Genomic DNA, 67,977 nt, shown 5'->3' on the forward strand with positions numbered 1-67,977 from the left:
GTGTGGAGTGGGAGGATGCTGAGAGCTCCCTGGGGAAGAAACCACCACAGCTCATAACCCAGTAAGTCTCTGGCTGCAGGGCAATGTACCGGAGTTTCCTGGAGGGGTCTCCTGCAGCTGGCACATCCCAGAGCAGATAGGATCTGGCAGGATGGCTCTCAGGGTTTCTTTCGCGTGGAGAAGGATGTGCTGCAGAGCAGGGCTTCCCTGCTGCAGCCTCTGAGGGACAAGGCATCACAGGTCCCTTTTCCCGGGGTTGACTGCAGGGCTGTGAAGCCGGGCGTGCACCCAGGGGTGCCCAGGGCTGTCCTTCAGAGCAGGGTCCCTGCACCCCAGGGCTCTGTGTGCCGGGGCTCTGCTCCCCACAGCACTCTGGGGAGAAGCTGTGGGTGGTAGGAGCAACCCCCGGCAGGGCAGGGTCCTTGTGCTGTTGGGAGGGTGCTGCAGGGATCAGGTCTGTTCACAGATCCAGATCACCCCTAGGACATTTCTGAGGGGAGTTTTCACAAGAGTTGTCGATGCAGCATTTATTATAAAGACAAAGAGCTTTCCTGAGTTTCCACTTTCAATTTCCCACTGCTGCTGAGGGTTGGGGAGAGGAGAGAAATGGGAAAGGAGATCACAGAGTCACGGAGCAGGAAGATGCTGAGCAGCCTTCCCCTGTGACAGGTGCCTCTCAGGTGAGTGAGGATGTGCATGTAGTGATAGTCCCCCCTGCCCCTCTGTCGTGACCACGTCTGCAGCCGAAGGGCAGATGGAGGGCAATAGTTTGGAACTCAGGTTCTGTCTCAGTGGTGACTGATTCAGACCCGGTCACCTCTGTTCAAAAGGGTAAAACCAGAAGAAGGAAATCCCTCCCAGGGCACATTTCCAGAGGCAGGTGGCCCAAGTGCTAATGTCATTTCTCCCTTCAGGACGTAGAGACTGTTCCCACAGGGGCATTTCATCCAGGCTCCTGCACTCAGCCCAGGGTGTCTCTTGTCAGTGACCACCTTGAAATACGGGGCTTTTTGCTGCTTCTGTCTGCCAGCTGCTGTAGAGCGGGTCTGACTCCTGAGGAGCCCATTGGATGAGGCTCCTCCTCCTCATGGCACAGTCAGCCAGAGTAAATCAGAACAGAATCAGAACTGCCGTCCCTTTGTACTCGGCACTGGTGAGACCACACCTCCAATACTGTGTTGAGTTTTGGGTGCCTCAATACAAGAAAGACATTGCGGTGCTGGAGTGCGTCCAGAGAAGGGCAACGAAGCTGGTGAAGGGTCTAGAGAACAATTCTTATGAGGATCAGCTGAGGGAACTGGGATTTTTTAGTCTGGAGAAGAGGATGCTGAGGGGAGACCTTATCGCTCTCTACAACTACCTGAAAGGAGGTTGTAGCAAGGTGGGGGTCATTCTCTTTTCCCAGGAAATAAGTGATAGGACAAGAGGAAACAGCCTGAAGTTGGACCAGGGGAGGTTTAGATTGGATATTAGGAAAAATTTATTCACTGAAAGTGTTGTCAAGCATTGGAGCAGGCTCACCAGGGAAGTAGTTGAGTCACCATCCCTGGATGTATTTAAAAGATGTGTAGATGTGGTGCTTAGGGACCTGGTTTACTGATGGACTTGGCAGTGTTAGGTTTACGGTTGGACTCAGTGATCTTAAGGATCTTTTCCAACCTAAATGATTCTATGATTCTGTGATTGGGGGGAGCAGCATGAAGTTCCTCTTGAGAAGGGCAGAAACAATGTGGGCGGTTTCTCTGAGAAACAGAACAGGTTTTCCTCAGAGAAGCCTGCATTGACTTGTCCATGTATTTTTCTCCTGGTACGGCACGCAAATCCCAGAGGCAGCAAATGTCCAACAGCAGCTCCACCACCCAGTTCCTCCTCCTGGCGTTCGCAGACACGCGGGAGCTGCAGCTCTTGCACTTTGGGCTCTTCCTGGGCATCTACCTGGCTGCTCTCCTGGGCAATGGCCTCATCATCATCGCTGTAGCCTGCGACCAGCACCTCCACACCCCCATGTACTTCTTCCTCCTCAACCTCTCCCTCCTCGACCTGGGCTCCATCTCCACCACTCTTCCCAAATCCATGGCCAATGCCCTTTTGGATACCAGGGCCATTTCCTATGCAGGATGTTCTGCCCAGGTCTTTCTGTTTGTCTTTGTGATGTCCTCAGAGTTTTCTCTCCTCACTGTCATGGCCTATGACTGCTTCATTACCATCTGCAAACCCCTGCACTACGGGACCCTCCTGGGCAGCAGAGCTTGTGCCAACATGGCAGCAGCTGCCTGGGGCAGTGGTTTCCTCTATGCCGTGCTGCACACTGCCAATACATTTTCACTGCTGCTCTGCCAAGGCAATGCCATGAACCAGTTCTTCTGTGAAATCCCCCAGATCCTCAAGCTCTCCTGCTCAGACTCCTACCTCAGGGAAGTTGGGCTTCTTGTGGTTAGTGCTCTCGTATTTTGGGGCTGTTTTGTTTTCATTGTGCTGTCCTATGTGCAGATCTTCAGGGCTGTGCTGAGGATCCCCTCTGAGCAGGGACGCCACAAAGCCTTTTCCACGTGCCTGCCTCACCTGGCCGTGGTCTCTCTATTTCTCAGCACTGGCATGTTTGCCTACCTGAAGCCCCCCTCCATCTCTTCCCCATCCCTGGACCTGGTCATGGCAGTTCTGTACTCCGTGGTGCCCCCAGCAGTGAACCCCCTCATCTACAGCATGAGGAACCGGGAGCTCAAGGATGCCATTAGGAAACTGATTTCATCAACACCTTTGTAGTAGTGATAAACTTCCCATCTCTCTCCAGAAATGTCTTGCAGGCTATCCCATAGAAGTCTTGACCTTTTTCTTCTTCTTCTTCTTCTCATTATAATTTCTGTTTAGAATGTGACTACAGCAATGTTTGTTTTCTTCTACTGAGGCAGGAACTTGCTCTCTGTCACCTGGAGCCAGTATAAAGGTGTCGACCACTGGGTCAGAGTTGAATCCCTCATAGCATCTAATAGAATGGGATCTCCTGTGTGCCATGGGCTTTTCTTCCAATGCTGGTGTCAGGAGTAGGCATGAGCGATTGCACCCCCAGAAGGACATTGGTCAGGATTCTGCATGGCTGCAGGAGCAGAAACCTGTCAGTCACATTGTTACCCGTTAGCAACTGAGGAAGGGATTTCAGACTCACCCATCAGTGTCTGGTGACAGTGGAGGCAATGACTGGTCACTGTGTTTCATACTTGGGGTTCTCCTCTATTGACTTGGCAGACGACATCATTCTCGAGGGTAACTGGAGCTGCCTGGAGAGCCTGAGGGATCTCCAGGGACAGTGCATGCCTCCAGTAGGCAGTGAGTAGAGCCCCACGAATTGAGAGAGCACCGAAGATGGAGTCACCCACAGGTAAAGTGTGGAACTGAGGTATCCCTGGGGAAAGAAGAACTCTGCAATCCCAGAGGAGGCAGCAGGGACCCGGCAGTTTGGCGAAGGTAGGCTGGAGAATGATTAATGTCACCCTTATGCAGCGGAGGCCCACTCACCTGTAGTGTTAATGCACAAGAAGGACTTGGGTCCCTCAGAATCATTCCATCAGGGCTTGCAGACACTTGTACATGTCTTGGACCACCCCGGCACCTCAAAAGCCTCCAGGTCTTTAGCATAAGCAGCTAACTGCCACCCTCCCTCCCCACTGATTAAAGAGGATATTCAGACCAGGGGCTCACATACAAGCGCCTCTTTTGTGCACACTTGAACAGCGGCAAGAGGAATCCCAGCTCCTGTGGGTCTGTGGGGTGCGTGGGGGGAGTTGAATACCCATCCAGGCCAAGGGTTTCTAACCAGTGGTAGGATATCTGCCTTGGCTCAGCTGAATCACTGCCCTACTGTCCCGGTTTCAGCTGGGACAGAGTTAATTTTCTTTCTAGTAGCTGGTAGAGTGTTGTGGTTTGGGTTCAGTATGAGAAGAATATTGATAACACACTGATGTTTTCAGTTGTTGCTAAGTAGTGTTTAGTCTAAAGTCAAGGATTTTTTCAGCTTCTCATGCCCAGCCAGTGAGAAAGCTGGAGGGGCACAAGAAGTTGGCACAGGACGCAGCCAGGGCAGCTGACCCCAGCTGGCCAAAGGGATATTCCATACCATGTGACGTCATGCCCAGTATATAAACTGGGGGGAGTGGGGGTGGGGGGATCACCGCTTAGGGACTAATTGGGCATCGGTTGGCGGGTGGGGAGCAATTGCATTGTGCATCACTTGCATATTCCAATCCTTTTATTATTATTGTCATTTTATTATTGTTATTATTAGTTTCTTCCTTTCTGTTCTATTAAACTGTTCTTATCTCAACCCACAAGTCTTACCTTTTTTTTCCCGATTCCCTCCCCATCCCACTGGGTGGGGGGGGAGTGAGTGAGTGGCTGCGTGGTGCTTAGTTGCTGGCTGGGGTTAAACCACAACACCTACACAGGGGAAAATGTACCTCTGGCTGCCACTGCCTAGGTGTCCAGCCAAGAAAAGTAAAAGAAGTAGGGGTTAACAGAGGAAGAATCTCCACCTCTCTTTGGTACCCATTCTCTGATAAGCCAAATCACACTGCTGGAATTAGCTGCTCTCTGCTCTTTGAAGAAGGAGCTCAAGGAGGCACTGAGCAAATGGATTACATAGCCATTTTTCACCTGTAATAACTTGCTAAGCCCTGTGTAGTCATGACACCCGTGGTATCTCAGGTCAGTTCTGCATTCTGCTTGGTATTCATTGCTATTGTTGTCTATGTGATCCTCATGTTCATAGAGAAATGTCTGGATTCATCCCAACTCTGCTAATGCATAAACCTGTTGTGTCTGACCTTGAAGCATGTTGTGTATGTTTACAACATTGTCACAGCTGACTCCCCACTACTATCTCGTTAAAAAATGTCATCTCACTGCAGAGATCTTCAGGGCAGGTCCTGAAGACCGGGCTATAATTCAAAAGATCATGCAAAGAATACAGGGAATAAATGGCACCCAAAAAGATCCTCTGGCTTTGCTTTGGTTCCCCAGTGGCCTGAAGGATGAGCTCAGCATCCTAGAGTGATATGATGGGGACCCAGGTCTGGATCCAGGGCTCAGGTGTCAGTGCCTAGCGCAAACAGAGGTGGACAATTGTCTCATAGTTACCTGCCTTGAGCTGCCACACGTGCTCTAGAGCTAATCGCAGACACTCATCCTTCTGGAGAGGAACCGCGAGAGCTCAGGGGCTCTGCAGGGACCGTGTGAGCCCAGGGGTGAGCAGGGAGCTTCACAAAATGAGAAACCATCCAAAGTGTAGTCTTAAAAAGGGAAAGCACTAAATGCGAGTGTGCAACAGGAATTGAGGACTCTGCAATCCCAGGAGAGGCAGCAAGCAGGAAGAGTCGTTGATTCCCTCAGCGGTAGAGAGGCCTTACAGAGACATCTCGATAGATTAGAGTGCTCGGCAATCACCAACCATATGACATTCAAGAAGGGCAAATGCTCAATTCTGCACCTGGAATGGTGTAATACTGGAGGTGCATATAGTCTGGGGGACAAGAGGCTGGAATGCAGCCCTGTAGAAAGGGATCCGGGGGTTTTGATGGATGGTAAGCTCAATATAAGTCAACAATGTGCCCTGGTGGCCAAAAGGGCCAACCATGTCCTGGGGTGCATTAAGCACTGTATAGCTAAGCAGTCAAAAGAAGTGATTGTCCCCCTATACTCAGCATCAGTGTGGCCTCACCTCAAGTCCTACGTGCAGTTTTGGGCTCCACAATATAAGAAGGGTATAAAAATATTAGCATGTGTCCAAAGGAGGGCAACAAAGATGGTGAAAGGACTAGAGGGCATGACTTATGACAAGTGGCTGAGGATACCAAGTTTGTTCAGATTAGAGAAGAGGAGACTGAGGGGTGTCCTCATTGCTGTCTACAACTTCCTCACGAGGGAGATGGAGAGAGAGGTGCTGAGTTCTTCTCTCTGGTGTCCAGTGATAAGACACGAGGGAGTGCCTTAACACTGCATCAGGGAAGGTTCAGACTGGATATTAGGAAAAAAGTTCTTCACTGAGAGGGTGGTCAAGCACTGGAACAAGCTCCCCAGGGAAGTGGTGATGGCCCCAAGTCTGTTGGTGTTCAAGAAGTGTTTGGACAATGCTCTTGGATATGTAGTTTAACCTTTAGGTTGCCCTGTGTGGAGTTGGGAGTTGGACTTAATGATCCTCATGCTTTCCTTGCAACTCAGGATATTCTATGATTCGATTATTCTTTTATAAGATTTGGGGTATAGCCACAAAACCAATCCCTCCAAAAAAGCCTGAGCCTGACTGTCCCTTCCCACAGCAGGGGCAAAGGAAAGCAGTGGAGGGTGCTGCAAGCCCACTGAGTCCAAGGCAGATGAGGACTTTGTCTGCAACCGTAAATGATAACAGAAGAGGAAGAGATTTTTTTTTTCCCTCAGTCTCTGCAAGGAAGAAATAACTAAAAGTGCCTGATTGATCCTAGTCATTGCTTAGGAAAAATGCTTGAGTCTTGAGTTCAGCACACATCCATTACTGAGAATTGCCAATGGTATTTTTGGCATGCCTAAGAGAAATAGATCAGCTCTTAATTATGTCCATTGCAACCAATTAACAATGCCTATCACTGGTGTGGACACAGCAGTCCTTAGGTGGATTAATGAATATGCACCGCCCCCTCCATAAGAGCTGGTAGCTGCTGTCCCCTTGCCCAAAGGGACAGGAGGGCTAGGACTATCAGAGAGGCTGGTGATGCCTCCAGCCACAAGGGCTGCAAGCCTGCTCCACACCTGAATATCCTTCTGGCCAGTGCAGGTATGGTTTCTGGCTCATTTTTCCCCTGGCTCCACAGTTTTCCTTTCTGCATCCTTATTTTCCAGTGCTGGGGACTGGAGGGGAGGAGAGGGAGAGGTCCTGTAGCAGGACCCTGCACACAGCCCTGCTGTCCTGGCATGCATTAACCCTTGCAGAAGGAAGAAGGTCTGAGTTGCCTTCATACAAAACCCCTTTGCATCACTGCCCTTTGTATGAGGAAGGAAACATGCCATCTATGGCCACCACTATCCCAGGGCAAATGGTTCCCTCGTTCCTGGGGAGAGCTAAGACTCTTCTCCACGTGTCTCCTCTTGGAAACTACTGCAGCACCGGCAGCTGTTTACACATGCTCCCCTTGCTGGAATAACCCCGACTTGGGGTCAAGGATTGCCATGGGTTTGCGGTGGGAGTTAGCTGTGCTGCTCAAACCCTGTTTTACCTGCTTTTCTTCTCCATCCACTCAGCACAGCATTGCCAGCAGCTCCAGCGCTTCAGCTTATACAGCTCTTCACATGTCACTGAGAGCTAACACACCCCTTGTATGAGTGAGAGGCTCTGAAATGATGTTTCCTTCCTTGCAGGTCTCAGGAGGTCTTTCAGTCACGTTCCCAAAATCACAGCTTACAAGAAAGACTTCACAGACCCTCCTCCACCCCTCTATCTCCAGGCTGTAACTTTCCTGCCCTTGCAGTGATTGCCTGCAGCGTGCTTGCACGTAGGTAGGTGTTGCCACTTTCTCCACTGTGAAGATGAGAAATGGGACTTCCCCAAAGGGGACGGTGCTTTCTAGGTGAGCTCCAGCCACTGTGCCATCAGAGCTCCCCAGATCACAGAGAAGGAGCCATGTGTCCTTGAGCTACCTGTGCGCTCTCGGGAGCTGCAGCAAGGCCAGGAGCTGCCCACAGCGCCCACCAGCCGTTGCGTGTCCCAAGCCAACGCACAACACTGTTGTTGTCCCAGGAGGACAACCAACACTGCAAGCACAGAGGCCAGGAAAGGGGTTTTGTGAGGCACACTCGAGCAAAAATTCTCTTTGTCACAGCAGCAGGCCACCTTGTACTTTCTGTGACCCGGGTGCTGTTTTTCTTGCTGCCTGATGTCCGGAGAAAACCTTTCATTTCCATGGGGAACAACAACCAAACCCTCGCCACAGACTTCATCTTCCTGGGTTTCTCCAGCCTTGCGGAACTGCAGAAGCTGCTTCTTGTGGTGTTTTTGCTGCTGTACCTGGTCACTCTGAGCATGAATACCACTATAATGATTATCATATGGGCTGATCGGAGCCTTCACACACCCATGTACTTTTTCCTTTGCGTCTTGTCATTTTCCGAGACTTGCTACACCTTCGTCATTGTCCCCAGGATGCTGGTAGACTTGATAGCAGAGAGAAAAACCATTTCCTTCCTAGGCTGTGCTGTACAAATGTACTTCTTCCTTTTCTTGGGGTGCTCCCACTCTTTCCTCCTGGCAGCCATGGGCTACGACCGCTGCGTTGCCATCTGCCACCCCCTGCACTACAACAGAATCATGACTTGGCGAGTGTGTGCTCAGCTGGTGGTTGCTTCTGCTCTGAGTGGCTTTCTGGTTGCCCAGGTGGTTACCCCCTTGATATTTTGTTTGCCTTTCCATACATCCAGGAAACTCAACCATTTCTTCTGTGACATCTCCCCTGTCCTCCGAGTGGCCTTTACTCACACAAACCTCAGTGAGGCCATTATCTTCACCCTGGGTATCTCTGTCCTTACAATCCCACTGATGCTGATCCTTATTTCATACCTCTTTGTTGTCCTAGCCATCCTGCAGATCCCTTCAGCTGCAGGGAGGCACAAAGCCTTCTCCACCTGCAGTGCTCACCTGATAGTAGTGATTGTTCATTATGGCTGTGCTTCCTTCATCTACCTGAGACCCGACTCCAGCTACTCGTCGGATCAGGATGCATTGATCTCTGTCACTTATACCATCCTCACTCCCCTGCTCAACCCTATGATTTACAGCCTAAGGAACAAGGATGTCAAAATGGCTCTTCAAAAAGCAATCAGGAAAAACATACTATCTCAGAAAGTTTTCCAGTGAAGAGGTTAAGATGAGCTGCTTCCTGACCAGGTATTTTCAGCCAACAACTTCCAAAAAACCATCACCCCTTTTCCCTACATCCTTTTTTGCTCACGGAGAAGCTTTCAGGAATGACATGACAGCTAATCATGGCTGCTAAGAACCTGACATTAACAATCAACAAATTCGAGTCACAGTGAGACTGGAAACATGACTTTCAGTGAAACACAATTTTTTTTTAAATTTAGAAACCCACAGTTTCACTCCAGTGATAGTAGTTTCTTAGGTACAACTTTTTCACATGAGCCATTTACTAAATAAAAAGAATAGATGTTGAAATAATTTCACAGTGAAACTCCTGGGTTTTAAGATGGCAAACTCAGGACCATGTTTGTATTGTGTATCAAGATACCACTGAACTCTGACACCTGCCCATCTGCATGGTATTGTAGTGCCCATCAACAAAGCCTGCAGGGCCACTAAACTACTTCAGCTTGTATCAGCCTGCCGTGGGCTAAACTTATCCACACAGCCATAAACCAAACCTCAGCTGATATGTTCACTTGCTGACCTGTGGGAAGCTGACCACAACCCTAAGATCTTAGACACTTGCAAAGCTTGAGTGAGGATGAGAATATCTGTTGAGATGGACCTACAGAGTGGCTCTTCAGGAACAGTGCTCTTAGAAAAATGACTGAACGGGACCTCCATAGGTGCATGGTTTTCCTCCACAATAGTGGGGTTTTCCTTAAATCAATGGAGCCACCTGGGAAAGTGAAATTAGGAAAACTAGGAAGGGAAATATTTTCCGGAGGAAAAGACCCTGTGGTAGTGTTCTGCAGAAATACTCATTTTTAAAACCATGCTCCATCATCTTTCAGAACTTCTGTCATGCACAGTCAAGTGCTTCCCTCCCTTGGCCCGTGAGATTGTCCAAGTGTCTCAGCACAGTCCTGTGCTGAGCTCGCTCTTCCCAACCCAGGGCGGTGGGCGGCACACGCGCAATGTCCAGCACTGAGCCACCAATGATCTCTCCAACAGAGTTCTTGAGGAATGACAAAAGAAGCAGACTTTGTTTTCTGGACAGAATGAAATGGTAGAAGGCAACAAACCAGAAAAACTAAAAGTCACCTGAAACTTTATTTCTAGGGGGTTTTACCACGTCAGAGGGATCTGCCTGGGACTGCCTTCCCGTGGCTTTCAGGCATCACAGCCTGCTCACTCTGCACAGCAACCCCACCAGCTCGGGGCCCTGCGGGGAGCATGGGGAGGGGGTGGGAATGGCTGGCCAGGCCAGCATGGACACACTCCCATGGGGAAAGGCTCTCCTGGGGCAGGGATGTCCCCAGAGAAGAGCAGAGGAGCAACTCTGTGCTTCCAGGGGGTAAAGAATCACCAAGAGAAACCTATTTCTCAATGCACAGGGAGACACTGGCCTCTGTCTCCTCATGCCATGGCTGGCCCCCAGTGCTGGGGCTGATGCAGAAGACAACCCACCTCTCTGCCCTCCAGGACCTGCTGTGCCCTTCAGACGGGACGGTGTTGTCGTGTGAGTGCCCAGAGCTCTGCAGCACCCTGTGGTGGGCGCTGCCATGGGGTCAGCCCACGCTGGGGAGAGGTTGTGGTGGAGAGCAATGGAGAAGCAGGGCTGGGCTAGAAAGTGCCTGGCAGAGGAAAATGCCAAAGTTAATGGGTTAGTTTTGTCTGTGCAGCCACCTCCATCCTCCTGCTGGATCAGTGCCTACATCGGGGGACCGGCCAGGCCTCCCAGCTTCTCTCCTGTCCCAGACCCCAGAGCAGGATTGTCTGCGAAGCCTCCTGTGGGGCACGTCCTGAGCAAGGCAGGGACTGGGAGCTGGGAGAGGCTGCCTAACAGGAGGTCCATGGGGGGGACAGGGCACCACGGGCTGTCCTGGGCATCATGCCGGGGGGACCATTCCACACCCCCAAACATACTCTGTCCCAGGCATGCTGTGCCCGCACAGCAGGGCCGTGGGACCCTGTGTGGGGCAGCGGGGTGGGCCAGCACAGGGACAGGGCAATGGCAGGGGCCACGAAGCAGCTGCCAGGGAGTGACAGCAGCGACGGATACAAACAAGGCATTTAGCTGCATTGCCTTCATCGCGCAGGTGTGATTTTGGGAAAGCTTGAGATTGCTGGTGGTTGCAAGGGGAGTCAAAAGGAAAAAGAAGAGCATTGATCATTGCGCTGGAGACCAAGGCTGAAGAAGGAAAATGCAGGGCTGCTCCGGAACGGGGAGGGTGATTTAGATGGGGCCGAGGGACTAAATTCCTTCTTTGCCTGAGTCTTTACTGAAAAGGTCTCTAGGACTCTGTGCCCAGTGAAAGGGTTCAAGGAGGAGGAGAGCACATACTGGCAGGAAGCTCATGAAATCCGGTAAGGACAAATGCCAGTTTTTGCCCTGGAAGGGGACTAACCCTGGCAATGGCACAGGCTGGAGGCTGCTGGGAATGGTCTTGGTGGCCAGTGAGCTGGACAGGAGGCAGCCATGTGGCCTGACAGCAAGGAAGGTGGTGTGGTTTAAGCCCAGCCAGCAAGTAAGCACCATGCAGCTGCTCACTTACTCCCCCCCCACCCAGTGGGATGGGGAGGAGAATCAGAAAGAAAAAGTAAAACTCATGGGTTTGAGATAAGAACGATTTGAAAACTCAAGTAAAATAAAATGTAATACTAACAATACTAACAATACTACTACTAATAACAACAACAATAATAAATATAACAACAATAATAATGACTATCATTTTTAAAAAAAAATTTAAAAAAAGAAAAATAAACCCCAAGAAATGACAAGTGATGCACAATGCAATTGCTCACCACGTGCTGACCAATGCCTGAGCAGCGATCCACCCCTCCCAGCCAATTCCCCCAGTTTATATACTGAGCATGATGTTCTATGGTATGGAATATCCCTTTGGCTAGTGGGGGCCAGCTGTCCTGGCTATGGTCCCTCCCAACTTCTTGTACACCTGCTTGCTGGCAGAGCATGGGAAACTAAAAAATCCTTAACTTAGGATAAGCGCTACTTAGCAACAACTAAACCATCAGTGCTTTAACAACATTATTCTCACACTAAATCCAAAACACACTGCACCAGCTGCTAAGAAGAAAATTAACTCGATCCCAGCTGAAACCAGGACACAGGCAAAGTGAGATCATGCCTTTGGAGATGTGGGTTTGTATTGGGTTTGTGTGGCAAGGTTTTGGTAGCATGTTACTGTTAGTGTCTTTAGTGAAAGTAGAACTAAGGCAAATTATGTGCTGGGTTGAGCCCAGGTGGGAGCTAAGCCCTGCTGCCCAAGCTGGGCAGGCAAATCAGAATAAGGAACTGCTGCTATCAGTTTTCTTTCCTTCCTCTGGCTTTGCTGAGGGGGGCCTTGAGCACAAGTCTTATGAGGAGCGGCTGAGGGATCCGGGGTTGTTCAGTCTAGAAAAGAGGAGGCTGAGGGGAGACGTTATCGCTCTCTACAACTACATGAAAGGGGGTTGTAGTGAGGTGGGTGTTGGTTTCTTCTGTCAGGTGTCTGGAGATAGGACAAGAGGAAATGGCCTCAAGTTGAGGCAAGGGAGATTTAGGTTAGATATTAGGAAAAATTTTTTTACTGAGAGGGTTATCAAACATTGGAATGGGCTGCCCAGGGAAGTGGCTGAGTCACCATCCCTGGAGGTATTCAAAAAGCGAGTGGACAGGGTACTCCAGGGCATGGTTAATGCTTGGACTCGATGATCTTGAAGGTCTTTTCCAACCGAAATGATTCTATGATTCTATGACTGAAGAGCCTGTGTTTTTTTTCTAGAGCCGTAGGACGCTTTGGGTTGGAAGGGACTTTAAATGTTAGAAGGCTGTGGCATAGGCAGGCAAGAGGGGAGAGGCGTCCCTGGGTGGGCTCGAACCACCAACCTTTCGGTTAACAGCCGAACGCGCTAACCGATTGCGCCACAGAGACTCCCGAAGGGAGCTCCCTGGGGCTTCCCAACGGCAGGCAGATGTTTGGCCATTGCCAGGGAAGCGGAGCTTCCTCACGCGTAATGGTGACTTGGGAAGAAAAACACCACAACCCTCACTGCCCACCCTTCATCCTTGTCTCCCTGAGTGACGGACCTCCCCTCCCACGGCATTCCTGGTCACAGTCCTGTCCCATTCCCTGCCCACCGCAGACCACCCATCTGCAAAGCAAAGGCGGGCACCAGATTAACTCCTCCTGGAGCCTTGCACAAGTGCTTAGACCTCAAGAGGCACAAAGGGGCCTCGGGGAGGTTCTCCCCTCCACAAGATGTGCTTCCTCAACTGGGGTTTCCATCATGTGCGCGTGCCTCACCCGGGGAGATGGGGAATGCCCTCTGCTGTGGCGTGGCTAGGCAGTGCTCAACATGCTCCATGAGCTGACCTGCCTCTCGTCCTCCCTTTCACTCCCCCCACTTGGATGGACCTCAGGAAGCCTTTTGCTTCCTTCTAGGCTGGTTCATTCTTTCAATATCTGCAGTTCAGGAACTTGGCACCAAAGGCCTCGTTAACATGCAAAGTGCCACAAGAAGCCACATAATAGAATTCTAGAATCATAGAATAGTTTGGCTTGGAAGGGACCTTTCAAGTGTTACCAGAAGTCGGCACTTCAGAAACTCTCTAAGACTCAGTTCTGGAGTTTTAGAAAGCAGGCATTCTTCATTGCATCGCTGGATGCACGGGGGATCGTTCCACCTATCGCGCATACCAATTCTTTCAACAGTTGAGATTATATACAAAATGGACATACATATTCATGATTTTTCCTGGAAACAATTAACACATTCATCTGAATTCCAGGAACTCATTAATATATGTAAATGTCCTTGGTGCAGGCGCACTTGAGATCTTTGGTGATCTTCAGGGGTCCTCTGGTGGTCTTTGATAGTCTTCCTCACTTGTCCACTAGTTGACCCTTTTCTAGTGATTCTGCGTGGTTGGACACTACAGGTTTGATACAACTTATGCAAAAGAATGTTCATTAGTATCTCTACTATCTATCTTTTCTTGATATACATTCTTTTGTCACTAACCACACTGATGCTCTGCAGCCGTACCTGGGAGAAGGCAGCCATCGTGTCCTGTCCCTCTGACAATGCAGCAGGGAAGCCTTCCTCAGCAGCATGTCTTCCTACAAACTGGACAAACTGTGAGGGTTGTTCTGACAGATGCTTTGGATGTGCCAGGTTTTGGAGACTCCTCCAGGAAACTCACGCATGTGCACTGCCCTGCAGCCGGAGTCTTCCCAGAAGTCCTTCTCCCACACGGGGAGCTCAGCTGTCCTCCCACTGACCTCTCTCTGCCTCGCTCGTCTCCCCTCACTACCTGCAGGCAGTGCCTTCAGCCCTGCTGCGCTTCGCAGGGGAGCTGCTCCTGGGCAGAGCTGTCTCTCACAAGCGCTGCCCGCTTGCTGGGAGCTCCTCCATCCCAGGAGCCCGGCCCAGCTCAGGAGCAGAGGACCAGCCCAAGGCTTCACTTTCTCTGCCTCTTCTGGGCTCCCTGGAGATGTCTCAGCTCCTGAAAGGCAGCGGAGTCACCCTCGGGGAATGGACTTTTTAGCTGACTGCAGTAATCGCCAATTGTCCCTCTCTAAAGAGTGGAGAGAGAGCGATTCCAAAAGCATGGTTTGTCCTACCAGAGCGCAGATGTCTATGAGAGGTGTAGACGTTCCCCTCTGGGCACTGATATTCTTGGCCCATAACAAAAAGGACACACAGGCAGTGACAGGGAGGTGTTGGTTAAATGCTCTGGCTGGGCAGGGATTCAGCTGAAGCAATGCAGACATCTCATCCCCAGCTGGAAGCCCTGGGGATGAAGCAGGATTCAGATCCCCCCATGCATCCCACAGACCCACAGTGTTAAGGGATGTCAAGACTGGCCACCGCTTCCAGGCACTGCAGCCAATGACCCCTCCTACCATGCCCCTGGAGCCCAGACCAGTACCACCAGTACAGTCCTGCCTGGCTGCTGGAGCCCAGCCTGGTGCCTGGGGATCTGGAGTCTTTGCCCAGGCTGAGGGATGCAGCTGCCACTCTTCTGCTTGGAGGTGCAACTTCTAGCGAAGCTGAGCACGCATCCCAGAGATGCGCGCGCACACACACACACACACACGGCTGCAGAGAGGACACTCACAGGGCCAGTCACACAGACTGCCACAGATGAAGTGCTGCCATCAACAGTACCCACATGGAGGACTCACATAAAACACAGAGACAGCCATGTCCCCTCCTCCTCTTGGGCTGCCAGAGACAGGAGGTCACTAGTGCAGGCACACACACAACACACTATACGTTCACAAGCACACGCATGTTCATGGATCCCCAGAGTACTGGCACAGCCTCTCTGCCCTGCCAGTACCCCTGCCCGGATTCCGGCCCTCTGACCCACCCCACGAGTCGCCTACTTGCTGACTGGTCCGTCTTGGTGCTCCCTGCAAACGTGCAGCACTCACACATTTGTGCTGCAGGAACCACACAGCCACCCAGCACAGACCCTCTGCCCACCTGATATCCCAGCCAGGGCCCAGCTGCACTGGGACCCACGCCAGTAGCTGGCACCACAAGCCAGGGGTGCCTACACCCCCCGGTTGACTCCAGCAGCTGGCACCCAGTCCACCCACGCCAACCCCCCCAGTAGCTGGCACATAGTCCTTTCAGTACACATCCACACAGGATAGAGAGTGAGACTGTGCAGAGAGATCGTTAGGAAAAGATTTAATAAGAACATAGAAGAAGACAGGACAGACATCATCTGTGTCCTGCTACCAATCACTTGTCTCTGGACAGACTCCGGTGTCATCAGGCTGTCCGTCATCTGAAACTTCTTCAACAAGATTAGAGGGGACGAAGCCTCTTGTGCCGTCGGTCAGCTCTCCCACGTACCAACCATCTTCATCCACGTCTCCAAATATGTACACGTATCGTCCAGCAACTAGAGGAAGCTCTAGTTCAGGCCGCTCGTTGGGACCATTGAAAGGATCATAGCTGTATCGAGCTATGAACGCTCGCAGCTCCGCCGGTTGTTTTCTCATAGCTGCCAGGACGATGGCCTCCTTGTGTGCAGCCCCGTTAGCCTGGCGCAGCCTGGAAATGCTACGGTTGGATCTTTCCTTTTCCAGCCATTCAAGTTCCTGAAGTAGCTGCTGGTGTTGCTCGTTTAGCTTCTGATACCAAGCCAGCTGGGCTCAAAACAGTTGCAGGGTTTCTTGGTGTTCCTCTTCTGCCTGAGCCCTCGGCAAACACTTGCCTTGCTCTTCCTTCCTCTGGAGCGCTAACTTTGTCTCCTCAAGTTCCTTCCCCAGCTGTTGACTCCTTTCTGCCATTTCTCTCATGGCTTCCAGTTTGCGCTCTGCCTCTTCCAGCTGGGTTTGAAGACAGACCTTCATTTGGATGGCAGCATCTCGCTCCGCTGCCACTCGCGCCAGTTGCCCTTTCAGGTTGGCATTTTCAGCTCGAACGTGTTCTGTCAACCCACCTGCCCTAGGAGGCAAGCATTTTCTTCAGCCAGGCGGGTGTTTTCATTTGTCACCTCTGAGAGCTGCACCTCTAACTCCTCACCAGTTTGGCTGTGGGTGCCCACATGATCAGAGGCCTCTTCACCTGCAGCCTCTTGGGCCTGAAGCTCCTCAGCTGCCTTCTCTGAGAAGTCATGCTGCTTGTCTTGTGCCAGCAAAGCTCCAGCAGACTCTCCCATTTCTCCACCCCTCTGCTGAGGAAGCGATGCCGTGCACAGTTCCTCAGTGGGGCTTTGGGGGTGAGGAACAGCACCAGTGGGGCCTGGGTTAACGGGCAGGGTTCCGATGGGCCAGCCAGATGCTGGTGATACGGTCGGGGCTGTCCTGGGCTGTTCCCTGCACCAGCGAGCCTCTGCACATCTGCAGGGGGCAGGGGCAGCTCCACACAGGGAGACCACCAGCAGAGACGGGGCTTTGTCCCTTGGGCTGCTGTGCACGCTGGCCCGGCTGCGAGCCCCTGTGAGCCTCAGCCCCCTGTCCCGCGGGTCCCACCCCACGTGTGATCCAAACTGAACGCCTGTCCTTTGTAGTGCCCAGAGCCTCATGTTTCGGGCCGAAATGCTCAGGTTTAGGGTCCAAACCCGCCTTTGATGACCCCCAGCCTTTCCTCAGGGCCCACAGCTCCATCCTGAGGCTCTCAGCCCTAAAGGTGGAGTTGGTTGCCTGGCAACCTCCCCCCAGCAGTCCCTGGGGAGTCAGTGGACCCAGGACAGCCAATCGCACTTGAGGAGGCGGGGGCAAGGCATGTGATCGATAGGTAACCCACCAGTCAAGGTTCGAGGCCTGCAGGAAAGGTGGCAAGAGTGCAAAAAGCCAGGCACAGTGCTGGGGGGGGGGGGGGGCAGTGTTGGTTGGAGGCGGGGCATGCCAGCTCCACCAATCAGAGCTGGCAATAGCAAAGCACACCGGTGACTGATAAGCCGCCTGCCCCATCACGGGATGGGAGGAGCAAGGGAGCAATCTCATGCAGCCAATCGGAGGAAACATCGCCTCAGGGGAGGGCGGGCAGCACACCGCAGCAGGCGGCCAATCACAGAGAGCATCACCTCAGGTGCACCTGGGCAGCCTGAGGCCTGGGGCCAGTCAGAGGCCGCCCTGAGGGAAGGGCGGGCCCCAAACCAGGGCACAGTGACAGCCGAGGGGACCAATCCGAGGCAGCACCGCCTCAAGGGAGGAGACTGACAGCCCTCCCCACCTGTGCTGCCCCATGGGAGAAGAAGGTGGGCTACGCCGGCCACCAGGCCTGGTGCTGGGGCCAGGAGTTTCCTTTAGGCACCTGCAGTGCCGAGGGCTCCGGCAGTCCTGGGAGCTGAGTGTGCCAGGCACAGGGCAAGCGACTGAGCTGGACGTTCTCCAACGGCAGGCATTTGTAGGAGGGGGGCTCGGAGGGAACCCATCTTGCCCTACCGCTGCAGGGGGTCGGGTCCAGGCACGCGGGAGCCCTGGCCCCCTGCACGTCGGGCTTTGCAGTGCCCTCACATGGCCTGAGCCTCCTCCCAACCGCACAGAGCTGCTCAGACCTGCTGCTAACTCCTGGTTCCCCGCCGCTGACTTGCTGCTCGCACCGTAGGCAGTAGCTCAAAGGGGCTGAGCTCTGCCTGCCAGCCTGTTGTATTAGCCGGGACAACATCAAGAGCAACCACGGCAGCTGCTGAAGACAGGCTATTTAGAGAGCATACTCTCCTCTGAGCAAATACAAGCCTAACTCTTGACACCCTGGTTCCCCCAGCAGCCCCCTCCTGCCCCACTCGTTGGAGAGGAGCAAGCTCTGGGCCAGGCAAGGGGCTGGTGGGAAGCTTGTGACACTGGTCAGGAGGTGAGGACCAGCTCCCACAGGGGCAGAGTGCCCCCAGGAGCCCCAGGCCAGCACGGCCCTACTCCTACAGCCGTGGTCCCCCAGGGCATGGCCAGGCTGCACCGTCCCACCGTGCCAGCCCACCTCCGTGGGAGGTGAGGGGTCCCCAGGCTCTGCCTGTGCATGGAGGGCTGGGAGGGGGCCAAGCTCTTGGAGTGCTGGGACCCAGATCTTGGGCTGTGGGACGTTCCCTGCTCTGGGAGCAGAACAGGCACCATGGGCGACTCACTCCGATGTGGCTGTCCCTGTTGCTGCTCTCAAAACTTCAGGCAGAAATCCCTCCAGAGGCCAGGACAAACCCCACCTCACTTGGGGTGTCCCCGCAATGGCCGGCAGATTTCCCTGCCTTCCCGCCATGGTCTGGCCCTATCGCCCTGAGCCCCAGGGAGCAGAGATGGGTGGGGGCCTTCCAGCAAGGAAGGAGGGCTGAGGGGAAGTCTGCTCATCCAAGGGCCGAAGGCTCTGGGACACACGGGGGCTTCCTCACCCATTGCACCTCAAGGTGAAGGGTGAGGGGCAGAGCACAGCTGGAGCCAGAGGAGCACAGCTGGAGCTAGGGCTGCCTGACTAGTCCGGGGGGTGGAGGGAGGAGAAGGAGTGGGGAGGGATGTCCATGACTGTTTCTGGGAATGCTGTCTCAGGCCCCAGCCTTCACCAGGGCCATGCCTCCCCGTGCCCCTTGCCTAAACTTCCCACCCCTTGTTATTGCCCACGCCGCTGCCAGCTGGTTTCCAAGGCTGGGCCTGGCAGAGGAGGGAGGAGAGTTGTGGTCGACCCTTTTTGCTCCTCAGGCTGGAGAATGACATCCTTAGCTGAATCAAGAGGGCAGATGCAGAGAGAGGGATGATACTGAAACAAGGAGTTTGGAGAGAGCTGTCTAAGCCCAAGGTCTGCAAGCAAGACTAGGGCAAGGCCTGCCTCTGGTGACTTGGCTTCCCAGGTCACTATGGGATGGAAGGGGACCTTCTGCTGAAGATCTCTCATGGACGGACGTCCCCACCGCAGACATGTAGAGCTCCTCCAAGGGGGTTACTCCGGGTGCCTCAGTGGAGGGCAGAGGTGGCCCTAGGCCTGAAAGACCTAGATGAAGGGTGGACAGTGAGGGTTGTGGTGTTTCTCTTCCCAAGTCACCATTACGCGTGAGGAAGCTCTGCTTCCCTGGCAATGGCCAAACATCTGCCTGCCGTTGGGAAGCCCCAGGGAGCTCCCTTCGGGAGTCTCTGTGGCGCAATCGGTTAGCGCGTTCGGCTGTTAACCGAAAGCTTGGTGCTTCGAGCCCACCCAGGGACGCCTCTCCCCTCTTGCCTGCCTATGCCACAGCCTTCTAACATTTAAGGTCCCTTCCAACCCAAAGCGTCCTATGGCTCTAGAAAAAAACACAGGCTCTTCAGTCCCCTCAGCAAGGCCAGAGGAGGGAAAGAAAACTGATGGCAGCAGTTCCTTATTCTGATTTGCCTGCCCAGCTTGGGGAGCAGGGCTAAGCTCCCACCTGGGCTCAACCCACCACATAATTTGCCTTAGTTCTACTTTCACTAAAGACAGTAACAGTAGCGTGCTCTAAAAACATTTCTTCTTCTTCTTGATGGTCATAAGACTCATTTCTCTACTCTTAGTAAACTTAATTGCTTTAATGTTCTGCCTTTCACCTGACTTGATCCCCACCCACTGCTGCTTGTTCTTCTCCAGACTCCTGCCTTCAGGCACAAGGGCCTGGGACACCCCACCAGTATCAGTCCCCTGCCTAAGGAAAAGTCTTCTCTTTTGAGAGAGAAAAGAAGTCCCAGTCTTCCCAGGGACAGAGCTGGGAAGGGCTGTCTGTAGAAAGTCTTTGCTAAAACTGAGGACCATGAGCAAATTCAAGTGATGGAAAATCCTGCATTTCTGGGCTTGGGGGGGTCCCCAGGGTGCTGCTGCGTCCCCAGCACATGTCCCCATGTCGCAGGAGACCTCTGTGAGGTCACAATGGTTGGGCTCTACATCTTCCTCCTGGGGCTGGTGCTGCCCCAGTTTCTCATGGCTTTTGCCTGGAGGAGCAGCGTGTCGATCCGGGGGATCCTGCTGCCCATGCGGAGGATGAGAGCGCTCACAGGTGAGGGGCTGGTGGGAGGTTGGGGTCTGATACGTGCTGGAGGCAGTGTCTGTCCCAGCCGGGTGCTGGGGGCTGCGTCCCCATCACCACTCATCCTGCTGCCAGGCACGTCCCAGGGGGTCCTGGCTCCATCCTCTCCCGGCCCTCCGTGAGGCAGCTGGGGACCGCTCAGAGGTGACTTGGGCTGGCCGGCTCTTGTCAGGGCTGCCCAGCCCCAGCCCTCCCGGCCTCTCCTTGCGGAGCCCATGTCCATCCCCTGGCCAGCTCAGGGCCCCTGTGCTGGACTCGCTCCAGCGCATTGCTGCCGTTCTGTCACTGAGGAGCCCAGAATGGGCCCAGTCCCCCAAGGTGGTCTTCCCACTGCTGCGGTGAGGGGAAGACTCCCTCCCCTCATCCCACTGACTTCCCTCTTGCCAGTACAGCCCAGCACAGGCTGTTAGTGCTGGGGCAGTCTGGGAAGATCCTCACCCCTCCCTGGTGCGAAGCCCTGCAGCCAGCAAAGCCTTTTCTTTCTTTTCTTGCAGCTCTCTGCCCATGCGTGCGTTCCCAGTCCAGACCTGCGCGTTCTGAGGACAGAGGCGGGGTGACGGGGACTGTCCCTGCGGCCGTCACTACCTTTGTGGCCGTCGGGACTTCTCTGCTAAAGCGACTGCAAGACCATGAGGTGAGGTGGGGGTTGAGGGCTCCCCTCCATGCCCCTGGCTTCCCCGGGTGCCGTGGCAGAGGGGCGTCTCACCTGACAGCACCTCTGCCCTCCTGCAGGCACTTTGTCCCCAGGCGCTGATCCTGCTGCTCAAGCTGGACTAATGCCATTGCTCCCCACTCCTTTCCCCGGGAGCTCCCAGTGCTGGGGCTCCTGCCCGTGCGAGGAGCAACACTGTGCCCCAAGGCGCAGGGTGCTCACGGCTTCCCCTCCTCAGGGCACGGTCTCGTTCCCATGCCTTCCCCTTTGTCACGGTCCATTTGGATCTCTCAAATGTACAGGACAACATATGCTGTGATTTAAACTTTATTTCATGAGCTCATTAAGAAATACAATAAACAAACATGACAAGCGGGGGCTCAATTCCCTTTTCCCAGACTCGTCTATCACGTGAATTCACTTCTTCACCAGTCAAGTCATAAGGTTTCATAACTTATAATCTGTAACTCTTAATATCGTGCACCTATGAGCAAAAAAAAGCATTAATTACCCAGCCAACGGAGAGAGCGCTCACCCTTCCTCCTCCATCACGGTGCGGGCGTCCCCTGTGTCACACCGGGAAGCATGAAAGCCTCAGCAGTTCAGCTGCTGTTGGATCCGCTTCAAAAGCTTTTTGAGTAAGCTGATGTTTTATACCCTCCAGCTTGGAGGCTGGGTCTATACCATTTCCTTACGTTAGTGGATTCTGAGGAAACTGCCAGACAAAAGGTAATGGCTGCCGGAGACAGCCATCCGCAGCTGGTAATGGCTGCATCATGGCCCTTTAGCTCTCTCTGGCCACCTGTCCTGCCTACGCGGTGCTCTCGCTTTGACCTAATGGTGCTGCTCCCAGCATACATCAGGCCTTAGCATGAGCTGGGTTAGCCAAAATCTAGGCAGGAGTTGAGTGAACAGTCACGCCCTTCCTTGTCCGGCACTTTCCCCCTGACCTCCGCGTCCCCCGTTTTCAGGAGTGACCTCCCAGGCTCCCACATGGCCTTTTGCCCCGGTGGAGTCGATCTCCCTGTCTGACTCTCTGCTAGTGTCAGAGGCGCCGCGGAAGATCCTGCTGTTCCCCGTGGCTGTCCTGACCGATGCCTGCAACTCGTCCCTCGTGCCTGTGTCACGCAGATGATTTGGGGGGCAGCAGGTCTCTCTCGCGGCTCCCTGGGAACAAGGGCAAAGCAAGTCCCATCCCTCCCCTTTGTGGTCCGTCCCCAGGGTGACCGAGTGGAGACGTACCGGGAGCTGGAGAGCGTCTTGTGGGGAGACGACGGCTGTTTGACGAGTGGCGTTGTGAACCGCCTGATAGCAGAGGCGTTGAGTGACATGCGAGCGGCCCAGGTGAGCTTGTTCTCTTTCAAGGCCACCAAAGCAGCCTGCCTCTGCCCCTGGTTTGGGGGGAAATACAGAGTGGCGCAGAGCTGTTCCTCGGTTGTTCAGACCCGGCAGAGGTCCTAAGGGAGAGGCTCTGGGGACTCGTCATGACAGGGAATTTGGAGAGGGGAGTGTTGTGTTAAGGGGTAAAGCCTTTTGGCAGAAAATAAACCCCCTTGCGTTCCAGCTTGTCCTTAGATGTCAGAGGGGCTGGGGGCGGCTAAGCTTAGATTCTGGGTGATGCCCAGTTCAGCACTGTAAGTCCGGTCGCGTTCAATACGTTGAACTATCACGATTACGGATGCACAAATAGCGCATTGTACTTTCAATTTAGTCGCGTTCAACGAACTATCACAGCTAGATTTTAATGAACAGTGCAGTTTATTAAAGCAAAAGGAGTACAGGTTCTTTTGGATTGCCGGTGATAAATACGCTGTCTGCAAGGCAGGTGCAAATAATAATATAGTCGACTACAAGCGCATTAAATTATGGAAGAAAAAGAGCTCTAAAGAATTCTAAGTTTCCCGGGAAAGCACTCGGTACAGCCGAGTGTTCGAATCTCACCCAAGAGGTGTCCCTCTGGGGGGAAGAGAGGTTCAGCCTGTCGACTGACCCCAGAAGGCAGTGCTGTCCTCCCAACTTGTCCATGATGGTATCTTCCCTAATAGTCCCCCTCTCTTTGGGCCTTTTTATACTATTTTCCTATTTAGCTGGAGCTTGAGTGACTCTAGTCATGCATGCCTTTACTTTGATTGGTATTAAGTTCTCTCGCTTTGCTTTTAAAAGGACATGCTAGAAAAAATTCAGAGCACAGGCTTAGTGAGGGGTGGTTGCACTTTGGAGGCGGGTAGCTTTTGGGATGGAGGTGTGCTTTGGTATTATAATGAGCAAAGTTCACCCAGAGGACGTGATTTTGCGTGTCAGTACCCCAGGACAGGACACTTAGGAGATAAATCAGAAGTAGGGCAGCAGGTTGACAGAACCCCCATTATTTTACCTCCTTGCTTCCGTGGGTTCAATGCAGGGACCTACCGTTCCTACCGTTCCAGTTCCCTATCCCTGCGATGATATCACAGAGACTGGCCGTGGCGTCTCCACTCCACTCCACCCTCCGTGTTACTTCTCTTAGGGTCAGCACACCAAACTCCCTTGGTGTTGCTAACATCTAAGGTTGCAGGTTACGTTGCATAGAGAATTATTAGGGAACCAATTCCTTGCGTGTCCACTGCATTCCACCCCGGAGGTTTTGCCTTCCCTCAAGGGGGTGCGGGCAACATATTGGTAAGTCACTTCTAGCAATCACTCCACAGGGAGGCAGAGATCTGTGCAGAGAAGCGGACTCGGGGCTGTTTCGACCTGAGCGACAGCTGGGTTCAAGCTCAACACTGTTTGTCCTGCTTTGAGGAAGAGCCGTGGCAACCCACCAGCCCCACAGAGAGGTCCCAGGGGGGTCTTGAGTCTGCGGCAGTTTGTTCCTGGCATCTCCATGGAGAGGGAGAGGGGGCAGCAGCACAGGGCTGTTCTGGGGAAAAGCCTCCCTCATCTCGCCAGGGAACTGCTCGCCTGTCCCGGGGTACGAGAGGCAGCAGCCGCTCGGCCCCGAGCACAGCTGTCCCGAGGGGTCTTGCAGAGGAGATGGGGTCATTCAGCCTGCCCTAGTGCCTCAGCCTTTTTCTCCGGAGTGTTTAACCTGTGACGCTTTTGCAGGGTGTGACAGGTGACGTGAAGATGGCCGCGAGTGACGTCCTGGTAGCTCTGGCCCGCTCCCACTTCCACTTTGTCATGTCGGAGCTCCAGAGCCACCTGAAGGCCATGAGGAAGGTCCCTGATGAGATTGTGCTCCTCACCTTGGGCAAAATGGCCCGCAGATATGGTATGGCACCCTGGGCCTTGGGTAGAGATCTGTGATAACAAGGAGAAGGGATCCTCCCCCTCCCTAAACGCCCTGTGTTGAACTGGGGGGCTACGGAGTTGCCGTGCCTCCTTGTTCCGTGCCAGGGCCAGTTGGCAGCTCTGCCTTATCAGCCCGATCCCAGTTCCCAAAGGGCGGGAACCTGTTGGAGACAAACCCGCGGGGTCTTGGCCCCGCACCGTCCTCCCCATTTCCCCAAAGGGCTTCCCTGTGTCCCCCCTGGGGAAGGCAGCCCGTCCCACGCCCTCCGGCACGTCCTGCGTGGCCCAGCAGCCCCAGCCCTGGCAGGGATGGACCCCAGTCTCCCGTGTCTCTCACCGACCCTCTCGGTCCCTCTGTCCCTGCCTCCTCTGCAGCCCTGCGGTGCATCCCCTTTGTGGGAATGACGCTGCTCGCCCTGCGCACCGTGCTGACCCAGGTGGGGAGCGGCGAGGTCCTGCATGCCGTCTGCAGTGGTGAGTGTCGGCTCCTTGGCTGGGGTCCTAGGGGCAGGGGCGGCCTTCGATGCCTCCCTGTGATCTCAGAGGGAACGCAGTGGGTGTGAGCCCGTGGCAATCCCAAAATGCAGCGAGTGTGTAGGAGGAGCGGGGGAAGGCCTGGAGGTTTCTGTGGGCAGGACACGGCAGCGCTGCACAGAGAAACTCCTGGGGTCCCTTCCCATGGTTTCTGTTCCCCCGCTTCCCTCTGGGATTAAACTCCCTGCTCTGAAAGGGCGAGTATGAGGGAAGGGAAGGGAAGGGAAGGGAAGGGAAGGGAAGGGAAGGGAAGGGAAGGGAAGGGAAGGGAAGGGAAGGGAAGGGAAGGGAAGGGAAGGGAAGGGAAGGGAAGGGAAGGGAAGGGAAGGGAAGGGAAGGGAAGGGAAGGGAAGGGAAGGGAAGGGAAGGGAAGGGAAGGGAAGGGAAGGGAAGGGAAGGGAAGGGAAGGGAAGGGAAGGGTCTGCAGTGAGAAATGCTAGAGGGGAAGGGGCTGTTGAGGAGAAGGTGCGATGGGTGTGAGGAGGAGAGAAACAGTGGGGTGTTTGAATCCAGGCACCTCAAGAACACAGATTGCCCTCGGATCCAGATCTAGTCCTGGGCTGAGCCCTGCCGAGCCTGGGACTGTCCTTAAAGCAGGCTTGGGCGTGAATGCAAGATACCGTCCCTGCTGCAGACTCTCACATGTTCCCTTCTCCTTTGTCCTGCTGCAGTTCTGGAGCAATGGTCGAAAGGAGTCCATACATACTTGTGCAGCTGGGAGCAATGCCCCTTCCCTCGCAAGGGGGTGGCACAGTTCTGTGAAGCCATTTACCCGGTCTTCCGCTATGTGGTGGCAAATTGGCTGGACTGCAAGGAGGAAGAGGTGAGAAGTGCTGCTTTCCACGCCTGGGGCTGCAGCAGGGATGTCCGTGCCAGTGGGTCAGTCTCTGCCCAGTGGGGTGCGAGCAGAGGGGCGAGGGGCTTCCCGACGGGAAGCAGCCGAGCCTTGGGGCCTTTCTGCAGAGAGGGCTGGGGTACCAGGGTGGGGAAGTGCTCTCTCTCCTCTGGAGCGAGCCCTTCTTCTGCAGGGCAGAAGGGAAAGGGAAACCCCTCCCAGTGGGAAGGGCAGACTGGTGTCCAGGGGATGCTGAGCACTAGGCAGACCTTCAGCCCTCCAAGCGGAGCCTCTCCCTTCCCTCTTCAGGACAAGCAGGCTGTCCTCGGGGCAGTGGCTGCCATGCTGGGGGTCCTTCTGCATGAGGAGCAGCACCGAGACCATACCTGGGAGCAGCTCCTCTGGCTCCTGCAGCAATACAAGGAGGTCCGAGACACCTCCCGGGTCACCAAGGTGAGATGTTGCGCAGGGCCCGGCGTGGCTGCTGGGGTGCGTCTGTGCGAGTGCTAAGAGGCACTGGGGAGCTGTGGGGTGCCAGGAGAAGCTGGGAAGCCCTTAGAGAAGGAACAGGAAGAGCAGAGGAGGCCTGAGGTTTCCTGGGCTCTTTGGGCAAGAAAAGAGAAACCCGGGGCAGGGCGGGAGCGAGGCAAGAGTCCCCGGGGCTCATCTGCTCGGGAAGGGAGGCATTGCCAGCTCCCTGGAGCTCTGTGTGCAGGAAGAGCTTTGCCCGAATGCCCAGGGCCACGTCCAGTCCCATGAGGCGACTGGCAAGGTCTGATGAGTGGGAAACTGAGTTGTCAAGCCCGGGCTCCGTTCCGAGGAAAGAGACCCTCTTGATGCTGCTCTGCTCATCGGGGTTTTCCCTGGGAGCTGATGTTAGGGACTCCCCTTATCGCAGATGTTCTGGGTTTCTCCCTTCCCAAGTGCCTTTAGGTGGCTTTAGCCTCCTCTTCCCCCCCGTTCTCTTGTAGAGCCTCAGCTATGTCCTGGAGATACTGGTGGGAGTTCAGACCCCAATCCCGCAGAGCACGGCTCTTGCCATCAGCACCGCTGTGCACCGCCAGGTAAGGGGAGCCCTGCGCCCTGCCGCAAGCCTGGGGCCTGCACCCGTGATTGCCGCGGAGGGGAAAGACCTGCCGGCTGGCAGGGCAGAGCAGGGCGTTCCTCCGCTGGGACCTTCCTGCAGGCCCGGAGCACGCCAGGACTTCGATCCAGGTGCCACCTTAAGGCTGCAGGAGGCCTGATCCTGGCTGTTTGGAATGGGCCTGAGGGGCAGCCCAGTTCCCACAGCCATTTCCCTCTCGGCCAAGTCGCAGGAGGACTCTGGAGCGCCAGCACCCTAAGGGCAGCCTTTCAGCGCTGCTCAGCCTCAGCTCCTGGGCAGCCTGGGCTGCCGCAAACCTCTGTGCGTGCCCGGGGCCACTGTGGGCTGGGCTGGGTTTCGGCTGTGGGTCCCATGCCCAGAGTGCCCAGGGAGAGGAGAACGGAGAGCACCGTTTCTTTTCAGTCCCTCTCAGCACTGATGCCACTTTCTCTAAAATGGACCTTGTTCCCACAGCTCTCTGATGTGACCGAGGAGCCTGGCCTGGCCCAGAAGGCAGTGCTGTCCCGCTGCATCATGCTGCAGGGTAAGGAGAGGAGACTGGGCGATGGCCCGCCATGCCGTGGCAGCTCTCTCCCTGTCCTTGGCTGTTGGGGACAGCTGCCTGCTGATGCAGAATGCGATTTCTTCCCCGCAGCACGAATGCGCCCCGAGGAGACAGGCATGTTTCTGCACTCCCAGCTGAGCGGTGGGAGTGAGGCCAGTCGCGTGGCAGCCCTGGGCCTGCTGGGAGTGCTGGCCCACTCTGACGGTCAGTGCCACAGAGCAGGGACGCAAGGCAGGGGTTGGGGCTGCTGGGCTGACAGCAGGAACGGGCCGAAAGTGGTGCACCTGCACCCAAAGGGAGCTGCGAAGAGCGGGTCCCCCAGCCGAGCTGACGCCCCGCAACAGGGCTCTCCCCCGGCAGTTAGAAATGCCGGCACACCAGGGACGACGCTCCAAGCTCTGTAACACGGGCAGGCTGGTGGGCGGGCAGGTGGGCTCCTTTGCACAGGAGCTGCTCGTACCCGTGCTGTTTCTCGTGTTCTCTGTGTTGCCATAGCCTTCAGTCCCTGTAAAATAGCCGTGCCTCTGGAAGTGGGGTTGCTCCGGCCACGCCGCTGCTTCCCGTGAAGCCAGTCAGGCCCCGCTCTTCTGTCCCATTGGAAGCTTCAGGGGATCCCTTCTGCCGCTGGGGCTCTGCCTCAATGCACACCTCTCCGTATCTCTTCCAGGACGTGCGGCGAGAGGGAAGCTGCCCCAGGTGGTGGAGGCCATGTGCTCGTTGTGCAGTGACCCCAGTGCCCAGGTGAACTGGTTTGGGAAGGGAGGGTGCCACCAGGGGAGGCAGAGAAACCCTTTCCCTTGGGACAGAGCCAGGGGGCCTGGGGAAGTGCTGGCGCGTTGCCCAGGTGGTGGCTGATGGCTCGTCCCTGGGGAGAGCTGGCAGAGTGGAGCGGGGAGGTCACTGTGCTCTGTGGGGCAAATGCCCGTCCAGCCTGGTGCTGAAGCCCAGCCCTGACGCCAGGAGCGAAAGCTTCTGCCGTGGCCTTGCCACCTCTCTGCGAGCCACAAAGGCTGCCCCCAAGCAAACCCTTTGGGTTTTGAACAGGAGGGTCATAAGCACACTCCCCCCCTGGCAGGTGCGGAGGGCAGTTCTGGAGTTCAGCAGGGAGCTGCTCAGCTCCGGATCCCAGAGCTGCTGGCCATGGGATGTGGTGGGGCACATCTTCAGCGAGTTCAGCCGGACCTCGGGCAGACTGGTAAGGGCAGAGCAGGACACCCAGGGCTTTTTTTTTTGACCAGTGCCTGGACCCTGCTGAGAGCTCCTGCCGGCGGCCTTGGCCTTGGAGAGCTCCATGCTGCAGAGCCATCGGCGCTGGCACTGCCATCAGAGCCGCTTCCGAATGGCCGTTCCTCGTGGGTGTCTGTGCCGATGTTGGTGGAGATGTCAGTGGATGACGTGGGTTTACACCTCGGCATGCCACCCGGCACTGTGGTGCCGAGCTGTGCCCACAGGCGCCTCCGGCAAAGCCGCCTTGCAAAGGGAGGGTCTTGTAGGGGCAGGACATCTTCCATCCTTAAATGCTGATGGACGGTGAGCAAAACAGAGCCAGTGCAGACAGGCGGGCCTGGCTAGAGGAGCTTTCTGTGGTGTTCTCGTGCTCTGGCCCTCCAAAGCACACCCTGCCCATCCAGTAACAGTCTGGGGGCCCACATCCCTTCTGGCAAGGGGACGGGCCGTTTGGCAGTCCCTGTGGTGAGCATTTCCCAGCATTCAGCCGGGTGCCCAGGAGGTGAAAGCTGGGGACGGCCGAGCCTCCCGCTGACTGGCCGAGGACGTTCCCTCTGGCCGGACCTTCCCTCTAGCTGGGAGATCCATGTGCGTCGCTTTGCTCTGAGGCCCGGGGAGGCTCTGCTTTGGGAGCAGGGCAAAGGAAAGGGCTTCTGGGTGCTCCTCCACATCCGTCGGGCTGGGTGTGCTGCCTCCAGGGCTGGCACTGAGCACAGCCTTGCTGAAGGGCACGTTCCTCACCTCTGCTTTGGTGGCACGACAGCAGCATTTGGGCCCCAGGGGCCCGTGTAGACAAGCAGCGGCACTGTCTGCTCCCAGGCTTCCCAGTCCTTCCCAGGGTCTGGGACCCGGTCCTCGAGCTGGGTCCGTCTGGCCTTCAGGAGGGAGGCGGGCACAGGAGCAAGAGGAGCACTGGTGAGGCGTGCCTGAGCCTCATCAGTTGGGAGCCGAGAGGAACTGGGGGTTTGCCAACTCTGTCTTACAGGTGGCAGGAGGCCTTTTTGCCTGGGAAAACCCAGAGGATAAAGCAATTCGAGCCCTGTGCATGGACATCCTGGGCTCCCTGGACGTCACTCTGAGAGGGATGACCAAAGTAAGTTGCCCTCTGCCCTGCTGCTGTGGCCACTTCTTGCCTTCAGGACATTTTTCCTTGTGCTCCCCCAGGCCCTGAGCCTGTCCCCTCGTGCGCTGAAGCGCACCAGGCTCAGGGAAATGCAGCCCGTCCTTTTCGTCTTCGAGCTGAGTGGAAATGCCAGTGTGGCGAATTGCCCGGTTCTTCTCTGCAGCTCCTGTGGCCGAGGCTGCTGCAGTACGTGGTGCCAGCCCAGTACAGCGGCATGCTGATCCCGCTCTCCCGCTGTCTCCGAGCCCTGGTTGAGAGACGGGAGAGAGCGGGGTGCGAGGAGGAGGAGGAGGAGCCGGATGCCATGGACTCCCAGGAGCAAGGTAGGAGCCCCAGCGAGTGCTGCTGCTGGGTTTGGCCAGGGGTCAGGCCAGCCCGCATCTCCCTGCGCCCCACCAGCCCTGAGCAGGAGCCCAGGAAAAGCAAAGGGCAGAGACAGGCTCTGCTGCTGGGCACGAGGCGCTCTGCCCTGCGTGGCCCCTTGCCCGGCGCAGAGGCCCGGCTCTCCTGCTCGCAGCGCTCTCCTGGTGAGCCGGGGCTCGCTCCTGGCCGTGCTGGAGCTGCCTTCATCTCCTGCTGGGCAGCCCTGGGGAGCCCCCCAGCCAGCGCTATTGCAGCGCAGCTGCTCTCAGCCCTCAGCCCTGTGTGGGGCTATCGGAGGTGTGAGGCTCGTCGGCTCAGCCAGCCTTTCTGCCTCCCCACAGCCCGGCTGCCGGCTCCCCAGGCCCTGCTGGCTCGACTGCTGGTGAGTAGCGGGGCCCTGGGGAAAGAGCTTTTCTGGCCAGGGGTGGTGGGAGATCCCGGGGTAGAGATGCTGTTGAGGCCAGTGCCGGGAGCCCCCAAGCAGGAGGCAGCATGCCCGAGCCCGTCAGGGATCCCACTCCGTTCTCAGGGCTGGCAGCACCCTGGGTGAAGCCATCGGCTGCCTGCTGCCAGCCAAGCGGCACCGAGCTCCCTCCCGAGCTCCCTGCTGGGAGAAGCTGTGGCTCTGGCGGCAGGAGCGACCCTTCTCTCCTGCCCTCCTCTAGGTGGTGGCGGCAGCTCCTTACCCGAGCCGCGAACGCGCAGTCGCTGCCTTGCAGCTGCTGCAGGCCCTCCACGGCAGGATCCACAGAGGCTTGGGGGTGGCGTGGGCGACCGAGATCCCCCTCCTGCTGCAGTACCTGGAAGGTAAAGTGCAGGTGGGGAGGGAGAGGCTGGAGGGGAGGGAGGGGGGCAGGAAAACGCAGCTGCCCGGCGCGACGGAGGGGAATTGCCCCCAGTTCCCCAGCACTTGCTCCGCTGCCTTTCCCCTTCCAGGGAGCCGGTGCTGAGGCTGGGGGCAGCTGTCCCCTGGCACCAGTTCGGCCCAGGGGATGGACGGGGCCGTTGATGTTCCCTCGGAGGGCAGGTCTTGGCATCACCCAAGGATGGTGTCTGGGAGAGGGACGGGACTGGTGCTCCTGGCGGGGGTGCAGCCCTCGGCTTTGGAGGACCAAGTCCCCAGGCCAGGCGAGGTTTGCAGCAGCTGTCCTCGGCAGTAGCCTGGGAGAAGGGCTGGAAATGGGCAAAAGGCAGTGGGTGGTTCGGGAGAAAACGTGTGTTGGGACCGGGTGGTTGGAGTTGTTCTGGGAGCTGCAGTCGCTCAGTGGGGATCTGCTGCGGTCAGTGTGTCCTTCCCCAGATTGAGTCAATGCCTCTGAGGACTGCCCCTGGGATCCCTCCCGTGTCTTTGGCCTCGCAAGGGCTTTCGCGTAGGCCCTCTCCGGCCTGATGGCCTGGGACTTTTGGGAGGTCGGACTGCAGAGGAGAGTGCCGGACTCGTCTTTGGTGTGAGCTTAAATAGCTGCGAGAGCTTTTGCTTCCTCTTGCTTCCTAGGCAGAACTGAGAGCTCCCTGGCCTCTGCAGAGTGGGAGCGCCGTGTGCTTAAGGTACAGCATCCTCGCGGGGGGTGTCACAAATCGAGGGGGGAGAAGAGGGAGCAAAGTTGTGGGAGGAAGCTCGGGGCTGCCTGTGTAGGCACCAGGAGGTGGGGGCACCTCCTGAGCACCCTGCGCCTCCCCCGGCAGTAGGTGCCTGCCCACTCAAGAGGAGCTGCTGCCTGCACACATGCCACGGCTGATGGCTAATGCCTTCTAACGCTGTGGCACGCGCCTTAGCACTGCCTCCTCCTCTAAGTCCGGCCTGCCGGGGGGTCTCACATGAGGCGTTAGGAGAAAAAAGAGGGCTGGGTGGGGTGGGGGAAGAGACTGCCATTCCCGGCAGCTCTCCCCCGCAGCGTCCCGGGACACGTGAGCCTGGAAAGGTCAAGTGGAACACTCGCTTCCTTTCCTGTTCACACCAGTTTCTGCGAGCGTCGCTGGAGCCCGTCGAGGACGAGGCCTGGACCGTAGGCCTGAGCCAGGAGCTGAGCCAGCGGCTGGGCAGCTCTGCTGCCGGCTCCTGGGAGAAGGTGTGTGTCCTGCCCGGCACTGGGGCTGGAGCTGGCGCTGGTGCTCTGCCCACGCAGGCAGATTTCACTGCTTTCCTTTCCCTCGTCCCCAAAAGGCGTTTCCCCTGGGCTGCCCCAGCGGCTGGCCACAGCCTGGCATCGTGGCCGGCTCTGCCTGCTCCCGGAGGTGGTCGGGTCCATCTGGGGCCAGCCCTCTCCTGACGGGTCGGGCCGTGACTGCATCTCGGGCTCGGCTTCTTCTCTTTCAGCTTTTCCTGTACAAGGCTCTTGGGACGGTGCTGGCAGCTTGTCAGGACCTCAGACACGTCCAAGGGCAGGTGCTGAGGTTCCTGCGGGACACAAACCCTGTGGAGCTGTCTGAGGCCAAGGTGAGGTGATGCTCCTGTCCTGAGCATCCCCTGGATTTTCCTGGGGGAGAGGGAGGGCTGCTCCTGGCCCAGCTCCAGACCTCCTTGCTTTCCCCGTTGCTGCTGTTTCCTGCTTGCTGCAACGTCCTGCCTGGCCACTGTCGCTGGCCACGGCTGAATGCCTGGACTGGAACCGACTCCCTGTTTCTCTGTGGTTGCAGGGAATGATTTCTGTTGTGTCCCACGCTGCCGAGAGCCACTTCCACCTGGTCCTGGGCACGGTGACTATGTTCTCTGCCACTTTCACCAGAGACTGGTCCTACCAGGCTTCCACGGGCTGGAAGGTAAAGGAACGAGGGGGTTGCTGGTTGGCTTTCCTTTTTTGGCCGCCTTTCCACTTGTACACCTGCAGCAGCCACACTGTGGCAGCTGCCTTTAGATTAACCTTCTTGGAAGAGCTACCCGAGACCTGTGTTTCAGAGGGGACATCCTGGCCTTGGGGCCCCCGAGGTGTCTTTGGAGAGGATGGGGTTTGGCACCTGGTGGGTCAGAGCCACCCAGCTGGGGCAGCTGCAGCGGTTGCTTGCTTGCTTGCTTGCTTGCAGCCACGTTGCCCTGACTTAACTTCAGCAGGAGCTGGTGACAAGGGGGTGGGCGCAGTGTGACACTCTGCCCCTTCCTCAAAGCTGAGGGCTGGGAGCAGGAGCCTGGTGAGGTCTCGTTGGCTCTGCTCCCCACCTGGGGGCTGTGGGGAAGCCTTTCTGGGCAGGGCAGGGCCCTGCAGAGAGAGCAGTGCAGCCTGGCCTGGGGAGGTGAGCAGACCGGGCTCATCTGCGCCACTGACCCGCACAGGCTGCACGGTTCTGAGCAGGACCGTGACAGGCTATGTCGGGTACCTGTCCGCAGAAAGGTTCCAGACAGCTCCCCGACCTCTCGAGTCAGTGGTATAACAGCCGGCAGCGTGTGCGATGCTGGCTGCACCTCCTCCCTCTCCAAGAGAGAGAACTCAAGCTGCGGGGTGGGAACAACTCCCAGCCCCAGCCCTCGCAGCTTGAGGAGTGGCTTGGGGAGCTGCTGGGAGGTGCTGGGGGAAACAAGGAGCTGGCGAGGGTGCGGGGCAGGGCCTGCCGCAGGAGCCCGCAGGAGTCCCGGGGCTGACGTCTCAGGGCATCTCTGTCGACACAGGTACAGCGGCGGCAGAAGATGGAGAGAACCCAGACCATTCGTGCTGCTCTCATGCGCACCTACGGCGGCATCGCACTGCACGCCCCCAAGGAGCAGCTGCTCACCTGTGTGGATAAAGACATCATGGGCAACATCCTGAGGCTGTCCAGAGATAAACAGAGGGTAGGAGCACAGGGCGCATAGGGTGGGGATGCCCGGGTGCCCCAGCTCCGGCCCCTCGGGGCTGGGGTGTACCGAGATGGGCGGTCTCTTCCTAAAGACCTCCCAAGGAGGGGTTTGTCCTCAACGTCCAGATGCAAGCCCTCCGTGGGTTCCCCCTGCCCATGCTCCTCTTCCACCTCTCAGCTCTTCAAAGAGTTCAAGGGGTGCTTTGCTCTCTTTGGCCTCAGGACTTGCAGCTCAAGCTCGCCCTGGTGCAGAGCATCGCCGAGGTCAGTTGTGCCATCCAGGCTGTGGGCGACTGCGGCAGCTTTGAGCTCTCCTTAAAGCAGGAGGCGACGCGGACCCTGCTGGTGAGTGTCCGCAGCTGGAGCCGTCACACGGGGGAGTTGTGGGCTGCGCCATCAGACTGGTTTCCCCAGAGGCACGATGGTCTCTCGGCTTCACGCGAGCTCCTGGAGCTGTGTCCGGAGCTGGTGGGGCCCTTGGGTGCTGGTCCTGGGTGGCTGTGGCTGAGGAGCAGGGTCCCTCCTGCAGTGCCTTTGGGGTTCCGTGGGGGAGATGGGGCAGCATCTGCCCAGGCCTGGCAGCAGAGCCTGTCCCCGGGGCGGCGGGAGGGCTGTCCCGTGTCCCTGCCCGCTGCCAACTCTGCGCTTGTCTCTGGGACTTGCAGGCCTGGATAAAGAGGGAGCCCTGGGACTCGCTGGTGTATGGAGTGTTTCAGGCCCTGGAGGAGTTGAGGTGAGGTCTGTTCCCCAGGCTCTGGGCACTCCCAGTGTGCCCCAGCCCAGCTTGAGCATGGGGCCAGGAGCTGCTGGGGCTGTGGAGTGGGAGGGTGTTCCCCATTCCAGGTGTCTCCCAGAAGAAGGGAGCCCCAGGGGTTCCTTAACCTGCTGGTGGGGGTTTGCCTGCTGCCTGGGAGGAGGTAGGAATTGCTGGAGCTGAAGGCAGTGCTCGCTGGCATGGGCTGGGGGCGTTGGATTTGGGGCCCTCGATTAGGAGGGACCCAGTTGTGGTTTAAGCCACCCTGGAGAGGGCTAGTAAATCCCCTTTCTGTTTTGTCTCCCTTTTTCCTCTGGCCAGCAAGCTGAGGCCGCCTCTGAGCGGGAAGGAAAATCGCAACCTGCTGGCAGTGTGCTGCCAGAGTGTTTTGTCCCATCCTTCCGAGGAGCGGATGAAAAAGGGAAGGAAGAGTGTGAGGGCAGCTGTGAACATGGAGGTACGCACCGGCCAGCGCCTGCCCACCTCTGGGTCAGGATCCCCCCTCAGCACGCCCTGGCAGCCCCCATGATGCATAACCTCAGCTCTCCTTTGCTGCTTTTAGCTTCTGCACAGGAGAGGCATGGAAGATCTGGGCCACCTCATAGAAACCCTTCTGGAGGCTGAGGCGACCTCTGCCTGCTTTGACGACGTGGTCCACGTGAGTAGCCACGGGGCAACAGGGAAAGCGTTGCCAGGGCAGAGAATCGAGACCTTAGTGGGTGATAGGAGGTGGATACCTTTCCCACAGACAAATGGGGCTTTGGCTCCTTGCTCTGGGGCTGTGCATCCGGCCGGGGCTGGGGGACAGGAGCGCCCGGCCACTGCAGCCTCAGGACAGGCAGCGAAGTGGGCCCTGATGGAGGGAAAGCCAAGAGCCAGCCCTGAGCTGGGCGAGAGCAGCCCTGGGGGGAAGGCCAGAGCGGGGAGACGCCAGCAGGGCAGCAAGACCTGACGCAGGGCAGAGGCGGCTGCAGAGCGCGAGGCGGTGAAGGCTGCGGGGCCAGTGCTTGGTGGGGCGGGGGATGCGCCAGGAAGGGGCCAGAGAAGAAGGGAGAGGGAGAGGGATCTCGGGGAGAGAAAGATTCCCGTTGCGAGAGAGATGCACCCTGCCCCAGGTCCTGAAGGGCTGGCTCACCTCAGCCAAAGAATGGGAGCGGGAGAGAGCCCTGCAGGTTTTCACCCACGTGCTGGGCGCTTGCAAGGAGCGATGCGAGCTCATGGTGAGTAGGGACCCTCCGCGTGCCCTGGTGCCCCCTTCCCACCATTCGTGGCCCTGGAAAGGAGCCCTGCCCGGCTGGGTGCTGGGTTTCGGGGCCCCTGGGATTACGGGGCAGCCCTTCTGCCTGCCCTTCTGCCTGGTCGCTGCGCAGGGCAGTAGAGGCGAGCGGGCGCTGGGGCTGCCTGCAACCTTTTTCCTGCTGCTGTCCCCTGCAGAGAGGATGTCCCTACAAGCACTTCGGCTCCCTGGTGGGACTGCTGGGGTCTCTGACCAGCGACTGCCTGGCCACGTGCCGCCAGAGGGCATGGGTCTGCCTTGGCTACCTTCTCCAAATGCAAGGTGAGGAGAGCAGGCGCTTCCCAGCCTCGCTCAGCCCGATCCTCCCTGCCTTCCTGGCCTGGCGCCACCGGGGTCCCGTGGAGGGAAGGGGGAGGCAACGTGCTCGGCTGGTTTTGTGCCCCCACCCTGTTAGCCCTCTGCCTCCCAGCCCATCTCAGGAAGGATCCCTGAGAGAGTGTTGCTGAGTCCCACCTCCCCGGGGCGTGCATGAGGTTGGGTGGTCAGGGCCATCCCTCACTGCTGTCTGAGAGCAGGACATTGTCACCAATGCTGGGGACTGTCCCCCTCCACGTTGCAGGAGAGACAGAGGGTGGTCAGACAGCTCGCTCGGATGAGGTCCCTGACGTTTCAGAGGCTGCCTTCCCCCTCGCTCCCTGCCCTCAGCCTGGAGAGACAGGCAGCTACCCAGGCAGTCTCCAAAGTCATCCCTGGCAGGGAAGAAATCTCCTGTTGAGCACAAGAGAGGAAACCAATTTGCTGCCCAGAGCAAACTGGGCAGGGAGGAGGGATCTGAGCTGCAGGCCCAGAGCGTGCTGCAAAGGGTTGTGTTTGCACCCTTTCCTCTTCAGGCAGCAGGGTCTGCCTGTGCTGAGGAAGTCACAGGGAGGTTTCCTGCCTCCCAGAGACGATGGTGGCCTGTGTGGGAATAGGGGACGCAGCTGCTAGGAGCAGAGGCTGCTGAAACCCTGAAGCCCCAGCAAATGGTTTAAGGAGGAAGAGGGCTCTTTCCAGCCCGGGATATGTCAGCCATTTATGGGGCTCAGGAAATCCCGCTGCCCCACGTTCAGGAGGGCCCTGGCTTTCCCTGTGGCCTTCCCTGCCACCACTTGGGTTCTCCTTTATTGGTATCTGGGGCCAGAGGTTGGCTTTCTGTAGACGTGACTCCTCTCCTGCTGTTTGTTCCAGCCAAGAGAATGAAGGTGCCGCAAACAGATGAGATCTGGTGCCTTTGTGAGGAGCTGAACAGCCCGGACACCGAGACTTCGGCGGAGACCTGTACCGAAATAACAAAGGTAACTGGCCCCAAAACAGTGGGGTGGGGGCCCAGCTCCTGGGCTCCTGCACGTCTCCCTGCTCCCCTCCAGAGTCTCTGTCTCCAGAGCGAGCTGTCCAGGACAGCTGTTGTTAGCAAGTAACAGGAGGCTTTGAGACAAGACCGTCCTTTAGGCACGCTGGAGCAGACACCATGATGTGTGCGTTTGCACACACGTGTGTGTGCGTGAGTGCTCTTGTCAGAATACAAATTCGGTATATAAGCAAACAACAAGGGGTAGACACTTCCAAATCGCTTAGCGGCACCAGATGTAAGCAGCACTGTAGGCACAGCAGGAGGGTCAAGTGACTGGCCCCTCTGTGACTGCTGAACTAACGGTCCCGTCAAGTTGCCTTTCCTTTCGGAATCGCTGGGGCAGAGCTGTGACGCGGGCTCTCCTGTTCCTGACTTCTCTCCAGGCTGTTTGCAGATGCATCCCTGCAGCACAGGCTGTGGACTTTCTGACTGCCGTCCTGGGCAGCTTGCTGCATGTCATGCCCCCATGTGCAAGAGCAGTGTGGAAGTGGGTGTTCGTCTTCCTGGTGGAATGCAGAAAGGAAATAGTCCAGGAGGTAAAGGAGAGCTTTTTTTCCATTAGACTTTGTCTTTTCTCCTGTTGGCTGTTGCACTACACCCTGTGCAGTTGGCATGGGCTCAAGAAATGCCGCCTGTGTGCCGAGCCAAGGGGCTACTGATGGTCCGAGTCGTGCGTTAGCACCCGCTGCTGGCGCCTGCTCCAGCTGGTGACAAGGCTATGGGCACTTCTTGTCCAAAGTCTGCCATTGGTCCGGGTCCTTCCCATGAGTGAGGCACTGGGAGGCACCAACCTTGCCATTCCTCCCCTTCCTCTGGGGTCACTGTCAGTCCTCCCTGCCCCGGGACCCACCTCACCCTTCTCTTTCTTCACTGGTCCCCAATTCCATCTACTCTGAGCTTTGCTGGGCATGCTAGGTTTTCCACAGGTTGGATAGTTGTTCATTGCTCTCATTGCTTTCCCCGACTGTGGGGTTACCCAGCCTGTGAGGTGCCCTTCCTTTAGCCACTAGTTGCTGCCCATCTGTAGCCTGGGAGCCTCTGGCCTCGTGCTGTGCCTGCCCTTTCAAGGCTCCTGTTCTCCGCTCACGCTCTGCTGCGCTCCACTTGGGCTCTAGGGCCACCAGTGGCTCAAGCAGTGCAGACTAACTCAAGTTAGTCTCAGGAGGGTAGAGGCAAGGAAAAGCATCCCTGGAGAACTGGGTTCCTCTGGAAGGAGACACGTGCCCTTGCAGAGGCCCTGCAAGGCATCTTCAGGGTCTCGAAGAGCGTGTTTGTTCGTGGCCTTGCATCGCTACAGACGCATGGGGAGAGTTAGCCAAGCGTTGAGCGTGAAATGGGTCCGAGTCCTCTGTGTGCACACAGGGCACGCAGCTGCTCATACGGTTGGGCCCAGGCACACGCAGCGACTGAGGCTGTGCGTGTGAGCGTGTGCACGCGTGTGCGCGTGCATGTGCACGACTGCCAAGAGCACACTGGGCTCCAGATGTGAGCCAGGGTCAGGCAGGGTGGAAGGCGTGAGGTTTCGAGCTGGATCTGGACTCTGTGTCAAGGGAGCAGGCATCGCTCATGTGCTGAATGACTGTGTCTGGGCCCCACAGGAGGGGGTAAAGGATGCACCGAGCCCTTCTTTCTCCTCTTCTTCCATTCAGGTGCCAAAAATCTTGGACACCCTTTACAGCTACATGCAGCAGAGCACCCACAGGCCCTTCCTGCTCCATGCAGTGTTTCTCCTCACCCGCTTTCACCAGGAGCCCGTAATCAGCAGTCTCCTCCAGAAGAGTCTCTTCATGGACAGGTACGTGCACTACCCACCTCCCCACTGTAGTCAAACAGGGACCCTGCAGCTTCCTTGCCCTGGGGGGTCCCGTTGAGAAGCAGGTCTTTTTTTTCTGCCCGAGCAAGACTGCGTGCTTGTGTCTCTGCTGTGAGTGGGGCGTTGTAAGCCCCATTGCAGGTGAGGAGGTTTGAGGGCACCGCAGGACCGCAAGGATGCGGGCTCAGGGGTGAACGTCTCTTCCCTCGCAGTGACACGGTGGAGCTGTGGAGGAGCCTGGGGAGAAGCATCCTTGGGATTCGGATCCTGAGGTGCTTAGCGGAGAAACTAAACAGAGCAGGAAACGACCGCCCGGGGACGGGCTCCTCCACTTGTGAGCGGCACGACCGTCAGACTGCTCTGGAGACTCTGACGGTACGTTCAACGGCAGACACATTTCTGCAGCTTGGCATCTGCTTGCTAACTCATACTTGGGCGCAAGGGAGTCGGGTGCCCTTTGCGGGTGCCCGTGGAGATTCGCAGGGCGCTGTGCTGGGCCGGCCTCAAGGAGCGTGGGGAGCCAGGCCAGTTTGGTACTCCTGAGGCACAAGGCTGTCGCAGAAGTGACAACTGCGGACAGTGACCCCCCACCCCGGGCACGCGGGGGAACCAGGCTGGTGGGAAAAGGCCTTCCCTGAACAGGTGGTTCTTGGTCACGTTTCTCCGCAGATCACCTGTGCCATCTCCGAGGTGGTGCTTGCCCTGAGGAGCACGGAGGAGCTCAGGCAACTGCTTCCCCACCTCCTTCCCAGCCTCCTGAGGTGGGCCAGTGAAATGCTGGGTGAGGAGAGGCTGCTTTTGCTCATGAGCAGCTGGGGAGAACTGTTCCTCGAGTGCCAAATGCACGTGGAGAAGCCGTGCAGGTAAGGAGCCGAAGGGGCAGATGGAGGGGCTGGCTTCAGTTCCCCGTGCCAAGGCATGTGCCTTTGTGCGGCTGAGGGAGGGCTTCGCCTGCCCCACTTCCTACATGTGGAAAGCGGTCGTCGTGGTTGCTTTTACTTCTGTTCCTTCATGGAGAAACTCCAGCTCCCAGGCAGGAAGGTCTTACGCAGCTCATACTGCGGACGGCCGTCATCTTGCCTCCTGCGTACCCTTGCGCGCACAATAGCATTGCGCTCCCTCAAGGGACCCCCGCTGGGAGCAGTGACTCTTGCGGGCACTGGTGTCATTCTTGGCCAAAGGCTGGTGGGAAGAGGTATGAGGTGTTGGCCTTGGCTGATAAGTAGCGTGGAGTCGGTCTAGAGGCGTGGGTTTTCTTCTGCTTCGGTGGGTCTGGGGCATGAAGAAAATGCCAGTGTCGTTAGCTGCAGTCTGGAAGGCTGTGAAGCATCATTCCAGGGGTATTTAGCGCTGCTGCAGATCAGTCTTCCCCTAACCTGCTGTGATTGGAGAGTTCTTGGGGTTTCTGGCGGTGGTGCTATTTGGACTTGTTTTGTTTGATTGGGTTGGTTTATTTTGCGTTTTGTTTCTTTTGCCAGGGTTTTCCTTTCAGCTCTAGAGTTGGTGCTGGGCAAATGCATGGCGCAGAAATGGATGCAGCTGCTCGTGAATTGGGCAGTGTGGGCTCGCCTGGAAGACCCCCTGGCTCACCCTGAGGGGGTGTGTCTCCTGAGCAGGTAAGAGCCCCAGGGATGCATCTGGCCAACTCCTGCAGGGCTGTGCCCAGGGAAATGGCCGCTGGGACCCTCCCGGCATGCCCGGGAAGCCGTCGGGAGCTGAAGAATAGTGTCTGCATCGGCGCAAGTGAATTTTGGAGGCCCGGCCTGTGGCCTTCCTGGGTAACTGTGTGTCCCTCGCTTGTGACCCCTGCACAGGGTCCTGCTCCACGCTGGGCTCGTCTCCCCCTGTCTGGTGAAGAACCTCTTGCCGTGGCTGGATTCCTGCTCAGTTAAACTGCGGGTGACAGCTACAGCTTTCTTTGCTGAGGTAAGGCAGGAGATGGGGAAGGAAGGGTTCAGAGGGCTTTTACTGAGATACTGCTGCTTGGGATGTCTCTTTTTGTGGGAAGATCCCTGGCAAACGGCTCCCTGGAGCAGGGTGGCCAGGGGAGCACCTGGCCGGGACCAGGTCCCCACGGCGCTGCCTGTGGTGTTGTTCCAGATCTCTCGGGACCGCAGGACGACAGGGACCTCCGAGTGAGGCAGGCGCTAGAGGAATCCCTCCGCAATGCTTGGCCCCAGCCAGCACCACGGAGTTAATTAAAGCTCATCAAAAGACACCGAAAGGGGAGCGTATCTGTTCTTTCCCTAATAGCACCCCCGCGGTTGGTGAGACAACGTGTGGGTGACACCCAGGCTGGGGGCTGCCAGCTGTGGGGCCCCTCTCAGATCTTCCCGGGCTGGGGACAATGGAGTCATGCCGGGACAGACCCCAGAGCAGGGGTCTCCCCGTGGGGTCCTGGGGCCTTGCCGTGCCCTCCCACTGCCCATGGGGATCTCCTCGCCACCCCTCCCACCGCGGCATGACCACCTCCAGCACCAGCCCGCGCTGGTGCAGGGAACAGCCCAGGACAGCCCCGACCGTATCACCAGCATCTGGCTGGCCCATCGGACCCCTGCCCGTTAACCCAGGCCCCACCGGTGCTGTTCCTCACCCCCAGCGAGCCTCTGCACATCTGCAGGGGGCAGGGGCAGCTCCACACAGGGAGACCACCAGCAGAGACGGGGCTTTGTCCCTTGGGCTGCTGTGCACGCTGGCCCGGCTGCGAGCCCCTGTGAGCCTCAGCCCCCTGTCCCGCGGGTCCCACCCCACGTGTGATCCAAACTGAACGCCTGTCCTTTGTAGTGCCCAGAGCCTCATGTTTCGGGCCGAAATGCTCAGGTTTAGGGTCCAAACCCGCCTTTGATGACCCCCAGCCTTTCCTCAGGGCCCACAGCTCCATCCTGAGGCTCTCAGCCCTAAAGGTGGAGTTGGTTGCCTGGCAACCTCCCCCCAGCAGTCCCTGGGGAGTCAGTGGACCCAGGACAGCCAATCGCATTTGAGGAGGCGGGGGCAAGGCATGTGATCGATAGGTAACCCACCAGTCAAGGTTCGAGGCCTGCAGGAAAGGTGGCAAGAGTGCAAAAAGCCAGGCACAGTGCTGGGGGGGGGGGGGCGGTGATGGTTGGAGGCGGGGCATGCCAGCTCCACCAATCAGAGCTGGCAATAGCAAAGCACACCGGTGACTGATAAGCCGCCTGCCCCATCACGGGATGGGAGGAGCAAGGGAGCAATCTCATGCAGCCCATCGGAGGAAACATCGCCTCAGGGGAGGGCGGGCAGCACACCGCAGCAGGTGGCCAATCACAGAGAGCATCACCTCAGGTGCACCTGGGCAGCCTGAGGCCTGGGGCCAGTCAGAGGCCGCCCTGAGGGAAGGGCGGGCCCCAAACCAGGGCACAGTGACAGCCGAGGGGACCAATCCGAGGCAGCACCGCCTCAAGGGAGGAGACTGACAGCCCTCCCCACCTGTGCTGCCCCATGGGAGAAGAAGGTGGGCTACGCCGGCCACCAGGCCTGGTGCTGGGGCCAGGAGTTTCCTTTAGGCACCTGCAGTGCCGAGGGCTCCGGCAGTCCTGGGAGCTGAGTGTGCCAGGCACAGGGCAAGCGACTGAGCTGGACGTTCTCCAACGGCAGGCATTTGTAGGAGGGGGGCTCGGAGGGAACCCATCTTGCCCTACCGCTGCAGGGGGTCGGGTCCAGGCACGCGGGAGCCCTGGCCCCCTGCACGTCGGGCTTTGCAGTGCCCTCACATGGCCTGAGCCTCCTCCCAACCGCACAGAGCTGCTCAGACCTGCTGCTAACTCCTGGTTCCCCGCCGCTGACTTGCTGCTCGCACGGATCGGACGCGTTGGTTCAGCTGCAAGTCGTGAAAGAAAGCAAAGGACCGAGAAGCCAGAGAGACAGGGAGAGAGGTCGCTGCAGAGTGGAGTCCCTGGAGATAAATGTCTTTGGGGGAGGCTTCTCATGTCAGCTCAGGCCAGGCAAACAGATGAAACTGTGGAGTGGGAAGGCTCCCGTAGGCAGTAGCTCAAAGGGGCTGAGCTCTGCCTGCCAGCCTGTTGTATTAGCCGGGACAACATCAAGAGCAACCACGGCAGCTGCTGAAGACAGGCTATTTACAGAGCATACTCTCCTCTGAGCAAGTACAAGCCTAACTCTTGACAGCCCGGTTCCCCCAGCAGCCCCCTCCTGCCCCACTCGTGGGAGAGGAGCAAGCTCTGGGCCAGGCGAGGGGCTGGTGGGAAGCTTGTGACACTGGTCAGGAGGTGAGGACCAGCTCCCACAGGGGCAGAGTGCCCCCAGGAGCCCCAGGCCAGCACGGCCCTACTCCTACAGCCGTGGTCCCCCAGGGCATGGCCAGGCTGCACCGTCCCACCGTGCCAGCCCACCTCCGTGGGAGGTGAGGGGTCCCCAGGCTCTGCCTGTGCATGGAGGGCTGGGAGGGGGCCAAGCTCTTGGGGTGCTGGGACCCAGAGCTTGGGCTGTGGGACGTTCCCTGCTCTGGGAGCAGAACAGGCACCATGGGCGACTCACTCCGATGTGGCTGTCCCTGTTGCTGCTCTCAAAACTTCAGGCAGAAATCCCTCCAGAGGCCAGGACAAACCCCACCTCACTTGGGGTGTCCCCGCAATGGCCGGCAGATTTCCCTGCCTTCCCGCCATGGTCTGGCCCCATCGTGCTGCGCCCCAGGGAGCAGAGACGGGTGGGGGCCTTCCAGCAAGGAAGGAGGGCTGAGGGGAAGTCTGCTCATCCAAGGGCCGAAGGCTCTGGGACACACGGGGGCTTCCTCACCCATTGCACCTCAAGGTGAAGGGTGAGGGGCAGAGCACAGCTGGAGCCAGAGGAGCACAGCTGGAGCTGGGGCTGCCTGACTAGTCTGGGGGGTGGAGGGAGGAGAAGGTGTGGGGAGGGATGTCCATGACTGTTTCTGGGAATGCTGTCTCAGGCCCCAGCCTTCACCAGGGCCATGCCTCCCCGTGCCCCTTGCCTAAACTTCCCATGTCCCTTGCCTAAACTTCCCACCCCTTGTTATTGCCCACGACGATGCCAGCTGGATTCCAAGGCTGGGCCTGGCAGAGGAGGGAGGAGAGTTGTGGTCGACCCTTTTTGCTCCTCAGGCTGGAGAATGACATCCTTGGCTGAATCAAGAGGGCAGACGCGGAGAGAGGGATGATACTGAAACAAGGAGTTTGGAGAGCTGTCTAAGCTCAAGGTCTGCGAGCAAGACTAGGGCAAGCCCTGCCTCTGGTGACTTGGCTTCCCAGGTCACTATGGGATGGAAGGGGACCTTCTGCTGAAGATCTCTCATGGACGGACGTCCCCACCGCAGACATGTAGAGCTCCTCCAAGGGGGTTACTCCGGGTGCGTCAGTGGAGGGCAGAGGTGGCCCTAGGCCTGAAAGACCTAGATGAAGGGTGGGCAGTGAGGGTTGTGGTGTTTCTCTTCCCAAGTCACCATTCCGTGTGAGGAAGCTCTGCTTCCCTGGCAATGGCCAAACATCTGCCTGCCGTTGGGAAGCCCCAGGGAGCTCCCTTCGGGAGTCTCTGTGGCGCAATCGGTTAGCGCGTTCGGCTGTTAACCGAAAGGTTGGTGCTTCGAGCCCACCCAGGGACACCTCTCCCCTCTTGCCTGCCTATGCCACAGCCTTCTAACATTTAAGGTCCCTTCCAACCCAAAGCGTCCTATGGCTCTAGAAAAAAAACACAGGCTCTTCAGTCCCCTCAGCAAGGCCAGAGGAGGGAAAGAAAACTGATGGCAGCAGTTCCTTATTCTGATTTGCCTGCCCAGCTTGGGGAGCAGGGCTTAGCTCCCACCTGGGCTCAACCCAGCACATAATTTGCCTTAGTTCTACTTTCACTAAAGACAGTAACAGTAGCGTGCTCTAAAAACATTTCTTCTTCTTCTTGATGGTCCTAAGACTCATTTCTCAACTCTTAGTAAAGTTAATTGCTTTAATGTTCTGCCTTTCACCTGACTTGATCCCCATCCACTGCTGCTTGTTCTTCTCCAGACTCCTGCCTTCAGGCACAAGGGCCTGGGACACCCCACCAGTATCAGTCCCCTGCCTAAGGAAAAGTCTTCTCCTCTGGAGCCCAAGGCTCCGCCACTTGCTCTCCTCACCCCCCCGGCATCTGGGACCCCACCATCTCATGGTCACTACAGCCAAGGATGACACTGATTATCACATCCCTGTCCACATCTTCCTTGTTTGCCAGTACTGGAGCCAGGTGAAGCACCCAGGGCCCTTGCTGGCCCACCTAGGAGCTGTCTGAAGAAGTTGTCCCGAGATCCTCCAGACTGTTTGCACCCTGTTGGACCCGGTCCATGAATGCCAGGGCAATTACAGTCCCCAACAGGAACTGGCTCATTGACCTGCAGTCTTCCTTGGGCTGCTGACAGAAGACTTTTCCTGCTTCCTCACCCGCATGGAGAGGTTCAGAACTGCCAGCACGATGTCACCCTTATTGCTTCCTCTAATCCTCAGTGACAGAAGCTAAGCCATCCTGGAAGAGCTCCATACATCTGAGCTGCCCCTTCACACAGGGCCAGCCCCACGCTCACCTTCCCTGGCACTCTCTTCTGCAGAGCCTCTATCCCTCTTTTGCAGCACCCCAGGTGAGCAAGCTGTCCCACCACGTCTAATTTCATCCAAAACCTTCACAGTGCTGTGAGGCTCCAGCTCCTCCTGCCTGGGCACGTTTGGGCTGCAGCATCTCAGCCGTGGCACCGGGGCTGGGCACAGACTCCTTGCAGGCAGATACGGTAACAGGGACCCAAGGATCCCACGCTGCTTCACACGCTAGAGTGTTTGACAGATGTGCATGCAACAAGGAACTGAGCTGCCCACAGACTGCCCTGCTGTCTGCAAGGCCAGAGAAGCGCGGCTGGGGAATGACACCGTGTCCAGAGAGGCGTTTGGTGACTCTGCAGAAACTCTGCAGGGCTGTGGGCCTTGTAGGACAAACTCCAGGAAGGAGAGAGTGCTGCAGAGAAAGTGTTTGGAGGTGGACACCTTTTGGTCCGTCCCCACTGTGACTGTGGACATTACCATCATCATCTTCCTTCTGCACGCCATCAGGCATGGGAGGAGAGGTTCAGAGAGAGGAGAACGGTCCAGGGTGGAGAACACAAGCACAGGGCTGGGCACCCTGCTGTGGCCTGCCTCCTTGTCCTGCGGCACCACCAAGGGATGGACCTTGCGTCTGTGGCATGGTGTTGCTGTTCAGGCGATGGCAGACAGGCACCGGACCCCTTTGGGAGGCCCTGGGGTGCCTGCCCCACACCAGCTCCACCAGGGCACGGCTCCCCTGGAGGTCCTGTGCTGTGTTTGCCTGCTGAGTGCAGGTGTATTTGGCACTCTAGGCACCTGGCGTGGCACCGGAGGCTTTTTTCTTAATGCCATTAAGTAAATGAAAATAAATAAGGTGTCTTCAGCACAGGGATGTGGATGTGTCTTAACTTTGCCATGACTGGTACTCTAGTAAATGCAGTGGAGAGAGACACTCCCGGGTCTCCTTCTGGTGCGCCGCTGTGCTTGGTCAGCCCAAGAGCTCCGTGTGCTCCAGAGATATATGTGACAAGGTGCATTCAGGTGCCCTGAACGTACAGGTCCGGTGTCATGCAGGATGGCCAAGGATATCCCCATTCCCCCTCTGGACCTCAGCTGACGCTCAGGAAGGATGTGGGTATTCTCAGAGATTTTCCACCGGAGCTTGCAAACACTTGCATACGTCTTGGACAAACCCTGGCCCCTCAGTCATCAGCAAGTGTCTGTGGGTGAACAATCGAGTGCCCACAGTACAAAGACCAGAGAATCAGAGCAGGGGCTCACCTGCAGGCAATGCTTTTGTGCCCCCGGAATTGAAGCAAGAGGAATCCCAGCTCCTCTGGCTGTGTGGGGTGTATGGGGGGAGCTGAATCCTGCTTCTTCCAGCTGGGGATGACATGCCTGCATTGCCTCAGCTGAACAACAGCTCTGCAAAGGGGAAGCCAAACCCTCCCTGCCTGAGTGTCCTTTTTGTTACGGGACAGGAACGGCGGTGTCCAGAGGGGAACGTCGATGCCTCTCGCAGACAACCACGCTCTGTTAGGACAATTTCTGCCGCAGGAATCAGTCCCTCTCCGCTGTTGAGAGAAACCACCACAGCTCATAACCCAGTAAGTCTCTGGCTGCAGGGCAATATACCGGAGTTTCCTGGAGGGGTCTCCTAGAGCTGGCACATCCCAGAGCAGATAGGATCTGGCAGGATGGCTCTCAGGGTTTCTTTCGCGTGGAGAAGGATGTGCAGCAGAGCAGGGCTTCCCTGCTGCAGCCTCTGAGGGACAGGGCATCACAGGTCCCTTTTCCCGGGGTTGACTGCAGGGCTGTGAAGCCGGGCGTGCACCCAGGGGTGCCCAGGGCTGTCCTTCAGAGCAGGGTCCCTGCACCCCAGGGCTCTGTGTGCCGGGGCTCTGCTCCCCACGGCACTCTGGGGAGAAGCTGTGGGTGGAAGGAGGAACCCCCGGCAGGGAAGGGTCCTTGTGCTGTTGGGAGGGTGCTGCAGGGATCAGGTCTGTTCACAGATCCAGATCACCCCTAGGACATTTCTGAGGGGAGTTTTCACAAGAGTTGTCGATGCAGCATTTATTATAAAGACAAAGAGCTTTCCTGAGTTTCCACTTTCAATTTCCCACTGCTGCTGAGGGTTGGGGAGAGGAGAGAAATGGGAAAGGAGATCACAGAGTCACGGAGCAGGAAGATGCTGAGCAGCCTTCCCCTGTGACAGGTGCCTCTCAGGTGAGTGAGGATGTGCATGTAGTGATAGCCCCCCTGCCCCTCTGTTGTGACCACATCTGCAGCCGAAGGGCAGATGGAGGGCAATAGTTTGGAAGGCAGGTTCTGTCTCAGTGGTGACTGATTCAGACCCGGTCACCTCTGTTCAAAAGGGTAAAACCAGAAAAAGGAAATCCCTCCCAGGGCACATTTCCAGAGGCAGGTGGCCCAAGTGCTAATGTCATTTCTCCCTTCAGGACGTAGAGACTGTTCCCACAGGGGCATTTCATCCAGGCTCCTGCACTCAGCCCAGGGTGTCTCTTGTCAGTGACCACCTTGAAATACGGGGCTTTTTGCTGCTTCTGTCTGCCAGCTGCTGTAGAGCGGGTCTGACTCCTGAGGAGCCCATCGGATGAGGCTCCTCCTCCTCATGGCACAGTCAGCCAGAGTAAATCAGAACAAAATCAGAACTGCCGTCCCTTTGTACTCGGCACTGGTGAGACCACACCTCCAATACTGTGTTGAGTTTTGGGTGCCTCAATACAAGAAAGACATTGCGGTGCTGGAGTGCGTCCAGAGAAGGGCAACGAAGCTGGTGAAGGGTCTAGAGAACAATTCTTATGAGGATCAGCTGAGGGAACTGGGATTTTTTAGTCTGGAGAAGAGGATGCTGAGGGGAGACCTTATCGCTCTCTACAACTACCTGAAAGGAGGTTGTAGCAAGGTGGGGGTCATTCTCTTTTCCCAGGAAATAAGTGATAGGACAAGAGGAAACAGCCTGAAGTTGGACCAGGGGAGGTTTAGATTGGATATTAGGAAAAATTTATTCACTGAAAGTGTTGTCAAGCATTGGAGCAGGCTCACCAGGGAAGTAGTTGAGTCACCATCCCTGGATGTATTTAAAAGATGTGTAGATGTGGTGCTTAGGGACCTGGTTTACTGATGGACTTGGCAGTGTTAGGTTTACGGTTGGAGTCAGTGATCTTAAGGATCTTTTCCAACCTAAATGATTCTATGATTCTGTGACTGGGGGGAGCAGCATGAAGTTCCTCTTGAGAAGGGCAGAAACAATGTGGGCGGTTTCTCTGAGAAACAGAACAGGTTTTCCTCAGAGAAGCCTGCATTGACTTGTCCATGTATTTTTCTCCTGGTACGGCACGCAAATCCCAAAGGCAGCAAATGTCCAACAGCAGCTCCATCACCCAGTTCCTCCTCCTGGCATTCGCAGACACGCGGGAGCTGCAGCTCTTGCACTTTGGGCTCTTCCTGGGCATCTACCTGGCTGCTCTCCTGGGCAATGGCCTCATCATCATCGCTGTAGCCTGCGACCAGCACCTCCACACCCCCATGTACTTCTTCCTCCTCAACCTCTCCCTCCTCGACCTGGGCTCCATCTCCACCACTCTTCCCAAATCCATGGCCAATGCCCTTTTGGATACCAGGGCCATTTCCTATGCAGGATGTTCTGCCCAGGTCTTTCTGTTTGTCTTTGTGATGTCCTCAGAGTTTTATCTCCTCACTGTCATGGCCTATGACCGCTTCATTACCATCTGCAAACCCCTGCACTATGGGACCCTCCTGGGCAGCAGAGCTTGTGCCAACATGGCAGCAGCTGCCTGGGGCAGTGGTTTCCTCTATGCCGTGCTGCACACTGCCAATACATTTTCACTGCCGCTCTGCCAAGGCAATGCCATGAACCAGTTCTTCTGTGAAATCCCCCAGATCCTCAAGCTCTCCTGCTCAGACTCCTACCTCAGGGAATTTGGGCTTCTTGTGGTTAGTGCTCTCGTATTTTGGGGCTGTTTCGTTTTCATTGTGCTGTCCTATGTGCAGATCTTCAGGGCTGTGCTGAGGATCCCCTCTGAGCAGGGACGCCACAAAGCCTTTTCCACGTGCCTGCCTCACCTGGCCGTGGTCTCCCTGTTTCTCAGCACTGGCATGTTTGCCTACCTGAAGCCCCCCTCCATCTCTTCCCCATCCCTGGACCTGGTCATGGCAGATCTGTACTCCGTGGTGCCCCCAGCAGTGAACCCCCTCATCTACAGCATGAGGAACCGGGAGCTCAAGGATGCCATTAGGAAACTGATTTCATCAACACCTTTGTAGTAGTGATAAATTTCCCATCTCTCTCCAGAAATGTCTTGCAGGCTATCCCATAGAAGTCTTGACCTTTTTCTTCTTCTTCTTCTTCTCATTATAATTTCTGTTTAGAATGTGACTACAGCAATGTTTGTTTTCTTCTACTGAGGCATGAACTTGCTCTCTGTCACCTGGAGCCAGTATAAAGGTGTCGACCACTGGGTCAGAGTTGAATCCCTCATAGCATCTAATAGAATGGGATCTCCTGTGTGCCATGGGCTTTTCTTCCAATGCTGGTGTCAGGAGTAGGCATGAGCGATTGCACCCCCAGAAGGACGTTGGTCAGGATTCTGCATGGCTGCAGGAGCAGAAACCTGTCAGTCACGTTGTTACCCGTTAGCAACTGAGGAAGGGATTTCAGACTCACCCATCAGTGTCTGGTGACAGTGGAGGCAATGACTGGTCACTGTGTTTCATACTTGGGGTTCTCCCCTATTGACTTGGCAGACGACATCATTCTTGAGGGTAACTGGAGCTGCCTGGAGAGCCTGAGGGATCTCCAGGGACAGTGCATGCCTCCAGTAGGCAGTAAGTAGAGCCCCACGAATTGAGAGAGCACCGAAGATGGAGTCACCCACAGGTAAAGTGTGGAACTGAGGTATCCCTGGGGAAAGAAGAACTCTGCAATCCCAGGGGAGGCAGCAGGGACCCGGCAGCTTGGCGAAGGTAGGCTGGAGAACGATTAATGTCACCCTTATGCAGCGGAGGCCCACTCACGTGTAGTGTTAATGCACAAGAAGGACTTGGGTCCCTCAGAATCATTCCATCAGGGCTTGCAGACACTTGTACATGTCTTGGACCACCCCGGCACCTCAAAAGCCTCCAGGTCTTTAGCATAAGCAGCTAACTGCCACCCTCCCTCCCCACTGATTAAAGAGGATATTCAGACCAGGGGCTCACATACAAGCGCCTCTTTTGTGCACACTTGAACTGTGGCAGGAGGAATCCCAGCTCCTGTGGGCCTGTGGGGTGCGTGGGGGGAGTTGAATACCCATCCAGGCCAAGGGTTTCTAACCAGTGGTAGGATATCTGCCTTGGCTCAGCTGAATCACTGCCCTACTGTCCTGGTTTCAGCTGGGACAGAGTTAATTTTCTTTCTAGTAGCTGGTAGAGTGTTGTGGTTTGGGTTCAGTATGAGAAGAATATTGATAACACACTGATGTTTTCAGTTGTTGCTAAAGTAGTGTTTAGTCTAAAGTCAAGGAGTTTTCAGCTTCTCATGCCCAGCCAGTGAGAAAGCTGGAGGGGCACAAGAAGTTGGCACAGGACGCAGCCAGGGCAGCTGACCCCAGCTGGCCAAAGGGATATTCCATACCATGTGACGTCATGCCCAGTATATAAACTGGGGTGAGTGGGGGTGGGGGATCACCGCTTAGGGAGTAACTGGGCATCGGTTGGCGGGTGGGGAGCAATTGCATTGTGCATCACTTGCATATTCCAATCCTTTTATTATTATTGTCATTTTATTATTGTTATTATTAGTTTCTTCCTTTCTGTTCTATTAAACTGTTCTTATCTCAACCCACAAGTCTTACCTTTTTTTTCCCGATTCCCTCCCCATCCCACTGGGTGTGGGGGTGGAGTGAGTGAGTGGCTGCGTGGTGCTTAGTTGCTGGCTGGGGTTAAACCACAACACCTACACAGGGGAAAATGTACCTCTGGCTGCCACTGCCTAGGTGTCCAGCCAAGAAAAGTAAAAGTAGGGGTTAACAGAGGAAGAATCTCCACCTCTCTTTGGTACCCCTTCTCTGATAAGCCAAATCACACTGCTGGAATTAGCTGCTCTCTGCTCTTTGGAGAAGGAGCTCAAGGAGGCACTGAGCAAATGGATTTCATAGCCATTTTTCACCTGTAATAACTTGCTAAGCCCTGTGTAGTCATGACACCCATGGTATCTCAGGTCAGTTCTGCATTCTGCGTGGTGTTCATTGCTATTGTTGTCTATGTGATCCTCATGTTCATAGAGAAATGTCTGGATTCATCCCAACTCTGCTAATGCATAAACCTGTTGTGTCTGACCTTGAAGCATGTTGTGTATGTTTACAACATTGTCACAGCTGACTCCCCAGTACTATCTCTTTAAAAAATGTCATCTCACTGCAGAGATCTTCAGGGCAGGTCCTGAAGACCGGGCTATAATTCAAAAGATCATGCAAAGAATACAGGGAATAAATGGCACCCAAAAAGATCCTCTGGCTTGGCTTTGGTTCCCCAGTGGCCTGAAGGATGAGCTCAGCATCCTAGAGTGATATGATGGGGACCCAGGTCTGGATCCAGGGCTCAGGTGTCAGTGCCTAGTGCAAACAGAGGTGGACAATTGTCTCATAGTTACCTGCCTTGAGCTGCCACACGTGCTCTAGAGCTAATCGCAGACACTCATCCTTCTGGAGAGGAACCGCGAGAGCTCAGGGGCTCTGCAGGGACCGTGTGAGCCCAGGGGTGAGCAGGGAGCTTCACAAAATGAGAAACCATCCAAAGTGTAGTCTTAAAAAGGGAAAGCACTAAATGCGAGTGTGCAACGTGAATTGAGGACTCTGCAATCCCAGGAGAGGCAGCAAGCAGGAAGAGTCGTTGATTCCCTCAGTGGTAGAGAGGCCTTACAGAGACATCTCGATAGATTAGAGTGCTCGGCAATCACCAACCATATGACATTCAACAAGGGCAAATGCTCAATTCTGCACCTGGAATGGTGTAATACTGGAGGTGCATATAGTCTGGGGGACAAGAGGCTGGAATGCAGCCCTGTAGAAAGGGATCCGGGGGTTTTGATGGATGGTAAGCTCAATATAAGTCAACAATGTGCCCTGGTGGCCAAAAGGGCCAACCATGTCCTGGGGTGCATTAAGCACTGTATAGCTAAGCAGTCAAAAGAAGTGATTGTCCCCCTATACTCAGCATCAGTGTGGCCTCACCTCAAGTCCTACGTGCAGTTTTGGGCTCCACAATATAAGAAGGGTATAAAAATATTAGCATGTGTCCAAAGGAGGGCAACAAAGATGGTGAAAGGACTAGAGGGCATGACTTATGACGAGTGGCTGAGGATACCAAGTTTGTTCAGCTTAGAGAAGAGGAGACTGAGGGGTGTCCTCATTGCTGTCTACAACTTCCTCGTGAGGGAGATGGAGAGAGAGGTGCTGATTTCTTCTCTCTAGTGTCCAGTGATAAGACACGAGGGAGTGCCTTAACACTGCATCAGGGAAAGTTCAGACTGGATATTAGGAAAAAAGTTCTTCACTGAGAGGGTGGTCAAGCACTGGAACAAGCTCCCCAGGGAAGTGGTGATGGCCCCAAGTCTGTTGGTGTTCAAGAAGTGTTTGGACAATGCTCTTGGATATGTAGTTTAACCTTTAGGTTGCCCTGTGTGGAGTTGGGAGTTGGACTTAATGATCCTCATGCTTTCCTTGCAACTCAGGATATTCTATGATTCGATTATTCTTTTATAAGATTTGGGGTATAGCCACAAAACCCATCCCTCCAAAAAAGCCTGAGCCTGACTGTCCCTTCCCACAGCAGGGGCAAAGGATCGCAGTGGAGGGTGCTGCAAGCCCACTGAGTCCAAGGCAGATGAGGACTTTGTCTGCAACCGTAAATGATAACAGAAGAGGAAGAGATTTTTTTTTTCCCTCAGTCTCTGCAAGGAAGAAATAACTAAAAGTGCCTGATTGATCCTAGTCATTGCTTAGGAAAAATGCTTGAGTCTTGAGTTCAGCACACATCCATTACTGAGAATTGCCAATGGTATTTTTGGCATGCCTAAGAGAAATAGATCAGCTCTTAATTATGTCCATTGCAACCAATTAACAATGCCTATCACTGGTGTGGACACAGCAGTCCTTAGGTGGATTAATGAATATGCACCGCCCCCTCCATAAGAGCTGGTAGCTGCTGTCCCCTTGCCCAAAGGGACAGGAGGGCTAGGACTATCAGAGAGGCTGGTGATGCCTCCAGCCACAAGGGCTGCAAGCCTGCTCCACACCTGAATATCCTTCTGGCCAGTGCAGGTATGGTTTCTGGCTCATTTTTCCCCTGGCTCCACAGTTTTCCTTTCTGCATCCTTATTTTCCAGTGCTGGGGACTGGAGGGGAGGAGAGGGAGAGGTCCTGTAGCAGGACCCTGCACACAGCCCTGCTGTCCTGGCATGCATTAACCCTTGCAGAAGGAAGAAGGTCTGAGCTGCCTTCATACAAAACCCCTTTGCATCACTGCCCTTTGTATGAGGAAGGAAACATGCCATCTATGTCCACCACTATCCCAGGGCAAATGGTTCCCTCGTTCCTGGGGAGAGCTAAGACTCTTCTCCACGTGTCTCCTCTTGGAAACTACTGCAGCACCGGCAGCTGTTTACACATGCTCCCCTTGCTGGAATAACCCTGACTTGGGGTCAAGGATTGCCATGGGTTTGCAGTGGGAGTTAGCTGTGCTGCTCAAACCCTGTTTTACCTGCTTTTCTTCTCCATCCACTCAGCACAGCATTGCCAGCAGCTCCAGCGCTTCAGCTTATACAGCTCTTCACATGTCACTGAGAGCTAACACACCCCTTGTATGAGTGAGAGGCTCTGAAATGATGTTTCCTTCCTTGCAGGTCTCAGGAGGTCTTTCAGTCACGTTCCCAAAATCACAGCTTACAAGAAAGACTTCACAGACCCTCCTCCACCCCTCTATCTCCAGGCTGTAACTTTCCTGCCCTTGCAGTGATTGCCTGCAGCGTGCTTGCACGTAGGTAGGTGTTGCCACTTTCTCCACTGTGAAGATGAGAAATGGGACTTCCCCAAAGGGGACGGTGCTTTCTAGGTGAGCTCCAGCCACTGTGCCATCAGAGCTCCCCAGATCACAGAGAAGGAGCCATGTGTCCTTGAGCTACCTGTGCGCTCTCGGGAGCTGCAGCAAGACCAGGAGCTGCCCACAGCGCCCACCAGCCGTTGTGTGTCCCAAGCCAACACACAACACTGTTGTTGTCCCAGGAGGACAACCAACACTGCAAGCACAGAGGCCACGAAAGGGGTTTTGTGAGGCACACTCGAGCAAAAATTCTCTTTGTCACAGCAGCAGGCCACCTTGCACTTTCTGTGACCTGGGTGCTGTTTTTCTTGCTGCCTGATGTCCGGAGAAAACCTTTCATTTCCATGGGGAACAACAACCAAACCCTCGCCACAGACTTCATCTTCCTGGGTTTCTCCAGTGTCGCGGAACTGCAGAAGCTGCTTCTTGTGGTGTTTTTGCCGCTGTACCTGGTCACTCTGAGCATGAATACCACTATAATGATTATCATATGGGCTGATCGGAGCCTTCACACACCCATGTACTTTTTCCTTTGCGTCTTGTCATTTTCCGAGACTTGCTACACCTTCGTCATTGTCCCCAAGATGCTGGTAGACTTGATAGCAGAGAGAAAAACCATTTCCTTCCTAGGCTGTGCTGTACAAATGTACTTCTTCCTTTTCTTGGGGTGCTCCCACTCTTTCCTCCTGGCAGCCATGGGCTACGACCGCTGCGTTGCCATCTGCCACCCCCTGCACTACAACAGAATCATGACTTGGCGAGTGTGTGCTCAGCTGGTGGTTGCTTCTGCTCTGAGCGGATTTCTGGTTGCCCAGGTGGTTACCCCCTTGATATTTTGTTTGCCTTTCCATACATCCAGGAAACTCAACCATTTCTTCTGTGACATCTCCCCTGTCCTCCGAGTGGCCTTTACTCACACAAACCTCAGTGAGGCCATTATCTTCACCCTGGGTATCTCTGTCCTTACAATCCCACTGATGCTGATCCTTATTTCATACCTCTTTGTTGCCTTAGCCATCCTGCAGATCCCTTCAGCCGCAGGGAGGCACAAAGCCTTCTCCACCTGCAGTGCTCACCTGATAGTAGTGATTGTTCATTACGGCTGTGCCTCCTTCATCTACCTGAGACCCGACTCCAGCTACTCGTCGGATCAGGATGCATTGATCTCTGTCACTTATACCATCCTCACTCCCCTGCTCAACCCTATGATTTACAGCCTAAGGAACAAGGATGTCAAAATGGCTCTTCAAAAAGCAATCAGGAAAAACATACTATCTCAGAAAGTTTTCCAGTGAAGAGGTTAAGATGAGCTGCTTCCTGACCAGGTATTTTCAGCCAACAACTTCCAAAAAACCATCACCCCTTTTCCCTACATCCTTTTTTGCTCACGGAGAAGCTTTCAGGAATGACATGACAGCTAATCATGGCTGCTAAGAACCTGACATTAACAATCAACAAATTCGAGTCACAGTGAGACTGGAAACATGACTTTCAGTGAAACACAATTTTTTTTTAAATTTAGAAACCCACAGTTTCACTCCAGTGACAGTAGTTTCTTAGGTACAACTTTTTCACATGAGCCATTTACTAAATAAAAAGAATAGATGTTGAAATAATTTCACAGTGAAACTCCTGGGTTTTAAGATGGCAAACTCAGGACCATGTTTGTATTGTGTATCAAGATACCACTGAACTCTGACACCTGCCCATCTGCATGGTATTGTAGTGCCCATCAACAAAGCCTGCAGGGCCACTAAACTACTTCAGCTTGTATCAGCCTGCTGTGGGCTAAACTTATCCACACAGCCATAAACCAAACCTCAGCTGATATGTTCACTTGCTGACCTGTGGGAAGCTGACCACAACCCTAAGATCTTAGACACTTGCAAAGCATGTGTCCACCAGCTTGAGTGAGGATGAGAACATCTGTTGAGATGGACCTACAGAGTGGCTCTTCAGGAACAGTGCTCTTAGAAAAATGACTGAACGGGACCTCCATAGGTGCATGGTTTTCCTCCATAATAGTGGGGTTTTCCTTAAATCAATGGAGCCACCTGGGAAAGTGAAATTAGGAAAACTAGGAAGGGAAATATTTTCCAGAGGAAAAGACCCTGTGGTGGTGTTCTGCAGAAATACTCATTTTTAAAACCATGCTCCATCATCTTTCAGAACTTCTGTCATGCATAGTCAAGTGCTTCCCTCCCTTCGCCCGTGAGATTGCCCAAGTGTCTCAGCACAGTCCTGTGCTGAGCTCGCCCTTCCCAACCCAGGGCGGTGGGCAGCACACGCGCAATGTCCAGCACTGAGCCACCAATGATCTCTCCAACAGAGTTCTTGAGGAATGACAAAAGAAGCAGACTTTGTTTTCTGGACAGAATGAAATGGTAGAAGGCAACAAACCAGAAAAACTAAAAGTCACCTGAAACTTTATTTCTAGGGGGTTTTACCATGTCAGAGATACAATCACATTTCCTCCAAAACTTTGTGTGTCACATTGCAATTTCTCTGGCTTAAACCCAGCAGAATTTCCTCTCTGCAGAATGAAGAGACTTTGGGGGGGGCAGTATTTCCCTAGACAGAGACATTCACATTTCTAATCATGTCTCTTCGCTCTGAACAGCAGTGCTCTTTCCGTTAAGCAGACTAGACTGCCGCTTTTTGGTGTTTCAGTATGAGGTGTTTCCTCTGCTCCGAGGCAGTGTGTATTGCTCCTTTCCTACTCATTCTGTTTTTTTAACATCCTCTGCAGACTCTTGGATGCAGCATTTCTTTTAGCTCCCACTGTTGCAGTCTTTATTTCTAGGGGGTTTCAAAATACCAGAGAGTCAAGTTTCCTCCAAAGCTTCATATGCCGCATTGCAATTCGACTGACTTTAGTCTGGTGGAATTGCAGCCGCTCAGAGTAAAGAGCCCTTTTGGGGACAGTGTTTCCCCAGGTATTCTTGTATGTAATCCAATTGGTTTGGTGTTAACATCAGTCCACTTCCTGTTAAGTTAAATAGATCTAAACTCTTTGGTCTCAATGTCCTCTCTAAAGCCTTGGCTGCAGCAGTTCAGTTCGGTTCAGGGATGGTTCTGCTTTTGACAGCTACTCCCTGAGCTCTGATCACAGGTTGGGTTCTTTTGGCACATTATTTTCATTGCAAACATGCACTATTTATTGTGGGGCGAGTAGGTCTAGGATTAGGAGACTCCAGAGGGATACTGCCCTGAGCCCATGCAGCAGGTAGGGGATGGAGCAGAGAATGGAAGAGAGGGTGCTGCCACCCCAAAAGGCACCTGGGGACTTTTCATAGCCTTTAGCGGAGTGCTTTACACATGACACTGGGTAAATTAGGCACCACCAGCAGTGACTTGAGCCCATTTTCATGCAAAAAATGGATTGTGGGAGGAAGAAGCCTCTGCAAAAATGCTCCAAGCAAGAGATGGTGAAGGAATCAGCATTTCACCCAAACAGTGAGAACCTGACAGACGGCAGGAGGAAAACCCTCTCCTTTCTGTTAATTGAAACTAAACCAGGCGAGTCCTTCCCTTGCTTTATGTCCTTCTTCATTAATTCCTGGTATGATGCTGTTAATGGTTTCAATAAAGGAGTTGCAGAGCAGTTCCCCAAGGAAGTTTGTTTTTGCAGGGGCTGTTTGCAGACCTCTCGTGGTCCTTGGCTCATTTGCAGGGTTCAGCTCCCACCCGGCAGTGGTGGTGCCAGCAAGGAACAGGCTGGGGCTGCCTGTGCCACCCTGCGGTGTCCTGTCCATAGTGCCACCATCATGAAGAAGAGTGGAGAAACTGAAGCTGGAAGGGCCTTCCCAAGCCCTGTTCAGAACATCACCAGCTTCAAAGGCAGACCCAGTTCTCCAGGGCCTTTGGACAATTGCTTTGCAGGAATGGCTGCAGGAAAAATCTGCGAAATGATGGATGAGAGGCTTGGCTCCTCTTGGCACAGAGTTTGGAAATGCCAGCCTGCCCCAGCAATCTTGTCGGAGCCCCCTGAGACCAGGCGTCTCCCAGGACCTAGCTATCCAGGCTTCCCTCTGCCCATGGCACTGGCAACCTTGCCCTCTACCTGTGACTTGCAAAGGGCAGGGGGGACTCTGGCATGGGGGGGGGGATCCTGGATCTGACATTGGAAAGGCTCTTGGCTTGGCATTTTTAGGGACACAGGTGGGGGAGGTGTGTGTGTGGGGTCTTGAAGTCTCCCTGAAGAAGCCCAAATACTGCCCATTGCAGCAAGCAGAGCAGGGTGATGCCACGGCCACGTGGGAAAGCCGTGCTCCAGCAGATCAGCCTTTCAGCAGGGAAGGGCATTTCCATCTCTTGCAGAGGGCTGTGGCCACTGCTGCACGGTGCCAGCAGCTCCCCAGATCCCACCGTCATTGTCCTTGCTGTCTCCTGAGGCAGCTGCTTCTACTGGGTCCCTTCTCCTTGCCCGTGGGAGATCCTGGAGCCTGTCTCCCATGCTCCCCGAGGAAAATCCCTGCCCTGGCACTTCAAATCCTCATTGGCCTTTGTCTCTGCGTTGCTCCCCCAAAGCTGCCATCAAGCACGGTCTGACTGATCTGGGGCAGGTAAAAGGCAGCAAGGGTGGGGAAGGGTTTCGGTGCAAGGGATAGACTGGGCAGGAGGCAGGTTGGAGGTCCGTGAAGTCAGGAGCCACGTGGGAAAGACATCCAGGGGCTGGGTGCTCAACACCCCTCCAAAGACACTGGCACATAGGGAGGCAAACCAGGAGCTGCGTGGGCAGCACACAGACACGGGGAAGCGTTTCTCTGGGTGCAGGGTTCACCCACAAGTCTCCCCGAAGCCGGCTGGATGGCCCTGGCGTGAAGCCAGACCTCGCTGTGGCTGTACCTGGAGGCTCAGCCCAGATCCTACACCTCCCTCTTCGCACAGGGAGCCCCAGCTGCCCCGGTCATCTCCATCCTGCAGGTACATGCAGGAAGAGAGGTTTCACAGAGAAATAATATCACCTGTACTGCGGAGTCTATGCCGGAGCCGGTGCTGCGGCGATGAAGGCACCTTTCAAGAACCACATCCTGAGATGGTCTTGCAGGTCGCGTGGTCGTGGACCTCGCTAAGACAACCCTTGAGAAGCTGGGTGCCCAGTTCCCCTGGAGAAGGGATCTGCCTGGGACTGCCTTCCCGTGGCTTTCAGGCATCACAGCCTGCTCACTCTGCACAGCAACCCCACCAGCTCGGGGCCCTGCGGGGAGCATGGGGAGGGGGTGGGAATGGCTGGCCAGGCCAGCGTGGACACACTCCCATGGGGAAAGGCTCTCCTGGGGCAGGGATGTCCCCAGAGAAGAGCAGAGGAGCAACTCTGTGCTTCCAGGGGGTAAAGAATCACCAAGAGAAACCTATTTCTCAATGCACAGGGAGACACTGGCCTCTGTCTCCTCATGCCATGGCTGGCCCCCAGTGCTGGGGCTGATGCAGAAGACAACCCACCTCTCTGCCCTCCAGGACCTGCTGTGCCCTTCAGACGGGACGGTGTTGTCGTGTGAGTGCCCAGAGCTCTGCAGCACCCTGTGGTGGGCGCTGCCATGGGGTCAGCCCACGCTGGGGAGAGGTTGTGGTGGAGAGCAATGGAGAAGCAGGGCTGGGCTAGAAAGTGCCTGGCAGAGGAAAATGCCAAAGTTAATGGGTTAGTTTTGTCTGTGCAGCCACCTCCATCCTCCTGCTGGATCAGTGCCTACATCGGGGGACCGGCCAGGCCTCCCAGCTTCTCTCCTGTCCCAGACCCCAGAGCAGGATTGTCTGCGAAGCCTCCTGTGGGGCACGTCCTGAGCAAGGCAGGGACTGGGAGCTGGGAGAGGCTGCCTAACAGGAGGTCCATGGGGGGGACAGGGCACCACGGGCTGTCCTGGGCATCATGCCGGGGGGACCATTCCACACCCCCAAACATACTCTGTCCCAGGCATGCTGTGCCCGCACAGCAGGGCCGTGGGACCCTGTGTGGGGCAGCGGGGTGGGCCAGCACAGGGACAGGGCAATGGCAGGGGCCACGAAGCAGCTGCCAGGGAGTGACAGCAGCGACGGATACAAACAAGGCATTTAGCTGCATTGCCTTCATCGCGCAGGTGTGATTTTGGGAAAGCTTGAGATTGCTGGTGGTTGCAAGGGGAGTCAAAAGGAAAAAGAAGAGCATTGATCATTGCGCTGGAGACCAAGGCTGAAGAAGGAAAATGCAGGGCTGCTCCGGAACGGGGAGGGTGATTTAGATGGGGCCGAGGGACTAAATTCCTTCTTTGCCTGAGTCTTTACTGAAAAGGTCTCTAGGACTCTGTGCCCAGTGAAAGGGTTCAAGGAGGAGGAGAGCACATACTGGCAGGAAGCTCATGAAATCCGGTAAGGACAAATGCCAGTTTTTGCCCTGGAAGGGGACTAACCCTGGCAATGGCACAGGCTGGAGGCTGCTGGGAATGGTCTTGGTGGCCAGTGAGCTGGACAGGAGGCAGCCATGTGGCCTGACAGCAAGGAAGGTGGTGTGGTTTAAGCCCAGCCAGCAAGTAAGCACCATGCAGCTGCTCACTTACTCCCCCCCCACCCAGTGGGATGGGGAGGAGAATCAGAAAGAAAAAGTAAAACTCATGGGTTTGAGATAAGAACGATTTGAAAACTCAAGTAAAATAAAATGTAATACTAACAATACTAACAATACTACTACTAATAACAACAACAATAATAAATATAACAACAATAATAATGACTATCATTTTTAAAAAAAAATTTAAAAAAAGAAAAATAAACCCCAAGAAATGACAAGTGATGCACAATGCAATTGCTCACCACGTGCTGACCAATGCCTGAGCAGCGATCCACCCCTCCCAGCCAATTCCCCCAGTTTATATACTGAACATGATGTTCTATGGTATGGAATATCCCTTTGGCTAGTGGGGGCCAGCTGTCCTGGCTATGGTCCCTCCCAACTTCTTGTACACCTGCTTGCTGGCAGAGCATGGGAAACTAAAAAATCCTTAACTTAGGATAAGCGCTACTTAGCAACAACTAAACCATCAGTGCTTTAACAACATTATTCTCACACTAAATCCAAAACACACTGCACCAGCTGCTAAGAAGAAAATTAACTCGATCCCAGCTGAAACCAGGACACAGGCAAAGTGAGATCATGCCTTTGGAGATGTGGGTTTGTATTGGGTTTGTGTGGCAAGGTTTTGGTAGCATGTTACTGTTAGTGTCTTTAGTGAAAGTAGAACTAAGGCAAATTATGTGCTGGGTTGAGCCCAGGTGGGAGCTAAGCCCTGCTGCCCAAGCTGGGCAGGCAAATCAGAATAAGGAACTGCTGCTATCAGTTTTCTTTCCTTCCTCTGGCTTTGCTGAGGGGGGCCTTGAGCACAAGTCTTATGAGGAGCGGCTGAGGGATCCGGGGTTGTTCAGTCTAGAAAAGAGGAGGCTGAGGGGAGACCTTATCGCTCTCTACAACTACATGAAAGGGGGTTGTAGTGAGGTGGGTGTTGGTCTCTTCTGTCAGGTGTCTGGAGATAGGACAAGAGGAAATGGCCTCAAGTTGAGGCAAGGGAGATTTAGGTTAGATATTAGGAAAAATTTTTTTACTGAGAGGGTTATCAAACATTGGAATGGGCTGCCCAGGGAAGTGGCTGAGTCACCATCCCTGGAGGTATTCAAAAAGCGAGTGGACAGGGTACTCCAGGGCATGGTTAATGCTTGGACTCGATGATCTTGAAGGTCTTTTCCAACCGAAATGATTCTATGATTCTATGACTGAAGAGCCTGTGTTTTTTTTCTAGAGCCGTAGGACGCTTTGGGTTGGAAGGGACTTTAAATGTTAGAAGGCTGTGGCATAGGCAGGCAAGAGGGGAGAGGCGTCCCTGGGTGGGCTCGAAGCACCAACCTTTCGGTTAACAGCCGAACGCGCTAACCGATTGCGCCACAGAGACTCCCGAAGGGAGCTCCCTGGGGCTTCCCAACGGCAGGCAGATGTTTGGCCATTGCCAGGGAAGCGGAGCTTCCTCACGCGTAATGGTGACTTGGGAAGAGAAACACCACAACCCTCACTGCCCACCCTTCATCCTTGTCTCCCTGAGTGACGGACCTCCCCTCCCACGGCATTCCTGGTCGCAGTCCTGTCCCATTCCCTGCCCACCGCAGACCACCCATCTGCAAAGCAAAGGCGGGCACCAGATTAACTCCTCCTGGAGCCTTGCACAAGTGCTTAGACCTCAAGAGGCACAAAGGGGCCTCGGGGAGGTTCTCCCCTCCACAAGATGTGCTTCCTCAACTGGGGTTTCCATCATGTGCGTGTGCCTCACCCGGGGAGATGGGGAATGCCCTCTGCTGTGGCGTGGCTAGGCAGTGCTCAACATGCTCCATGAGCTGACCTGCCTCTCGTCCTCCCTTTCACTCCCCCCACTTGGATGGACCTCAGGAAGCCTTTTGCTTCCTTCTAGGCTGGTTCATTCTTTCAATATCTGCAGTTCAGGAACTTGGCACCAAAGGCCTCGTTAACATGCAAAGTGCCACAAGAAGCCACATAATAGAATTCTAGAATCATAGAATAGTTTGGCTTGGAAGGGACCTTTCAAGTGTTACCAGAAGTCGGCACTTCAGAAACTCTCTAAGACTCAGTTCTGGAGTTTTAGAAAGCAGGCATTCTTCATTGCAACGTTGGATGCACGGGGGATCGTTCCACCTATCGCGCATACCAATTCTTTCAACAGTTGAGATTATATACAAAATGGACATACATATTCATGATTTTTCCTGGAAACAATTAACACATTCATCTGAATTCCAGGAACTCATTAATATATGTAAATGTCCTTGGTGCAGGCGCACTTGAGATCTTTGGTGATCTTCAGGGGTCCTCTGGTGGTCTTTGATAGTCTTCCTCACTTGTCCACTAGTTGACCCTTTTCTAGTGATTCTGCGTGGTTGGACACTACAGGTTTGATACAACTTATGCAAAAGAATGTTCATTAGTATCTCTACTATCTATCTTTTCTTGATATACATTCTTTTATTACTAACCACATTGACGCTCTGCAGCCGTACCTGGGAGAAGGCAGCCATCGTGTCCTGTCCCTCTGACAATGCAGCAGGGAAGCCTTGCTCAGCAGCACGTCTTCCTACAAACTGGACAAACCGTGAGAGTTGTTCTGACAGATGCTTTGGATGTGCCAGGTTTTGGAGACTCCTCCAGGAAACTCACGCATGTGCACTGCCCTGCAGCCGGAGTCTTCCCAGAAGTCCTTCTCCCACACGGGGAGCTCAGCTGTCCTCCCACTGACCTCTCTCTGCCTCGCTCGTCTCCCCTCACTACCTGCAGGCAGTGCCTTCAGCCCTGCTGCGCTTCGCAGGGGAGCTGCTCCTGGGCAGAGCTGTCTCTCACAAGCGCTGCCCGCTTGCTGGGAGCTCCTCCATCCCAGGAGCCCGGCCCAGCTCAGGAGCAGAGGACCAGCCCAAGGCTTCACTTTCTCTGCCTCTTCTGGGCTCCCTGGAGATGTCTCAGCTCCTGAAAGGCAGCGGAGTCACCCTCGGGGAATGGACTTTTTAGCTGACTGCAGTAATCGCCAATTGTCCCTCTCTAAAGTGTGGAGAGAGAGCGATTCCAAAAGCATGGTTTGTGCTACCAGAGCGCAGATGTCTATGAGAGGTGTAGACGTTCCCCTCTGGGCACTGATATTCTTGGCCCATAACAAAAAGGACACACAGGCAGTGACAGGGAGGTGTTGGTTAAATGCTCTGGCTGGGCAGGGATTCAGCTGAAGCAATGCAGACATCTCATCCCCAGCTGGAAGCCCTGGGGATGAAGCAGGATTCAGATCCCCCCATGCATCCCACAGACCCACAGTGTTAGGGGATGTCAAGACTGGCCACCGCTTCCAGGCACTGCAGCCAATGACCCCTCCTACCATGCCCCTGGAGCCCAGACCAGTACCACCAGTACAGTCCTGCCTGGCTGCTGGAGCCCAGCCCGGTGCCTGGGGATCTGGAGTCTTTGCCCAGGCTGAGGGATGCAGCTGCCACTTTTCCGCTTGCAGGTGCAAAATCTAGGGAAGCTGAGCACGCATCCCAGAGATGCACACACACACACACACCTGCAGAGAGGACACTCACACGGCCAGTCACACAGACGAGGCGCTGCCGTCAACAGTACCCACATGGAGGACTCACATAAAACACAGAGACAGCCATGTCCCCTCCTCCTCTTGGGCTGCCAGAGACAGGAGGTCACTAGTGCAGGCACACACACAACACACTATACGTTCACAAGCACACGCATGTTCATGGATCCCCAGAGTACTGGCACAGCCTCTCTGCCCTGCCAGTACCCCTGCCCGGATTCCGGCCCTCTGACCCACCCCACGAGTCGCCTACTTGCTGACTGGTCCGTCTTGGTGCTCCCTGCAAACGTGCAGCACTCACACATTTGTGCTGCAGGAACCACACAGCCACCCAGCACAGACCCTCTGCCCACCTGATATCCCAGCCAGGGCCCAGCTGCACTGGGACCCACGCCAGTAGCTGGCACCACAAGCCAGGGGTGCCTACACCCCCCGGTTGACTCCAGCAGCTGGCACCCAGTCCACCCACGCCAACCCCCCCAGTAGCTGGCACATAGTCCTTTCAGTACACATCCACACAGGATAGAGAGTGAGACTGTGCAGAGAGATCATTAGGAAAAGATTTAATAAGAACATAGAAGAAGACAGGACAGACATCATCTGTGTCCTGCTACCAGTCACTTGTCTCTGGACAGACTCCGGTGTCATCAGGCTGTCCGTCATCTGAAACTTCTTCAACAAGATTAGAGGGGACGAAGCCTCTTGTGCCATCGGTCAGCTCTCCCACGTACCAACCATCTTCACCCACGTCTCCAAAGATGTACACGTATCGTCCAGCAACTAGAGGAAGCTCTAGTTCAGGCCGCTCGTTGGGACCATTGAAAGCATCATAGCTGTATCGAGCTATGAACGCTCGCAGCTCCGCCAGTTGTTTTCTCATAGCTGCCAGGAGGATGGCCTCCTTGTCTGCAGCCCCGTTCAGCCTGGCGCGGCCTGGAAATGCTACGGTTGGATCTTTCTCTTTTCAGCCATTCAAGTTCCTGAAGTAGCTGCTGGTGTTGCTCGTTTAGCTTCTGAAACCAAGCCAGCTGGGCTCGAAACAGCTGCAGGGTTTCTTGGTGTTCCCCATGTGCTTCTGCCTGAGCCTTCGGCAAACACTTGCCTTGCTCTTCTTTCCTCTGGAGTGCTAACTTTGTCTCCTCAAGTTCCTTCCCCAGCTGTTGACTCCTTTCTGCCATTTCTCTCATGGCTTCCAGTTTGCGCTCTGCCTCTTCCAGCTGGGTTTGAAGACAGACCTTCATTTGGATGGCAGCATCTCGCTCCGCTGCCACTCGCGCCAGTTGCCCTTTCAGGTCGGCATTTTCAGCTCGAACGTGTTCTGTCAAACCCACCTGCCCACAGAGGCGAGCATTTTCTTCAGCCAGGCGGGTGTTTTCATTTGTCACCTCTGAGAGCTGCACCTCTAACTCCTCACCAGTTTGGCTGTGGGTGCCCACATGATCAGAGGCCTCTTCACCTGCAGCCACTTGGGCCTGAAGCTCCTCAGCTGCCTTCTCTGAGAAGTCATGCTGCTTGTCTTGTGCCAGCAAAGCTCCAGCAGACTCTCCCATTTCTCCACCCCTCTGCTGAGGAAGCGATGCCGTGCACAGTTCCTCAGTGGGGCTTTGGATGGGCAGTGGCACTTGAGAGTTGATCAGGCAATCAATGGTCGCCTGCAGTTGCCTGGATCTTTCTCCCAGCCGCGAGGTGAGGGCAGCTAGGCGAGCATTTATCTGCTGCAGCCTCTCTGCCTCCTTGCGTGCTTCTGGAGAGCCTTCCTTTTTCAGGAGGCGGTTCTCCATCTCCAGGGCACTCTGTTGCCTCCCCAGGTCTTCTAGAAGGTGCCGCAGGCGGCTGCTCTGCTTCAGGAGCACCAGGTCTGCCCCCTCTGGCACCTGGAGCTGAGCATCTGCCACAGCCTTGCATGTTGTTTGCTGCCCAGCGCTGCGGCTTTCCGGCGGTCTTTCCTGCGGTGCCGCCAGCCCCCGTCCCGCAACGCCCCGCGCCATGGCGTCGGCCACCAAGCGCTGCTGCCAAAGGTCACCAACGGTTGCGTTCCCTGGGTCTGCGAGGGGCGGCAGCCCCCCGACCCCGTTGCAGCTGCCGCCTCCCTTCCCTGTGCAGAAGCAAAGACAGCAACTGCCACGGCCGGGTGGCTGAGCGTGGCCTTATATACCTGTCCTGCCCCCCTGCTCACAATGAGGGGTGGGACAGTATGGCCTTCTATGGTATGTCCTGCCCCCCTGCTCACAATGAGGGGTGGGGCAATATGGCCTTCTATGGTATGTCCTGCCCCCCTGCTCACAAGGAGGGGTGGGGCAGTATGGCCCTCTATGGCATGTCCTGGCCCCTGCTCACAAAGGAGGGGTGCGGCATTTTACGTATGAAAATGCCAAAAGACAAAGATGTCTCCGGAGACATGGGCAAGAGAACTTGACCCACGGACCTCTTCCGTAGAAGTGGGTTTGCTGCTAGAAGAAACCAGACCAAACTGGCTGAAAGCGGCAACAAAATTGTGCAAACTCAGCTAATAAACATGCATTAAGCGTGCTTGCATGGGCGCGGTTGCGTGTACAAATGCTCGAAAGCGAATGGTAACAGGTGATATCATGGCCAAAGCCAACAGTTTGTGTAAATTGTAAATAGGAACACGTGAGTAGTTTTAGGGTTGCGTATAAGGACTCAAGAGCTGTAACATGGGGTCCTCCTCACGCTCCCAGCCGAGAGGCACCTTCATTGCCGGCACTAAAAAGGGGTTACAACTAGTGTGCACTTCTGCTGCCTTCTTTCCGGTACCGGTACACGAACTAGAAGTGAAGAAAAAAATGCAAACAAATCCACTTTGGGAACATCTCTGAAGTCCTAACCCTGCAGCAGAGAGCCTGGGAGCTCTGAGATCCCTCCCTCTGCTCTGCATTTTGGCATTGGAGGTGAAATTACCCCCATCAGAGGCGTTGTTTTGATGTTCTTTACAGCCTAAAGCACCACACGGAGCAGGGGCTACACCAGGACACCTCAGGAGGGATCACGCTCCTCTGGAGCAAAAGCTTCGGTGTTCCTAGGAATCTCAGGAGGCTCGGCATGCCAATAGCTCCCTTTGTTCAGGGAACTGGTCAAATGACCTGTCTGCATTTCCCTGATGGTGTCTGAGATGCCTGGCTCGTGTGCGCACTCTGTGGATGCTGAAATGCGTTCAGCAACCTGGTGTGATGTCAGAGCTGACCCTGCTTTGAGCCCTAGGTTGCACTAGGGGCCTCTGAAGCT

The 67,977-nt window shown here is 55.5% G+C and overlaps 4 protein-coding genes and 1 non-coding gene across 5 annotated transcripts; 4 read left to right on the forward strand and 1 right to left on the reverse strand.

The window, feature by feature from the left end:
* The first annotated feature begins 1,827 nt into the window (after positions 1-1,827).
* LOC128147206 (olfactory receptor 14C36-like) lies at positions 1,828-2,763 on the forward strand. The gene has a single exon (XM_052799607.1). The coding sequence runs from the start codon at positions 1,837-1,839 to the stop codon at positions 2,761-2,763; it is 927 nt and encodes a 308-aa protein (XP_052655567.1). The 5' UTR covers positions 1,828-1,836.
* Positions 2,764-7,921: 5,158 nt separating this feature from the next.
* LOC128147317 (olfactory receptor 10K2-like) lies at positions 7,922-8,872 on the forward strand. Its single transcript, XM_052799779.1, has one exon. It carries the CDS (start codon positions 7,922-7,924, stop codon positions 8,870-8,872), a length of 951 nt encoding a protein of 316 aa, XP_052655739.1.
* A 3,873-nt stretch (positions 8,873-12,745) lies between these two features.
* On the reverse strand, positions 12,746-12,819 carry TRNAN-GUU (transfer RNA asparagine (anticodon GUU)). Its single transcript has one exon. It is a non-coding gene; the product is annotated as a tRNA-Asn (tRNA).
* Positions 12,820-20,123: 7,304 nt separating this feature from the next.
* On the forward strand, positions 20,124-46,741 carry LOC128147318 (maestro heat-like repeat-containing protein family member 2B). The gene is made up of 35 exons (XM_052799780.1): positions 20,124-20,333; positions 20,858-20,997; positions 22,237-22,359; positions 24,100-24,265; positions 24,661-24,759; positions 25,491-25,642; positions 25,964-26,107; positions 26,626-26,718; positions 27,213-27,282; positions 27,394-27,507; positions 27,971-28,044; positions 28,379-28,498; positions 29,516-29,623; positions 29,817-29,976; positions 30,358-30,398; positions 30,682-30,823; positions 31,512-31,564; positions 31,978-32,085; positions 32,334-32,453; positions 32,654-32,776; positions 33,618-33,779; positions 34,007-34,129; positions 34,450-34,517; positions 34,860-34,995; positions 35,101-35,196; positions 35,654-35,758; positions 35,973-36,096; positions 37,003-37,109; positions 37,549-37,701; positions 38,815-38,960; positions 39,191-39,353; positions 39,648-39,841; positions 40,457-40,594; positions 40,793-40,898; positions 46,586-46,741. Exons 1-35 carry the CDS (start codon positions 20,207-20,209, stop codon positions 46,739-46,741), a joined length of 4,254 nt encoding a protein of 1,417 aa, XP_052655740.1. The 5' UTR covers positions 20,124-20,206.
* Positions 46,742-48,892: 2,151 nt separating this feature from the next.
* Positions 48,893-55,926, forward strand: LOC128147319 (uncharacterized). The gene is made up of 7 exons (XM_052799781.1): positions 48,893-49,815; positions 50,096-50,187; positions 50,300-50,380; positions 53,366-53,437; positions 54,435-54,523; positions 54,644-54,858; positions 54,960-55,926. The coding sequence occupies exons 1-7, from the start codon at positions 48,893-48,895 to the stop codon at positions 55,924-55,926; spliced, it is 2,439 nt and encodes an 812-aa protein (XP_052655741.1).
* The last annotated feature ends 12,051 nt before the right edge of the window (positions 55,927-67,977 follow it).

This window comes from Harpia harpyja, chromosome 10 (assembly GCF_026419915.1).
Source record: "Harpia harpyja isolate bHarHar1 chromosome 10, bHarHar1 primary haplotype, whole genome shotgun sequence".
NCBI classification, from domain to species: Eukaryota; Metazoa; Chordata; class Aves; order Accipitriformes; family Accipitridae; genus Harpia; species Harpia harpyja.

What these genes read in the sequence shown, in the direction of transcription:
- LOC128147317 (XM_052799779.1), top strand. Translation starts at nt 7,922, where the DNA reads ATGGGGAACAACAACCAAACCCTCGCCACAGACTTCATCTTCCTGGGT.
- LOC128147319 (XM_052799781.1), top strand. Translation starts at nt 48,893, where the DNA reads ATGTCCAACAGCAGCTCCATCACCCAGTTCCTCCTCCTGGCATTCGCA. An exon ending in CTGATTTCATCAACACCTTT is followed by an intron (nt 49,816 to 50,095) that starts GTAGTAGTGATA and finishes TGCTGGTGTCAG; the next exon opens with GAGTAGGCATGAGCGATTGC. An exon ending in TGAGGACTTTGTCTGCAACC is followed by an intron (nt 53,438 to 54,434) that starts GTAAATGATAAC and finishes CCTTCCTTGCAG; the next exon opens with GTCTCAGGAGGTCTTTCAGT.
- LOC128147318 (XM_052799780.1), top strand. Translation starts at nt 20,207, where the DNA reads ATGGTTGGGCTCTACATCTTCCTCCTGGGGCTGGTGCTGCCCCAGTTT. An exon ending in CATGGACTCCCAGGAGCAAG is followed by an intron (nt 29,977 to 30,357) that starts GTAGGAGCCCCA and finishes GCCTCCCCACAG; the next exon opens with CCCGGCTGCCGGCTCCCCAG. An exon ending in CTACCTTCTCCAAATGCAAG is followed by an intron (nt 36,097 to 37,002) that starts GTGAGGAGAGCA and finishes TGTTTGTTCCAG; the next exon opens with CCAAGAGAATGAAGGTGCCG.
- LOC128147206 (XM_052799607.1), top strand. Translation starts at nt 1,837, where the DNA reads ATGTCCAACAGCAGCTCCACCACCCAGTTCCTCCTCCTGGCGTTCGCA.